The 72,089-nt window shown below is 40.5% G+C and overlaps 1 protein-coding gene across 4 annotated transcripts; it reads right to left on the minus strand.

Moving 5' to 3' along the window:
* Positions 1-6,812: 6,812 nt before the first annotated feature.
* Positions 6,813-56,919, minus strand: LOC126185124 (biogenesis of lysosome-related organelles complex 1 subunit 3). 4 transcript variants are annotated; one of them, XM_049927945.1, is made up of 5 exons: positions 56,680-56,914; positions 56,511-56,607; positions 41,424-41,558; positions 9,751-10,012; positions 6,813-7,075 (listed from the first exon to the last, which is right to left on the minus strand). In XM_049927945.1, exons 1-4 carry the CDS (start codon positions 56,752-56,754, stop codon positions 9,768-9,770), a joined length of 552 nt encoding a protein of 183 aa, XP_049783902.1. In that variant the 5' UTR covers positions 56,755-56,914; the 3' UTR covers positions 6,813-7,075; positions 9,751-9,767. The 4 variants fall into 4 exon arrangements, with proteins under 4 accessions (XP_049783902.1, XP_049783901.1, XP_049783903.1 ...); XM_049927944.1 differs by lacking the exon at positions 6,813-7,075 and adding an exon at positions 9,080-9,405 and having other exon boundaries at positions 56,680-56,913; XM_049927946.1 differs by lacking the exon at positions 6,813-7,075 and having other exon boundaries at positions 9,080-10,012; positions 56,511-56,589; positions 56,680-56,919.
* Between the last annotated feature and the right edge of the window lie 15,170 nt (positions 56,920-72,089).

Here is a 72,089-nt window from a genome sequence, read left to right on the forward strand (position 1 = left end):
TAATATTTACTGGAGGGGATGTAAATGAAAAATACCTGTTAGCTTGAAAGAAATCTGCTAAAGAGTGTCTAAAAAAATGTATGCTAAATACCATTAAAACAAGCAAAAGTTCTTATTTGATGCACTGGAATATAAATGGCTCAAGTTCTAAATCTTCCAGCAGCCTAAGCTACAAACTCAACGAGTTACAAATTCTTCTCTCAGAATGTAAAAACATAACAATTATTTGTTTAAATGAACACTGTCTTAGCTCTAACACAATAAATATTTTATATAAAATTGAAAACTCTAATGTTGCAACCAGCTATTGCAGGGAGAAAAAATCTCATGGAGGTTGCTGCATACTCTTGGACTCTTCTATAAGCTATGAAGTGAAAACAGATTTTAATTCTTTAAATAATAATAATAATAATAATAATAATAATAATAATAATAATATCGTGTGACGAGGGCCTCCCGACGGGTAGACCGCTCGCCTGGTGCAAGTCTTTCGATTTGACGCCACTTCGGCGACTTGCACGTCTATGGGGATGAAATGATGATGATTAGGACAACACAACACCCAGTCTGAATGAAGAAAATCTCCGACCCAGCCAGGAATCAAACCTGGGCCGTTAGGATTGACAGTCTGTCGGAAATTCCAGTGCTTTGTAGATAAACTAAAGAAAGAAAAGAAGAAAAAAGTTGTAATAGCAGGAGATTTTAATAAACACTGCAAATGACAAAGAATCAACAACATTTATTGATTCAATTAAAAAGCCTGGGTTTAAACTAAATTTTTCGGAGTTCACCAGAGAAAGTATTCACTCAGCAACATACATCGACAACACTGTAACAAATTACTACTTTGATAATGTAGATAAATTCTGTCTAGACTTAGAACTTTCTGATCACTCAGCCTTATTTGTCTCACTGCCAAAATATGATAAACATAATATAAGAAAAACATATCAAAAGAAGTTTCAGTAAAACAAATATTGAAATATTCTATGAGAAACTAATCCACCTAAAGGCAGCATGTCACACCAGGGGCACATGTCCATCTTCATCTTCACAAAGGACATGGTCAGTAATACAGGTGTGTCCAGTGGAGAGAGACTGAAGAAACTGTGGTGGAGCTCACAGGCACTTAGCACCTTCTAGCAAGCTACTTGCTTACCTCCTGTACTAGCTGACAGATTCATCAAACTGCTGTGGTACTAACTTGGTTTCTGTACACTCCTGAGATTCTTTGTAATTATGCTAGTGAAAAACTCTCGTTATGAACTCATTCTAAGTGAGAAGTGAACTGCTTAACCTACAATTATACTGCTGATCAAAGGACTGTACTTCTGTGTTTTTGTACAGTTCACTGCTTCAATAAAGCGTGGCCTTGTGCCAACAAATGAATCAGGGCATAAAGCATTATTATTCATGTCCATTACACAGTATTTCAAAATTCATAAACTTTCATCCAACAGCACAAAATGGGAATATATTTCAAAATGATGTCAAGTAAGATGAGACTGATACACGACTCGAAAGTGCTCTGAAACATTGCAGAAGTAAAAAAGGAGATGAAGGAAGATACAGAACTCTTAAGTGCCATAAGAACCTGTCTTATAGAATTGATAACTGCTCAACACGACATGAAAAATGAAAATGAGAAGGTTAGAAGAAGACAAACAGATGACATAAGGAAAGGGCTTCTCTACAGGACAATTGACGACATCCATTCCTCCGTGCACTAACAGGAGACAGGCAATGCTTATCAATGGAACAAATAGTGACACCCTGATACACAGAAACAAACTAGCGACAGCTGGCATCAACGTACATCTCCTGCTTATGTGGCTGAGCCAATGCAGGCAATGCCCATACAATACAAAACCACAATCGTTGAAAAAGATGGCATAAGAGACATAAAAAGGGTTATGCTATTTATAAAGGATTTTATATCAAATAAGTTAAATGTAATAATAGAGGAGAAAGTAAAAGTGTAAACCAAAATATGGTGGCAACACATTTAACAACTCAAAATGAAAACAACGAGACACACAACAAAAACAACGAGGACAATCATCACTGAACAACGGAGAGTACGTCAGCAAACAACAGCACAAACAGACAAAGTAGCAAAAGAAATACCGATCGAGTAAAATCTATTATTGAGACCAGAGCAGATGAAAACGATCTTGAATCTGCAGAAAGAAGGGACTGTATCTAGGCAGCCTAAAGAGGAACACCACTTCAGAAAAGGTTAGAAGCTACCTACAGAGAAAAGGAATTGAAGATGATATAAAATGTGAAGAACCACACATGCAAGCAGTCAAAAGGGCATTCAAAATGGGGTTTCCATTCAGATTTCTCAAGGATATAGAACAATTAGAATCTTGGCCACAAGGAGTAAGAATAAGGGGATTTCATTTTCTGACAACACACAACAGTGAAGGAGCAGAACTACAATACACGCACAAATATTCTCTCACGAAACATCAAAAGGTTAAAAAAAGTGATGTTATTCATACCGACAGAGTCACTAGCAAACTGTGACATCATCATCCTCACAAAAACTTTTTACCAGAAGATTGCACTATAAAAGGATACTACGGACTTCACTTTTTTGCACCCCAAATCACAGGCAGACCAGCAGAAGCAGTCTCCCACTTCCTCAAACCGTGCCTAGAATCAATAAATGAAGCAATACGAGATGAAAACACTATTATTGTTAAAATACATCATGTTGCACTAATAGGCATATATCACAACCACAGATGATGGTAGAAGATGAAATTTTAAGAGTAACAAATGTATTAACACAAAGATTGACCAAAGAATAGTCTTTGCAGGCGATCTCAACCCAAGAACAGACCAACCAAACACTAAAACAGTTACGATCTCGAAAACGCTACGAGGAGGAAGACAAAGCCTCGTCAACAAACTTGACCCCAAAACCTAAATAGCACAACATAGAAGAGGTGGTTAGACGACGAGCAGAATACATTCAAAGAGACCCCATTTGCACTGCTCAAAAAAATCAATACCACCAGCAATAAAAGGAATTTCAATGGACACATGGGAAAACTATTCTAAAGTCATCCTAAACCTCCAACACAAGGAAGCAGCCTATGAATACAGTACAACAGAAACAACAGAAAGTCAAACCCCTATAACAAGACAAGAAATACACCAAGTGAAAAAGAAAAAAGCCTTCAGGACCAGTGTGTGTGTGTGTGTGTGTGTGTGTGTGTAATCCTATCACATGACGGAAGACTACTGGTCAGAACTATTCAACAACTGCATGAGCACAGAAAAAAAAAAAACACCACAACAATGGAGAACATCAACAATCCAAATTCTTTTCAAAGGTAAAGGAGAAACCTGCAACCCAGACTCTTACAGTGGCACAGGCCTCGAAAACACATTTTACAAAATTTTCATTGAAATATTAATCAGCAGGTTTACTGCTGAAGTAGATGCCCAAATGCCACAAAACCATTTTGGTTTCAGAAAGAAAGGATGCAGTCTACATGCAGTGAACTGCTTAAAAGAACAAGGGCAAGACTCACTAAGGTACTCGAGGAAAAAATATTTTTTAGTCTTTATGGACTATAGCCAAAGCCTTTGACAGTTAACAGAGAAAGACTTATCTGAAAACTAAGCCTGTTAACTGGTGACACAAACCAAATAACAAAAGTACTTCCAGACATCCTAATATACAACCGCATCCAAATGTCTGACGATATCACCCTACTCAAGAATCTAGCACAAACACATTGATCAGTCTGACACTGTTCAACATCAGGGCAGCAGACATCATGAAGATTATCACAGACAGCCCAGCAACACTCACTTTCTGTGGATAACACGGTAATAGGTTCAGAAAATGATGAAGAGCCACAAAAGGCGCTAAACGGACCCACATCTGTGGGAAATGACCTACGAATAAACTACACCAAACGCAAACAGATGATTTTTCAGAATAGGTAGTAAACTCGTACCAAAAGACATGCTGGCCCTTCAAAACAAAACAGAGTCACTCTGCAAACAACACTGACATCATTCAACATCCATGTGAAAGAAAGAGCCACAGCAGCAATAAAAGCAATTTACAACATCCAACTGCCTCAAAAACTCTCAATAAAAATGGAAATGAAACTTTAAAATGGCCAAAGCAACTTACAGGATCCACATAATCCTTGACAAACTAAAAGTCAGTGACATAGTAATACTAAAGAAAGTCAAAGCCTACTATATGAAATTAATTGTGACAATCAGGAAGACAGCAACTTCAAGACTTGTTTACATCTTAATGAAAGAAGACATCAGAATGCAGATGCTGCTCCTCACCATCAAGGACTATGAAAGCCCACACCAAATACTCATATAAAAACACAACTCTTTATGGAACAACATCTATTCAATCGACACCATAATGACAACAGTGGAAACGATAAGCAACTCGTGGATTCCATCACAAGTTCTGCCACAACAAGAGACTCCACCAGCCAAACGAAGCATGTGTGAACTGTGCAATGAACACTGTGAAAGATATCGTGCAAAAAAACTACAGAAAAACAACAATGCCAATAATAAAACTAGGGCTAAATGTAATGTAACTCAGCTTTGTATTTGCACACTGAACACATTTTCATTAATAAAAATTTCAAAATTTTATCTGGAGTAACTGTCACATTGTGAACTTAACTTTAATGAAAACTCTGGTCAACTGGTACTACTATTTTTTTTTTTTTACACACACAGAAGAGTATCAACGATATTTTCTTTAAGGAAAATAAATATCATACCTACTCTTTCATTACAACACTGTTCTAAATTCCTTTTGTGACAACTGCACTAAAAGACTGTTCAAAAATCAAAATTCAGAAGCACCTGTGGATTTCTGCGTTCACTTTCATGCCTGAATATTTTGAGGAAAAGGTGAAACACTACATTAGAGATTAGATGGAGGAGCAACGAAACACAGCCACTGAATTTCTAACTGTACTTTGAACAAGAAATAAAATTAGTTCTTGTGAAAGCCATGTTTGTTAAAGAATGTGCCAGTAATTTCATTACTATGATCACTTTTAGAGTGTTCAAAATATGTTACTTTGAACTAACTATATTTCAAGCTAGAATCTCTTTAAGATGACTTCACTACTGTGGGAAAGTACGTTTTGCTGACTAAACAAGCAAAATAAATGAAAAAAAAATACAAATACTTCAGGCAAAGATCAAAGAAATAATCCAAGTAAGTTTTTAACAACCCTAGGTTCCTGATTCAATCACAAGACAATAAGCATGGACTATCATCGATACTATGGTAAAGTGTCTGGTATACACCAGGAATGGCAGGTATCAACAGCCTCAATATCTTGTAGGGATTCAAATTTCTTCACAATTTAGTGGAAAAACAAACTTCTACGACACCAGGAAATGTTGACACTGTAAAATATTTACACGCAACAAAACTATAATGTGACAATTCACAATTGTGGCAATCAAGCTGATTTCGTTTTTGTATTCAAATGTAGACAGTAAAGACAGTAACCAGCTATTTTTTCCACTATAGTGGATTGTTGATAGGTGGGCAATTACGACCACATTCTCATTCGCACAATTGTTCAGTAGTGTTCAGCTGAGAAACTATTTGCCTCTAATTGTTATTTTTCTTTAATTATTTAGGTTTGTCAAGTTAGACAAATATCATGTGTGCAGTGTCTAGTAAATACAATGTAAATAATATAGCCGTTTTTCATGTCAATCTCAAACTAAAAAGAAAACAATCCTTTCTTGTCCATACTTGTTCCTTGCTTGAATATTTTATGCTGTTTGTACAGAATATTCCAGTCCTGCATTCACGTTATCTTTCAACTAATGCACATCAGTTTACATTTTTTCCTCTTGCAACCCATTCATGAAGTCCTGCTATAGTGGCACAAATTGGCTGAAAATCTACACATTTTATTTTATAAAAGTAATAGCTCACCATTCAAAGTAGTGTGTTTCAACGAGGTTGCCAACATCACTGAAGGTGTGTTTATTGTGAAGTTTCACAGACCTTTCCTGTGGTTCAAGAGATTTAATGTTTTTCACTTTACAGATACCTGTATTTGCCCCACTGCCATTGTTTAGCATTTTCAACCTACAATTTCTGTTTCATTAGATAAAGTAATTGCTTGTAAGTTTACAATACTGCTTCTGCTGTAGTATGCCTACTAGATGAATTGTCAACTTTATATTACTGTTTATGAAATTGTCTCTTTATTCTCCTTGTCTCTAGTATGTGGCAGAGTATTTCTATGAATTTACGTGTCCAGCACATATGTCACTAGCAATTTTTTATGGCTCACGAGCAATGGCCACTAAATTTTAAAACAGAGCTAAAATGTTAGATTTGTTTATATGGTTTTGCAATACAACTGTTGTTAATTTCATGTTTTTATTCTACCTCCTAATTCTCATCATAATAACAATTCATTGTATCCAAATCTTACAAAGCAAAACGTGAACAGCCAAGATTAACCTCCTAAAGTAACTATTACTGACACAAAACTTTACCTCCATTTTTCTAGGTAATTTTATGCTTTTTTTGAAAATATATTGCTTTGGCAATTCATTCCTGTTTTTATCTTTAAACTCTAAGGAGATACTGTAGGTGGAAGTGGATGAAAGGTATCATCCCGAGGTAACTCGGGCTCGTCAAAAATCTCTGCAAATAATTGTTACTACACATTTATTAGAAACATGAAAATTTTTGATTTTAATATACAGATAGATGGTAGATAAGATATACATATGACAACCACACTCTAGAATGGTATCAGAAATTGTTTTGTGTACAGTACATTCTGAAGCATGGTGTCACACACAAGAGGACCTGGCACTGAGGGCAGTAGTCTCTTGCTTCTCTCCAGATGCACCTCCTACACGTATCCTGCTTCTTGGAGCAAACTCTTACCTTGCTTCCTGGGTACTGGATACAATGCCATTCTCTGATTAGCTTGAGCCACTCCTCCCATTGTGTCGCTGTAGTCAAGCACAAGCTTTGGCTTCATTATTTCCTTTTAACTCTTCTCAGTCTCCACCATACCTGTAATGTGGATAGTTGAAAGAAGAACCACATCTTTCTTGTTCTCCTGTTTCAATGCTAGAACTTTTCCTTGCCTTTCAGCTGCAGTTCCCCCCTTTTGTAATTTTTTATTTCAGACAGATCGTGGCATCTCTTTTTGGGTCATTTTTACTGTTCTATGACTATCAGTGGATTTAAAAATTAGGAAATTCACTAACTGTGGGGATGTGTAAAAGTTATCTGTCATCAGACAGTAGCCTTGCTTTAGGAGTGATTTTGAAAGTGACAAAACAACTTGTGATGACACAGGAAAATTAGTGAAGTCTGCATCCAGCTCTGTCCCTCTTCCTGTGTAAGTAATCAGGACCACACATATCCACTAGCTGATTCACAGAGCATGTACTGTACCCAACCCAGTTCACCCTTGTACAAAAGCAAATTTTCAGCCACCCTAATTTCAGGAATATATGAAGTTCTCAATTTATTTTCAAGGTGCTGGTAAACTAACCAAATTTTGTTCAGCTTAGGGTTTGGACAATTTGAGGCATTATACACTTTTTTATCACGAAAATGAAGATACTTTTTGATTCGGCAAAACCTCTTTCAAGACATTGTGTCATTGAAAAATGGAATTGATATGCTTGCCCACTGCAACCAGTACATCTGCAATTCAGGGTTCTGAACAACACTTTGTAAAAGGGTCAGAGCAAGGAAAATTGAAAGTTCTTCACATGATGGTAGTAAAACATTGGAGCTGCTGGTTGAAACACATTGGCTGATATATTTAACTGTTTCCACCTGTATCATTTTCATCAAATCCCTATAAAATAAGTGTTCAAATATTTCAATTTTGTCATCGGAAAAGGAATCGTACCGCGAGGATTTTCAGCAAACAGAAATCTTGTAGAGCACAATCAGTATTTGTATCAACAACATGCCACACTCTCACCTGAGACCAATCTATATCTGTGTGTTCCTCATGTTCTTCCTCACTTGATTAAAGTTCAAATTCTGAAACAAGAATGTCTTCCTATTGCTCTTCCTCATTGGAACAATCTCTATTCATTTTAGAAGACTGCAGGCAGATGTAACACTGCAAAAACTGCTCCAAAATACTACAAAACAACATGGTAATGTTTCAACAACTTCATGAGGAAGAAGAAAAAAAAGAGTGAAACTATGAAAAAATGCTAACTAGTGACAGCGAAAGGAACTACAAAAGTTACAATCTGGATGCTGGTGCAGAGACATGCAAAATTTGAACGCCCGAGTTCTCAGGATTATATTACTCAGCAAAACAGTTTAACCTTAGTCATCACAGGATAATCAGTTAGGAGGTATTTAAACTATTATTCATAGTCTGCTTGATACTTTCCACTTCCTCCATCTGCTTATCCCACGGCTCACTTTAAAATTTAGGTAACATCATTATAACGTATAACAAATTTGACTGCAGAGAAGCAAGCACCTCTCACTTGCTCTGCTATTAGCTCTCTACTGATAATATTTTTAACTGTCACATACCATCCACTTGTAATTTCCCCTTATGTGTACCTTTCAGAAATATTTCTCCTTTAGCAATATGATACCTAATGTACATACTGTCCCCACTCTTGATAATGTACACATTTTGAATACAAGCAGTCTTCTTTGTAATAATGTGTTAAATGATATACATGCCTTTCCTGTATGTGTCTATGGAAATATGGGTCTTTCTGAGAAAGCCATTGAATAATTTCAATGAAGACTAAATTGTTTCATTTTTCATAAAGCACAGTTCCCACCTTTATTTTTATATCCCTCTGCAGAATAAAAGTACTCTTAATTTCTTGCCATTGCATTTAAGAACATCCACTGTATTTTGTTAAGAGATGGTTAAAAGGTACATGGTCCCCAAATTGTGGAAGTGATTATCCAATATCTGTAAATTCATTTCTCTATTTACGAGGGTTGAATAAAAAGTAATGCCTCCACCTTTGTTAATTGGGTTTGGATGGGAATATTTTAATAAATCAAATGCAGAAATAATCCTTAGAATGTGATCTTTAATTACCAATATTCACTTTTCTACATAATCACCTTCAATTGTCCTTAGGTGGCTGAATGGATTTGTTCCACATCACATAACAAATTTGATGGTGGGTACCATATACTAAGTAAACTTTTAGAATTAGAATCTTTTAGGCCCAAAGAAGAACAGTACTAAGTCCAACTCTTTTCAGCAGTCTAGTCCAGACGAGAAAATTGTCATCACCTTCATCATGTCAAGATATTAGCTCCCACCAAAAAGAAATCACATTTGCGTCACACCGGATACTAGGATCTTCAATTGGCAATGCATAACCCAACACCTGTTTTAGGAAAACTCTTGGTAAACCGTAAGTGCAAAATATGTATTATGATTACAGAGTCAGTGTTTTACATATCTGTTAGATCTTTGCAACAGTGAAACCATGTTTATTAATTACAACACATAAGTGCTATTTCATAAGAACACAAAGAAAAATATAGCTTTATCAAGCAGCCGACATGCACTTGTTAGTTAATACAGCTTATTCTTCTAAAATTAATTTTAACCCCCCCCCCTCCCCCACACACACACACAGACACACACACACACACACACACACACACACACACACACACACAGACAGACAGACAGAGAGAGAGAGAGAGAGAGAGAGAGTTTTTCACACCTGTTATTTCATCATAGTTATTCCTGTTCACACTGCTGCACGTAAATTTGAGGTATAAAGGCAGAAGTGCTTACTGCTGCTATTTTAGTATGCAGCTGAGTGAGATGTGACTGTAATATGTGAAGAGATGTAGCTGCTTCTTGAAGTTGTACCTGCGATCTGAGAAGTTGTTGGTTTGTCAAGTTCAGATCTCTGCCAGCACTTGTGAGAGTGCTGTATGCAAACTCTGATATATTCTTATAGAGTGAAATGTTACGTTCACCTGAAACAGTAAATTTTCAAGCATTGTGCTGTAAATTTTATTACACTCAATTCTACAAAATTAATTTTTTTTTACTATCAGTCAATACTTGTCCTTTCAGAATTTATCTTTCTGTAATTATATTATCACTGGCTGCATTTCCTTTAACCCAACATCAAATTTCAACTGAAATATTCTACATTTACAAAATTGTTTTTTGTAACAACTAATATTGTCCACAACCTCGTGAGCCTACAGCCACAGTTATAAAATTTATCAATATAACAATGCAATGACTAACATGAAATTATAGAATATTTTCCCTAAATGCCATTTCACATCTGAACAGAGTTTCTTTATGAATGCAGATGGTACGATTTAAATGATGTTACATGAACAACAGCCTAACAGATAATAATGACAAGGGTAACTAAATACACAGTATGGTACTTGGAAGCTGCTCACAATTCACACACAATTTTAAAAATGTTGAAGGATAACCAATATATTTTAAGAGATAAAAACTGTTGTCCATGGGTGAAGCATTTCACAATTAAGAGTTTCCATCTAGACATTTTAAAATACAGAACAAAGATAAAAAAATAAATAAAAATAAGAAACCAGGTCGAGTTCAGACGACATTTTACTTTTTTCATAGTATGTTGATAGGCAAGGCCTACATTTGCGACTTGACATCTTTACGGGCAGCACTAAAGTGTTGCACAGAAAACACTAAATGGCATGATTCTGTTGCAAAGTGAGCCAATTGAAGCATGTGGGTCTCTTCAGATATTGGGAGAGCTAAGGCTGCGGCGATGCATTTGGTATCTCTCACGCCATGAAAAGTATTCCAGCAACTGATAGTAGATACAATGAAATCTACATTGTCATACATATTGACACCATGTTACACTTGGACAAGCTCTTCAGTATGGTAGACAACTCCAGCTGTTGAGCTTTTTTACTTAAAAGTGCACCTAACAACCGCAAATAGGAACTCAATAAAATGAAAGTATCTCCATTATATCAAAACCAGATCAGTGATGTTACTTTTTCTACTCACATTAGACAACAGGACAGGAAATTCAGGAAAAATAGTCTGCTTGTAAACTGAAAAGCGAGCAGCAATCACGGTAGGGGGAAGTTACCTTTCCTATAAGAATCCTGCTGCTGCCGCCGTACAGGATCACTTAAGAACCAACTTATGTAGATGTTGTCCATGTGTGTTTCTTGCATTAGTATTATTAGTAACTCTTGTCTGTATTCCATGTACTGTTAGCGCACTTTGTAGAAAATAACTCACCGGACACGTATGTGCACTATGTTACCAGTGATTCGTAAGGGGCACGCCAGAAGGCTTTGTGAAACACCTGGTAGTTGCTTCTTGTGGTTTAGTGGGATAGATATGAATGGGGAGTCACCTGCTCACTGTTTTGTTTGCAGGCCTATCCAGGATGGAACAGCACGAAAACAACCTGGCAACCTTCACTCACATTTCTACCCTCCACTCTGTTGCAACCCCAGAACACAATTTATCTCTTAATTTTGTCCTACTGCACTTAGATGTGGCACACACTGAATATTTGTTTTTAACCTATTTTATTTAAAAATAAACATTAATTTTATACCATCAATAATAGTTTTAATAGTCTGTTTTTTGCATCCCCTGTAATGCAGGAACAGGATTTTTAGTATGTTTTTCGTGGCACTCCCTCCTACCACTGCAAAATAAAAAATTTAAAAAAACTGTAGTTATATGAATTTTTTCTGCTAATTTCCCTCATTGACTGGACTATGTTACCTACTCTGTTTATAATTATTTCAAATATAACAATGCAATCACAAATCAAATGCACTTATATTGCATATTGCAGACTGTCTAGTAATGATCATTGGATACAGATGTGGCTCTCTGCAGTCCGTATATAAATTCCAGGATGTTCCCACCAACATTTACAAAAGCTGGCATTAACTTTGGATATTTATTTACATTTTTCTACCTTAAGTCCTCAAGTGAATGCCTTTTGCAAATGCCTCAGTAGTCATTAGACATGGTGAGAGCAGAATGAGGCGCTCTGCGGAACTCATGGTCTATAAACGTGGTCAGGTGATCGAGTGTCAGTTGTGTCATAAGTCTGTATGCGAGAGTTCCACACACCTAAACATCCCTATGTCCACTCTTTCCGATGTGATAGTGAAGTGGAAACATGAAGGGACACGTACAGCTCAAAAGCGTACAGGCCGACCTCCTCTGAAGACTAACAGAAACGGCCGACAGTTGAAGAGGGTCGTATTGTGTAATAGGCAGACATCTACCCACACCCTCACACAGGAATTCCAAACTGCATCAGGATCCACTCCAAGTACTATGAAAGTTAGGCGGGAGATGAGAAAGCTTGGATTTCATGGTCGAGTGGCTGCTCATAAGCCACACATCATGCCGGTAAATGCCAAACAACGCCTCACTTAGTGTAAGGAGCGTAAACATTGGACGATTAAATATTGGAAAAACCATGTGTGGAGTGATGAATCACAGTACACAACGTGGTGATCCGATGGCAGGGTGTGGGTATGGCGAATGCCCAGTGAACGTTATCTGCCAGCGTGTGTAGTGCCAACAGTAAAATTTGGAGGTGGTGGTGCTATGGTGTGGTCGTGTTTTTCAGGGAGGGGGCTTGCATCTCTTGTTGTTTTGCATGACACTATCACAGCAAAGGCCTACACTAATGTTTTAAGCACTTCTTGTTTCCCACTGTCGAATAGCAATTCAGGGATGGCGACTGGATCTTTCAACACAATCGAGCACCTGTTCATAATGCAAGGCCTGTGGTGGAGTGGTTACACGACACTAACATCCCTGTAATGGACTGGCCTGCACAGAGTCCTGACCTGAATCCTATAGAACACCCTCGGGATGCTTTGGAATGCCGACTTCATGCCAGGTCTCACCGACTGACATCGATACCTCTCCACAGTGCATCACTCCATGGAGAATGGGCTGCCATTCCCCAAGAAACCTTCCAGCACCTGACTGAATATATGCCTGCAAGAGCGGAAGCTGTAATCAAGGTTAAGGGTGGACCAACACCATATTGAAGTCCAGCATTACCGATGGAGGGTGCAGCAAACTTTTAAGTCATTTTCAGCTAGGTGTCTGGATACTTTTGATCAAATAGCGTACAAAACAGTTCACACGTAATGCTCCATTCTCAGTCACAATGGAAGCAATATCATAGTATTTCAGAACTGCCACTTAAAATTCTTTGAGTAAATATAAACAACGTCCTACCACAATTTTTTTATGTTTCTGTTGAAATCATTTCCCTTACACGTTCTGTGTGTTCCGATAGCCAAATCGATAGCCAATTTGATAACCAAATCAAACCACTGATTTACAAGTTTCAAGATATTATTTTAGTTCTTTGTGGAACACAATCATATACTGTCCTTGGGTTCTTATCATGTGCAGCATTGCATAAATTTCCTCCAACTTGTTGACCCACAAAAATTAAATACAAACAGGAAGAAAGAACATTTTTTGAAGTAATTCTGCTTATGTCACAAATAAAGGACAAATGAAAACAAGACAGACTATACAATCAACACGTGGCTGACATCGGTAACTGAGGTAGCTGCATGTACGGAAGTACCCTCTACTGGGACTCGGGAAGGAACAGTGCGAACATTCACTGCTGTGCCACTTGTCTGTTAGGCACGCTCAACATGAGGTGGAAGTGTCGTGTGTGCATCCTACTTAAGTATGGAGGCCAGGCCGGAAAGAGGAGCAGCAATGTGTAGTACCGTTTCTGACTCCGAAAGGAGTGTCAGGAACTGAAATTCGTGCCCAAATGTCTGCTGTGTATGACAAACACAGTATGACACATGCACACGTGTTTGCAGGGAATAAATAATTTCGAGAAGGTTGGGTGTTGTTTAAAGATACCAGACAACCAGGACACGCTCATTGTGTCATTACCCCTTCTGTCACTGTTATAGTTGATGCTGCCATCAGTAATGACTGACAGAGGACAGTGGAAGACATTCAGTTCATTTTGGGCATCAGTCACAGTACTGTTCATGTCATCATGACAGTGTGTCTCAAGTTTCCAAAAATCTGTGCATAGTGCGTTCCCCTCATCCTCGTGGAGCATAATTTGAACAAAATGTCGACACCACTGGAGCACCTGGAACACTATCATGATGAAGAGTATTATTTCCTGTCCTGTATAGTCACAGGAGATTAAACACTGTCATCATTTTGAGCTACAGAGCAAGCGTCAGAGCCAAAAGTGAAAGTACAAGATTCGGCTCCACTGAAAAATCCAAAGCCACGCACGCCAGCTCCGCGAAAGTCACAATGACCTTTTTCTTTGACTGCAGAGGCCCACTGCTCATTGACTTTCTGGAACACAGTGTCACAATTAACCCTCTGACAGTGGACAATTTTTAACTTTTCCATACTAAATAATAGGGCATTTTTATTCTATCAGCAGAATAGTTGCAAGGACAAAATTAGAGAAATGTAACAAGAAAACCAAAAACTTATTTTAGAGCTAACTTTTATTCGACACTTAAAGAAAATAATGCGAGAAATGTGATATCTCACTGAACATTATAAAAGCAGAAGAAACACACATAAATTTTCTGAGTGTTGTATATCTCAAAGCAAGGTTCCATACATAAGCCTAGGAATAGGGTTATGAAACTGCTAGCATGAGAAGATACATGTATGCGAGAGAGAGTGGAAAACATAAAATGTGACTTCCATAATTTCAAGTGGAGAAAATAGTGTCCTCTGATGTTCCAGAGCAATAGGAAAGGATTTAATGGCAAAATCGCACCCAACAATGTCAAAAGCAACAGAAAATTACTAACAGTGAAAAATTGTACAACTTCTGATATACAAGCAGAACAGAAATTAAGTCCAACATGATAATCACAGGCCCCGCAAAATTAATGGTAAAAAGCTAAAAGCAATTGTCCATGTTGCCTGCAACTGGAGTGTTAACATACAGTGGTATGTGGGTGCTTTGCAGAAACTGAAGCACGCCCCCTAGTCCAAATGCCCAAGAATGTTTATGGATGGCATCATTTGTCGCACAATAATGCCTACCCCAATGCTGCCTAGGTTGTTTCGACTATGGTGCAGAAGCTTCACTGGAAAACCCTCCATACAATCCAAATCTCTTCCCATGCAGTGTCCGTATTTTTCAAGCCCTCAAGAAAGACATTTGTGGCTGCTAATTTACTTCAAATGAATAGATACCTGTCCGGGTACAACCACAGTTCTGGAGGGAACTGCAAACAGTTATGGTGATTACTTTTGAAATACTACACAGTTTACTTACTTTTTTCTATCTGTCTTATTTTCATTTGACTGGTCCTTATATAAGGTCTTACTGCCCTTTTCTTCAACAGCAATATTCTTTTGAAGTATATGTCCAAAAGTAAATAAAATGGATTGTGAGTTGGTAATCTGTGGTGACTTCAATATTGATTCCCTCACAAATAGTGAAAATAGGTAGACCACTTTGAACCTTGCAACATCCTATAATTTAAAGGCTGAAGTAAAATCTGCTACCCGAGCAACAGAAACTTGCCAAACGGCTCTAGATCAGTTTCTAGTCAAGAAGAGTTTACACAATGCCTCACTAAAAATTTTCAATGCAGGTTTTAGTGACCGTCTTGCTCAAATATTAAGCATAAAAGTACAAGGCAATATTATTAACAACATGTCTTTCAAAACCATATGTAGAAGTTATAATCAGGATAGTGTAAACTACTTCAACAACTTGTTACAGACAGCAAAATGGTCAGAACTGTACAAAATGAATCATATAAATGAAAAATTGAACGCTTTCATTGATACATTAGCCCGTTTCTTTGAAATTGCATTCCCACTGAAAACATTAACCATACGGGGCAACTCTAGAACAAACAGCTGGATCACAAGGGGAATAAGGGTTTCAAACCAGAAGAAAAAACTACTTCATGAAATATGTAACTCAAAACATACCTCACCTGTAGTATGCACATACTATAAAAAATACTCCAAAATATTAAGAAAAATAATAAAAGCAGCAAAAATAATGCATAATGATGAATTCACTTATAATTCAGCTAATAAACCAAAGGCTATGTTGGGTGTTACAAAAAAAAGAATCTGGAGAATACAAACAATTTTGCAAAAATATAACACTATCACATAAAAATAAAAAAAAGTAGCAAACCCCTTAGAAGTAGCCAACACATGTAACAACTTTTTCACCGATGTTGCTGATAATATGTTACAATCAAACTTTAAGAGCACCCAGGAAAATGAATATAAAATAAGTGCATGTAGAGGATCAATGTATGTCAATTCTGTTTCAGAAGATGCAGTAGCTACAGCAATAAAAGGACTAAAAAATTCCAAGTCTACAGGCAGTGACAGTATACCTGCAACAATATTAAAGAAGAGCGCATCAAACCTAATTGAAATACTCGCACACTTATGTGAATGCTCACTTCAGGAAGGCACTTTCCCCAATGTATTGAAAACATCAAAGTTATTCCTGTATATAAAAAAGGTGATAGAGACAATGTAAATAACTACAGACCCATCACAATTTCCTCCTGCATCTCTAAAATACTAGAAAAAGTTATGTATAACAATCTAATGAAATTTATAAATAAAAACAGCATCCTATGTAATGAACAACATGGATTCAGAAATAAGACGTCAACAACAACTGCTATTTACGAGTGCATCAATTCCATCCTCAACCATGGACAAAAAGCAAGAATTAATAGTAGTATTTGTTTACTTGTCAAAAGCTGTTGACACAGTGGATCATAAAATTCTGCTATCAATGCTTGAAATATATGGTATTCGAGGTCTGTCCAACAAATGGATCAGTTTCTTCCTGACTAATCTAAAGCAGACAGTGTGCATCAAATCACACAAATATTTAACTAAAAACTGTATCTGAACACTTATCCGACTACAATTAAATGTGGTGTACCCCAAGGATCAGTAATGGGACCCCTTTTGTACATAAATGATCTAAACTTAAATGTTGATGCACAAAAAACAATCATATTTGCAGATGACACCATGATTCTGCTAAAAGGAAGACAACAAAGATCAGTTACAGCAGACAGTAAATGTGGCCACGAAACAACTTCGCAGCTGGGCACAGAGTAATCAACTAGTAATAAATTGTAAAAAAAACCATTGCACTAAAATTCTACAATGTTCCTAACAAGTCTCTAATGATGACAAACCAGTTGGTAACAATATTGAAACAAAATTCTTAGGACTTTGGCTGCAGAGCAAGGTCAGATGGACTAAGCATACGGAATATCTCAATGCAGAACTGAGCAAAACATGTTACCTTCTTTGCTCATTAAAATCATGCTGTAGCGAGGAAACAGTAATGAATGCATATCATGCCTACTTTCATTCTCATCTTAGATATGGGGTCACCTTCTGGCGAAACTCTAAAACAGCTAATAGCACTTTTAAACTACAAAAAAGGGTCATTAGAATCTAGTTTGGGTGCAAGCCTAAAGACTCTTGTAAACCTCTGTTTAAGAAATCTGGTATTCCTCCATTACCATGTTTATACATTATGGAAACCCTTTTGTTCTGTAAATTAAATGTACTAAGTAAGAACTGCAGACTGCAAAAAAACTGTGATACACATGATGACTTTACCAAACAAAACAGAAACTTACATATAACTCAAATCAGCACAGCTCTGTGCCAAAAAGGTACGTTTCACATGGGAGTTAAGCTTTATAACAAACTTCCTGAAAACATAAAAGCTATTACAGAGGTCAATATCTTTGGAGCATCTCTAAAGTCATATTTACAGCATCACTACTTTTACTCCATTGAAGAATATTTAAACTTACAAAGTGTGTTATATAAAAACTTATGTATAAAGTGTATTATTGTAACCTTAAATACATATGCCTAGAAATGACTTTCAGTTGTATATTTATAACTTGACTTGTCCAATGTCTTATGCATAAGCTGCTTTGTAGACAACAGGACCAATAATATATAATGTATGCCTATGGACATGTTTTGATAGCTCACTAAAGAGATGTAAGACAACTAATTTTTCCACAAACAAAATTAATATGGTTTATCCACTGAACATTTTCATCCACACAATGCCAAGAAATTAAAATGTACCAATTTTGGTTGCTAATGTAGTACAAGCATAACTAACAATAGTGTTTTTTTTTTGTTATGGTTTTAGGGCGCAAAACTGCTATGGTCATCACCGCTCGGTCTGTGACTAAGGAAAAGGTAAAAAAAAATGAAACTGGAAACCAGCAGCAATGGGAGCGAAACTCAAAAAATTGGGGAACTAAAAACAGAAGGAAAGCTAAAAAAAAAAAAACACTATAGAAGGGGGGTTGTTTGTCCCCCAAAAAGAGCTTCAAATGACTGACGTCATCTCACTGGCACTAATAAACTCGAGAACGCGGTCGGCTGAGCGTGCGTCATCTGCTAAAATGGAAGATATATCAGGCGACAGCTGTAAACGGGCACGTAACAGAGTAAACTAGGGGCACTCAAGTAAAAGGTGTCTCACCATCCACAGCTGAGAGCAGTGGGGACAGAGTGGGTGAGGATCGCCACTTAAAAGATGTCGATGGCTAAAAAGACAGTGCCCTATCTGGAGTCTTGTTAAAATTACCTCCTCCCGACGACGAGCTCGGGAGGAAGAGGTCCAAGCACAGGGAAGAGCTTTCAAGTCCCGCAATTTATTATTGGGAAGTGTCGACCAAGGTGCGTGCCATAAAAGAGCAACATGACGACATAAAAAACTCCGCCAATTGGCGAAGGGAATCATGCGAATAGCTGGCTGAAGAAGAGAGATTGCAGCCTTGGCCGCTATATCGGCCACCTCATTTCCACAGATACCAACATGTCCTGGAATCCAGAGAAACGCCACAGAGACATCCCCCAAGTGGAGCAAGTGGAGGCAGTCCTGAATCCGGTGGGCCAAAGGGTGGACAGGGTAGAGAGCTTGGAGACTGAGGGGAGAGCTGAGTGACTCTGAGCAGATAACATACTGTATCTGCTGATGGCGACGGATGTATTGGACAGCCTGGAGAACAGCGCAAAGCTCTGCAGTAAAAACCGAACACTGGTCGGGAAGCCGAAATCGATTGGGGGTGTCGCCAACAGTATAGGCACTCCCAACTGCAAACGATGTTTTTGAGCCATCAGTGTAAATAAATATGGCATCCTTCATTTGTGCGCATAGAGCAGCAAATGCCGGATGATAAACAAGAGAAGAGGTACCATCCTTGGGAAACTGACAAAGGTCACTGAGCAGGCAGGTCCGGGGCCGGAGCCAAGGCGGTGCTATACCCGAAGTTGTCAAGAAAGTTTTAGGAAAGTGGAAGGAAAGAGAACGGAGCAATTGACGGAAGCAGACTCCCGGTGGTAGCAGGGAGGAAGGGTGGCCTGCATACCCTAAATCCAAAGAGGTGTCGAAAAAAATGTCATGGGCTGGATTAGCAGGCATGGAAGACAGACGGCTAGCGTAACGACTCAGAAGGACAGCTCGCCGATTGGACAGCGGAGGTTCAGCAGTCTCAGCATAAAGGCTTTCCACAGGGCTGGTGTAAAAAGCTCCAGACACTAAATGTAATCCACGGTGGTGGACAGAGTCAAGACGCCGAAGAACAGACGGCCGAGCAGAGGAGTAAACTATGCTTCCATAGTCCAATTTCAAGCACACTAAGGCGCGATAGAGGCAGAGAAGGACCACTCGGTCTGCTCCCCAGGAGGTGCCATTCAGGACACGGAGGGTGCTGAGGGATCGCAGACAGCGAGCCGAAAGATAGGGAATGTGGGAGTACCAGCACAGTTTTCTGTCAAACATAAGACCCTAGAATTTAGCGACGTCCGCGAACGGAAGGTTGACAGGGCCTAGATGTAAGGAAGGCGGAAGAGACTCTGTACGACGCTAAAAATGAACACAAGCGGTCTTACTGGGAGAAAAGCTGAAGCCGGTTTCGATGCTCCAAGAGTGGGGGCGATCGAGACATCCTTGGAGACATCCTTGAAGACATCGTGCAAGAAGGCTGGTCCGTTGAGAGCTGTAGTAGATCGCAAAATCGTCCACAAACAGGGAGCCTGAGACATCAGGAAGGAGACAATCCATAATTGTATTGATGGCAATGGCAAACAGTACAACACTCAGCACGGAGTAGTGTTCACCCGCACTTTAAAAGTGCGCTCAGCCATAAATTCATGAAGAAAAAGGGGCAGCCGACCTCGAAAGCCCCAAGAGAACAGTGTGCAGAGGATGCCTGCCCTCCAACAAGTATCGTATGCTCTCTCCAGATCAAAAAATATTGCTACTGTTTGGTGTTTCCTAAGAAAATTGTTCATGATATAAGTGGAGAGAGCAATAAGATGGTCAACTGCAGAATGGTGCTTTCGGAAACCGCATTGGGCAGGTTTTAAAAGACTTGGGACTCCGGCCACCAGGCTAAATGGCAATTCACCATAGGCTCCCAAACCTTACATACACCACTCGTGAGAGAAATGGGGCGATAGCTAGAGGGGAGACGTTTGTCTTTTCCAGGTTTCGGAACAGGAACGACGATAGCTATCCGCCATCGTCTGGGAAAAGTACTGTCGGTCCAAATTCGATTATAAAGGTGAAGGAGGTAACACAGACTATTGTATGATAAATGCAGCAACATTTGGATGTGGATACCATCTGGTCCTGGGGCAGAAGAGCGAGAAGAAGAGAGTGCGTGTTGGAGTTCCCGCATGGGGAAAACAGTATTATAGCTTTCGCGATTTTGATAGGAGAAAGCAAGAGGTTGCACTTCCGCTGCACATTTCTTCGGGAGAAATGCTGGCGGGTAATTTGAAGAGCTTGAAATCTCAGCAAAGTGTTGACCCAATGAGTTAGAAATTGCAATGGGGTCCACTAATTTATCATGCGCGACAGTGAGCCCAGAGACCGGGGAGAAACTAGGTGCGCCAGATAACCGTCGAATCCGACTCCAAACTTCCAAGGAGGGAGTGAAGGTGTTAAATGAGCTAGTAAAGAATTTCCAGCTTTCCTTCTTGCTATCGCAGATGACGCGACGGCATCGCGCTCGGAAATGCTTATAGTGGAAACAATTGGCCAAAGTAGGATGGTGGTGGAAAACACGAAAAGCACATCACCGCTCACGTATTGCGTCTCGGCATGCCTCATTCCACCAAGGAACTGGGGGGCGCCAGGGCAAGTTGGACGTGCGAGGTATTGAACTTCTGTAATATGAGTGACCTCATCGTCGACGCTAGGAAAGTGACAGTCATTGAATGTCGCTAGAGACGAAAAGTGTGTCCAATCGGCTTGGGCAAACTTCCAGTGTCTCGGGCGCATATATGGCAGTTGTGGATGCAATCTAAGGACACATGGAAAGTGGTCACTGGAGTGTGTATCAGCAAGAGCGAACCATTCGAAGCACCGAGCTAGCTGAACAGTACCGACCACAAGGTCCAAATGAGAGAAATTTGTCGTGGAGGCAGACAAAAATGTAGGGTCCCCAGTGTTGAGACAAACAAGATCCGCTTGGTGGAAGACGTCTGTCAATCGGTCTCTCTTCTATGCTTTCTCTGCTGGCAAGTCTTTGTCCTTCCTTTGTCCTTACCTCTTCTCTTTACCCTTTTCTCTGCTGTGGCGTTTGAGACCTCTCTTCTTTTCTTTCCTTTCCTTTTCTTTGTTCCTCCCTTTCTCTTTTTTTCCTACCTGTGAGTGTCTGAAGGCCGACCCACGCATTCCCATGTGTAGCTGGTGACGGGGTAACGCGTAATTCCCCGCCCCGGGTAGACAAGTAGGACTAGAGGTGTACAAATTCCCCTTGCAGCCTGCTTACCCCTAGCTCCTCTGCAACCATTCATGCAAGTGAGCCTGCCGCGACGTAAACACAAGAGTGCGCGTGTACTAAGTCGTAGTGGGTAATGCAGCCGACACGGGCTCCCGCAAGCCCGGGCAACCTGGGTTCCCGCAAGCCCGGGCAACCTTCACGGGACCCGCTCAGCTTGCTGCGCCTGACAACAGGGTGCGCTGTCAAGCTACCGTGACTGGAGTAGCCAGCCCGCAGTTCATTTATCGCAACGGTGGAGGCAGCACATTGAATAGGTCGAAGTTCAGTGAGATTTAAAAAAAAATTGACAACTGGCGAATACATGCTGGTAACGAAACAGAGCACAAGTGCCGCATGGGAAACGTTTTCGTGTGTTTACGAGGCCGCTTCAAATAAATCGGTAGGTGTGTCTCAATGCAAACTATGTAAAAAGCTCTTAGGTACTTATTCGGCAACCTCGAGTATGTTACGACATGTGTGCAAATTTGACAAGCAGTTCCCTCACTCCGTAAATATCTTGAAAGAGGACAAAGATTTAGTGGCCGAAAAGTGCGTCGAAATGTGTGCTAAGGACCTGAGACCATTTAGCAGTATAGAAGGAGAAGGATTTCTTAATTTAGGGCAGACACTGATCGACATAGGTAAAAAATATGGCTCAGTTGACATTAAAAATGTTATGCCTTCCCGAGTGACAGTAGCTAGGAAAGTTCAAACCTTAGCTGATAAAGTGCGCAGCAAAATGCTCCCAGATATAGTGCATGCGATTCGTTCTGGTATATGTGCCAGTGCAATTGATCTATGGACAGACAATTACAAAGGGGTGCATTACATGTCCGTGACAATGCATTACATAAATTCAGACTGGCGTTTGAATAAATATGTACTGATGTGCTATGCGTTTCCTGACTGCCCAAAAACTGGCTCGAATATTCGAAACGAATTGGAAGATGGCTTAGAAACTATGGGTGTTTCTCGTGAAGACATTGCCAAAATTACGTTTGTCACAGACCAGGGCAGTAACATTGTCAAAGCTCTCGAAATATATCAGCGTCTTCCATGCATGGCTCATAGTATAAACACAGTCTTGAAACATGTTCTGAGCGAACAGTTTTTGAAAGAAAATGTTCCAAATATATTAGCCATTCTTAATACAGTGCGGGCTACGGTTTCGTACTTCAAGAGAAGAGGTCTCTGTGTGAGACTGAACTCATCTTTAAAGCAGTGGGTTTCAACTTGTTGGATAGTTATTTTGACATGCTTGTATCAGTCCATTCTCAGATTGATTCAGTGAAGGCTGTCTTACATAATGAAGGTGCCTCTGATAAGATGCTGGGTTATGACCACCATATAACTGGCTAGCTTATAGAATTTCTTAAGCTGTTTAAAGAAGACACAGTTGATCTAGAGGCTGATAAGGAGCCAACCCTACATTTAGTTCTACCGTGGTTTCATGCTTTAAAAGCTCACTGTACCGTACGGGATAACGATGAAGAGGTTTGTAATTTTATTCCATCTGAATATTGTAGAACCACTTGTGAAATATGTATGTTGAGAAAATGTATTTTCAGGTCATGAAACCTTCGAAACAAGCCGCCAGTGCCTTCCTAGAACAGAAAATGTGCGTTAGTATGTTGTATAAAATTGCAACGTTTATGGTGGCTAACTACCGCAGATTAAGAAAGTTAACCGAGGATGAAAAAATTGAAGTTTACCAAGCAGCACGACAGATGTGTGCTGAAGGTAAGCTCCTAAGATAATGCATATATTCTTCATCTACATGTACATGGTTACTCTGCAAGTCACACGCAAGTGCTTGGTTGAGGGTTCATCGAACCACTTTCGACTTATTTGTCTCCTGTTCTCGAATTTTGCGCGGGATAGAACACCTACATCTCTCCGTCTGAGCGCTGCTATTTTGTATTTTATTCTGATGATCATTTCTTCCAATGTACATGAGACTCAACAATATATATTCGAATTTGGAGGTGTAAGTTGGTGATCTAAATTTCATATATAGATTGCGCCACGTCAAAAAACGCCATTGTTATAATGATTCCCACCCCAACTCTTGTGTATTTTCCGCGACACTCTTTCCCCTGTTTCACGATAATACCAAACCAGCTGGCCTTCTTTAGACTCTTTCGACATCTTCCATCAATCGTATCAGAAAAGGCTCTCCAACTGCGTAGCAATGCTCCAAAAGAGTGTTTTGTCATTAAAACGCCTACAGCATTTTCTGTGTGTCCATTCCTGTTTAAGTAGGTCGTAATTGTAATCAGAGGTATTAAGTAGAATCTACAGCCTTTAGATTTTACTGGTTGATCTTGTAAACGAAGTTTAACGGACTTAGTTTAGTACACACACGGATAACCTCGCTCTTGTCATTATTTATTGCCAACTGCTAATTTTCACACCAAAAATATATACCTTATTTAAATCGTCCTGCAGTTAGTTTTGATCTTCTGGTGACTTTACTGGACGATAAATGATAGCATAATCTAAAAACTATTATAATTTCAACTATGTGTAGTACGATCTTCACATTATTCTGCAAATATTAATTGGAACCTGTACAGTTTCAGTACAAGTGCCCAATCACAGCACCCAAGAAACAAATCCAGGGCCGTACAAAATGACGAAATTTGAGGACTGGGCAGAAGAGCCTCCTCTCCTACATGATGAAGTCAGCAGATACTTGCAAGAACACTGTGTGAACGAGGGAGATATTCTACAGTGGTGGAAAAATAACTCCCAACGACTTCCTCGACTTACGTGTGTGGCAAGAAAAATATTAAATATACCAGCCACTAGTGCCTCTAGTGAGAGAATTTTTAGTTGCGCTGGAAACCTAATTAGCGAAAAACGATCACGTCTTAATGCAGACAGACTTAACGATCTCGTCATAATTAATTCAAACACTAATCAGCAGACACATTAAGAATACAGTAGAACATTAAACAGGAAATAATGAGTTTGAGCGCAAATTTACTATTTAAGAGTGCAGATTTCTTTCTTGTGCTTTCTGGGCGTCAATTTCTGAGATAGAAATTTTGTAATGCATACAGTTAATTTTTATTTTAGACTAAACTTTTTGATTTCAATCCTCCCAAGTGACATTTATTATTGTTTGTAAACCATTCTCTGTTACTTGTGTTTGCAAAAGTAGCCAAATATTTTTAGGAGTATCTGGTTTGGACTAAATAATACTTTCAGGGGAATTGAAGGAAAACTTGTAAATATTTTATATTGAAAAGTGTTCTGCAAAATAAAATATTCATTTGTGGATTAAGGCAATACACATTATGAGTTTAAATTACAATTTATTTTGTTGAGTTCCACACACATTGCAAAAAGTAATTTTATTCTTGTATTTATATATTAAGGGGAATCCCACATGCAGAGTCAAGATGCTGAAGACCTAGACACTACAAATGCTCCTAAAATGAAGAGCGTCTTTTTCCATGAATGTATTGTAGTAGGAATATAATGGAAACTCGGAGCCACTCTCCACAGCGTCTACATCTGCGTCATGAGGATTCAGACTCGTCGTTTAGGTCTGTGTTATGAGGGTCTACAGTCGTCGTTTAGGTTTGCATCATGCAAGTAAACACTCGTCGTCTTAGTCTGCATCATGATGGTCCGAAATATGGTCCGTCATGACGCAGACCTAGACTACAAGTGTGGACTCTCATGACGCAAACGTAGGCGCCGCGCAAAATGGCTCAGGGTCGCCATTGTATTCCCAGTACTATAGTTTTTAGACGAACTGGATACGAAACAAGTCCTTCGATTTTGTTAAAATGCATTTTGGCAATTTAGAATGATTTAGCCAACTTCGAATGAATTCACAGAACCAGTAAAATACATCCTGGAAAAGTAGTTAAATATTTCTATAATTGGTGTCATATTTGGCTGAAACATACTAAAGTTAAAGAATCTAGACTTCCAAAATCTTAATTTGGTTCTCATTGCAGTACAGTGGATAATAGAGGCGTAGATAATTTATTCTTCTGGGGAGGGGACCAATCTTCTTTTTGGGGGGTGGAGGTTCACTTCTTTAGTACAAATATCCAACCATTTCGGTGTTGAAAAGTGCAGCACAGACCGCATTGCTTTGCCTGGGCATTTATTTATTCCATACTCTCGTAGTCCATCTTCCCTCCCCTATTTTCTCTCTATCCATTTAGTCCTCTCCCACTATCTCTCTGATCACTTCCCCCCCACCCTCCCCATCCCTTGGCCGGCCGGAGTGGCCAGGCTGTTCTAGGCGCTGCAGTCTGGAACCGCGCGACCGCTACGGTCGCAGGATCGAATCCTGCCTAGGGCATGGATGTGTGTGATGTCCATAGGTTAATTAGGTTTAAGTAGTTCCAAGTTCTAGGGGACTGATGACCTCAGAAGTTAAGTCCCATATTGCTCAGGGCCATTTGAACCATTTTTGAACCCATCCCTTGGCCCATCTCCCCCCACCCTCTATCCTTCTCCTCGTCCTCTCTCTGTTGGATTCCGCCACCTCAGTTCATCTCCTCTTCACCTATCTATGAAAACTTATATGTATCTGTCAACTTTTGTGGTGATCAGTGAATCAGTGTCAAAGTTAATTGCTAGGTAGCATTTATTGTAATACTTTTTGATACGCAGCATTGATAGTTTTGTTTTCTGGTGCGTAAACAAATGATGTTGAAGGTGTCCCGACAGGGGAATATGCGACATACAAATGGCCATGTGAAAAACATGATTTTCAAGATTGATGCCACAAACGTACGAGGTGCATTCAAGTTATAAGGCCTCCGATTTTTTTTCTAATTAACTACTCACCCGAAATCGATGAAACTGGCGTTACTTCTCGACGTAATCGCCCTGCAGACGTACACATTTTTCACAACGCTGACGCCATGATTCCATGGCAGCGATGAAGGCTTCTTTAGGAGTCTGTTTTGACCACTGGAAAATCGCTGAGGCAATAGCAGCAGGGCTGGTGAATGTGCGGCCATGGAGAGTGTCTTTCATTGTTGGAAAAAGCCAAAAGTCACTAGGAGCCAGGTCAGGTGAGTAGGGAGCATGAGGAATCACTTCAAAGTTGTTATCACGAAGAAACTGTTGCATAACATTAGCTCGATGTGCAGGTGCGTTGTCTTGGTGAAACAGCACACGCGCAGCCCTTCCCGCACGTTTTTGTTGCAGTGCAGGAAGGAATTTGTTCTTCAAAACCTTTTCGTAGGATGCACCTGTTACCGTAGTGCCCTTTGGAACGCAATGGGAAAGGATTACGCCCTCGCTGTCCCAGAACATGGACACCATCATTTTTTCAGCACTGGCGGTTACCCGAAATTTTTTTGGTGGCGGTGAATTTGTGTGCTTCCATTGAGCTGACTGGCGCTTTGTTTCTGGATTGAAAAATGGCATCCATGTCTCATCCATTGTCACAACCAACGAAAAGAAAGTCCCATTCATGCTGTCGTTGCGCGTCAACATTGCTCGACAACATGCCACACGGGCAGCCATGTGGTCGTCCGTCAGCATTCGTGGCACCCACCTGGATGACACTTTTCGCATTTTCAGGTCGTCATGCAGGATTGTGTGCACAGAACCCACAGAAATGCCAACTATGGAGGCGATCTGTTCAACAGTCATTCGGCGATCCCCCAAAACAATTCCCTCTACTTTCTCGATCATGTCGTCAGACGGGCTTGTGCGAGCCCGAGGTTGTTTCGGTTTGTTGTCACACAATGTTCTGCCTTCATTAAACTGTCGCACCCACGAACGCACTTTCGACACATCCATAACTCCATCACCACATGTCTCGTTCAACTGTCGATGAATTTCAATTGGTTTCACACCACGCAAATTCAGAAAACGAATGATTGCACGCTGTTCAAGTAAGGAAAACGTTGCCTTTTAAGTATTTAAAACAGTTCTCATTCTCGCCGCTGGCGGTAAAATTCCATCTGCCGTACGGTGCTGCCATCTCTGGGACGTATTGACAATGATCGCGGCCTCATTTTAAAACAATGCGCATGTTTCTATCTCTTTCCAGTCCGGAGAAAAAAAATCGGAGGCCTTAGAACTTGAATGCACCTCGTATAACAACTGCCCTTGTGATTTATCTATCGACATGGCAAATGTAAGCTGCACTGGAAATTATAAACGTTTAAAGTCGAATGGCATGTCGGTCGGAATCTTAGTGATACTGGAATCAAACTGTCTTCACCTTTGTACTTTCCTTTTAAAATTGTGGCTTCGATTACGTTGTTCTTTAATTTCTTCCCCGCAAGCCGGGTGCCATTACAAAGATGTGGCTGGTTTACCTTTCGCAACATAATGATTGCCGATCCGACTTAATTACAGATTGGGAGGCGGTAATCCGGGGAAATCCAGCGAAATTAAAAATTCCGTAGGATAGTTGACTACATCATCTTGGTTAGTAACTGAATAAACCGACCTGTATGTCAGCAATTCACCAGGTGTCATATTTCTAATCTGAAAATTCATTTCGTTAACATCAAGGTTTTTTGCAGCCAATATAACACGTTCACTCAACCAAAAATGGTTTGAAACTGTTAAACGACATTTGTTGTGCGCGAATTGTCAAACACGATGACTGTGAATGTGTCAGACATCTCTCAAATTTCAAAAAGATCATAGATATTTCGTTAAAAAATTATATATATATATATATATATATATATATATATATATATATATATATATATATATATACACACACACACACATATACACATATTCATAGAGAGATATACACTCCTGGAAATGGAAAAAAGAACACATTGACACCGGTGTGTCAGACCCACCATACTTGCTCCGGACACTGCGAGAGGGCTGTACAAGCAATGATCACACGCACGGCACAGCGGACACACCAGGAACCGAGGTGTTGGCTGTCGAATGGCGCTAGCTGCGCAGCATTTTTGCACCGCAACTGCCAGTGTCAGCCAGTTTGCCGTGGCATACGGAGCTCCATCGCAGTCTTTAACACTGGTAGCATGCCGCGACAGCGTGGACGTGAACCGTATGTGCAGTTGACGGACTTTGAGCGAGGGCGTATAGTGGGCATGCGGGAGGCCGGGTGGACGTACCGCCGAATTGCTCAACACGTGGGGCGTGAGGTCTCCACAGTACATCGATGTTGTCGCCAGTGGTCGGCGGAAGGTGCACGTGCCCGTCGACCTGCGACCGGACCGCAGCGACGCACGGATGCATGCCAAGACCGTAGGATCCTACGCAGTGCCGTAGGGGACCGCACCGCCACTTCCCAGCAAATTAGGGACACTGTTGCTCCTGGGGTATCGGCGAGGACCATTCGCAACCGTCTCTATGAAGCTGGGCTACGGTCCCGCACACCGTTAGGCCGTCTTCCGCTCACGCTCCAACATCGTGCAGCCCGCCTCCAGTGGTGTCGCGACAGGCGTGAATGGAGGGACGAATGGAGACGTGTCGTCTTCAGCGATGAGAGTCGCTTCTGCCTTGGTGCCAATGATGGTCGTATGCGTGTTTGGCGCCGTGCAGGTGAGCGCCACAATCAAGACTGCATACGACCGAGGCACACAGGGCCAACACCCGGCATCATGGTGTGGGGAGCGATCTCCTACACTGGCCGTACACCACTGGTGATCGTCGAGGGGACACTGAATAGTGCACGGTACATCCAAACCGTCATCGAACCCATCGTTCTACCATTCCTAGACCGGCAAGGGAACTTGCTGTTCCAACAGGACAATGCACGTCCGCATGTATCCCGTGCCACCCAACGTGCTCTAGAAGGTGTAAGTCAACTACCCTGGCCAGCAAGAGCTCCGGATCTGTCCCCCATTGAGCATGTTTGGAACTGGATGAAGCGTCGTCTCACGCGGTCTGCACGTCCAGCACGAACGCTGATCCAACTGAGGCGCCAGGTGGAAATGGCATGGCAAGCCGTTCCACAGGACTACATCCAGCATCTCTACGATCGTCTCCATGGGAGAATAGCAGCCTGCATTGCTGCGAAAGGTGGATATACACTGTAGTAGTGCCGACATTGTGCATGCTCTGTTGCCTGTGTCTATGTGCCTGTGGTTCTGTCAGTGTGATCATGTGATGTATCTGACCCCAGGAATGTGTCAATAAAGTTTCCCCTTCCTGGGACAATGAATTCACGGTGTTCTTATTTCAATTTCCAGGAGTGTATATACATGCACATGGAAATATTCAAAAACCACCTCCGTGGAAACATCCATACATAGTGAACTTTCATGGTAACCCGCAAACGATGTCAAAATCTTTTGTGAGGTATTCTATTCAATGTACTGTCCGAAATATTATGTAGACAGTGATGTTCCTCTTGATGGTCAAGTGTGCAAAATTTCTTCATGATCGGAATAAAATTGTAGGTTAATGTAGAAGTGTGTAAGTAAAATACCCTCCGCCATGCACCATTCAGAATTTTAAGCAGACAGCGCCCTCCATCCTGCTTTGAATATCAAGTGTGCCAAATTTCATCAAGATCGGAATAAATACGTACAATTTGTCGAATTCCGTTATGTAAAGGAACCTCTGCCATGCACCATACGAAATTTTATGTAGACTGTCACCTTCCTCTTGGTTTCAAGGTATAGTGTGCAAAATTTCATCGAGATTGTATGCAATACAAACACACAGAGACAATGAAAACGCACTTTCAGTTTTTGTCAAATTTTCCAATCTTTCGGTCGATTTTCGAAAAATTTTATTTCATGAAAACCTTGTCCTGAGAATTACGAACAAAAAATTTAGCCGAATTGGTCCAGCCGTTTTCGAGTTTTACGCTTATCAACACATTTTGCAATTAATTTTTATTTATATAGATAATAAGCCCGAAATATAAGCGTAAAGGAAGAATATACAAATAAAACCCAATATTTTTTACCTGAAATTAATATATATATTGGGGTTTGTCTTTTGGTGCTCAGGTAAAATAAAAACTTTTAATTAACGTTCATAATACGACAATGACGCGCACAGACTAAACGGCTGCGTAGCGTGGCTCAGCAGTAATATGGGCAGGCAAGCAAGTTTCCCGCAGCCTGCCCGGGCTGGGTTCTGCTTGGCTTGGCTGGGAGTGAAGCAGCCTGCCCGTTCTGTTGACAACGCGCGGAGGCCTGCCCGCCTGGCCACCGGGCAAGCATGGGCGGGTTAAAAGCGGAACATGTACACCACTAAGTAGGACACGTATGTACCCCCTGGTAACGGCCAGGCCCAGGGAGGGGTGATTACCCAAGCTGATACCTTCCAAAAGTGCCGATTGGTCCCTCCGTCCGTTTCTCGGGAGGTGTGACCTGAGGTGTGAACAATCACCTAAGGTGGGAGTGCCCTCAGAGAGGGCCCCCACAAGGAAGAAGTGTGCCATCGGAGACGCCGATAATCACGGGGGATACTTCCACAATGGTTTCCTCATTATCTGTTGTGTCTGCTCCCAAGTGTAAGTTCAATGAGTCTCAGCCACGGACAGATTTCCATCGTTGCCACAGTTCCTCGTTGTTTTTCGGTCGGACGAAGCCCAAGACTTCTCCACAGTCAACCCTTTCATTATTCAGAAAGGTGTCAATGCAATTGCAGGTCCTGTTAAGTCTTGTTCCCATTTACGAAATGGCACCTTGTTAGAAACAGTCAGTGCCCTCCAGGCACAAAAAATGTTACGTGCTTCACTACTACACACCTTCCCTGTCCGGGTGGAAGCGGACCGCACTTTAAATTCATCACGTGGGGTCGTTTATACACGCTCCCTTGATGGATTGTCCGATGAGGAAATTCTAAACTACCTGTCTGACCAGGGCGTTAACGGCTGTTCATCGAATGATGACAAGAACATCGTTGACAAGAACATCGTTCCAACCTGTACTGTCTTCTTGACATTTGACAGAGTTCAACTTCTATCAAACATAAAAGCAGGCTATGAGATAATTTCCGTTCGCCCTTACATCCCAAACCCTATGCATTGCTATCGGTGTCAGCGGTTCAATCATACCGGCCAGTCCTGTTGCAATCCGGCCAAATGCATTACGTGTGGCAGGGATGCCCATGAGGGTGCTTGTCCACCTCCATCCCCTCGTTGCATCAACTGTATGGGTGACCATGCTGCTTCCTCTCGAGATTGCCCCATTTTTAAAGACGAACGGCTCATTCAGGAAATTAGAGTGAAGGAAAAGGTGTCAACCTTTGCTGCTCAAAAGTTATTCGCCAGTCGAAAGCCCACTGTGCCTCACACAGGTAAATACAGCACTGTCCTTGCCTCTCCTCAGCCAACAAAGGAGGCAGCCACGCAGACTTGTGATCTCACCTTTAGTGCCACGGTCGTCAGATCGATCAGCGCAAAGATCGCCCGTTCAACGTCCCCACTCTACCCTGCTCACTCTATGGCTCACCCTTCATCGGGTTTTTCTAAATCTTGAGCCCCAAAATCAGACAGCCAGAGTTCCAAAAAAGAGCCTACTCGATAAGATTTTTTACGTACCCCAACTTCACAACCATCGGTTCCTCCTTCATCTCAATGTCCAGTTTCCAAGGAGGCTAATAAGAAACCCAGTTCCTCTCCTCCTCCGCCACGGCGTGTCTCCTCTACAGCACCACCCGGTGGTAACCGCCCTTGGCCATCTTCTGTGTCGCCGAGGCGCACTGCTGGTGGCTGGTCAACCGGCCGATCGCTGGTGGCAGGAGCTGCTCCCAGACATCCTACGGATGAGGATCTTCTGCCTTCGTCTCAATGCCGTTCCATGCTGTCGCTCGCAAGGTCTGAGCAGTCGTTGAGTTGAGGGCAACCCTGGTCACATTCTTCCCTTTTCTGTCCACCCTATGTCCATTATCCATTGGAATATCTGTGGCATTCGAGCCGATCGGGATGAATTGTCGATCTTCTTACGATCCTACTCGCCGGTCATCTTCTGTCTTCAGGAAACAAAGCTGTGTCCCCACAATCGCTTTGTTTTCCCCCATTTTCAGTCAGTCCGATGGAGTCAGCACATGGAGGACTCATGATTTATCTCCATGATATTGTCCATTATTACCCAATCCCCTTAAACAGTTCCTTCCAAGCTGTCTCAGTCCGTCTTTCCCTTTCTGGATAAACCTTCTCTCTTTGCACTGTATACATTCCATCATCCACACCAATGGCAAGAGCTGATCTCCTTCATCTTTTTGGTCAGCTTCCGCCTCCCTGTTTGCTGATTGGGGACTTCAATGCCCACCACCCGCTTTGGGGATCTCCGCGTCCTGACCGACAACATTTGTTGCAACAATGAACATTAAATTACTGTAATTAACACTAAATTCTGTTACAGTTTGTAACAGTTACTCTGATTTCAGAGTTTACCACATTCATAAAATTATATTACTTTCATGTATCAAAGAGTTTCATGTAGCCTATATCATTAACATTTGCATCTACATTGGGTCAAATGTAAAAACCGACAATCTTCTTTCACTGTAAGTAAAGTAATTAAGCCCTCAGGCAATAATTCTCTCACTACTCTATATGAATATAATACGAGGGTTGGAACTTAAATAGTGGTAACTATTTATTCACAACCGATACAAAAGTTACATGTCCTTCAAAGTAGTCACCAGCATCGTTTAGAACCTGTTGCCAGTGATGTGGAAGGCGTAATATACCATTAGCAGAGTCTGTTCTGTTGATGGTGCGAATGGAGCGGACTACTGTCTGTCGAATCTCTGGAACAGTTCTGAAGCAAATGCCATGAAGTGGTTCCTCCATCTTCGGAATCAAATCAAAGTCATGAGGACTTAAGTGCGGGGAGTGTGGTGGGGAGTATGGTAGATGGTACAGTATTTCCCAGTCCCATCGACTGAACAGAGCAGCCACAGCTTGCACTGTATGCGCCCGCGAATTGTCGTGCAAAATGATGGGTGGGTTGTGCAGAAAGTGTTGCTGCTTCTTTTGCAAAGCTGGTCGCAAGTGATGCTCCAAAAACACACAGTAATACTGTGCATTAACAGTCTGTCATGGAGGAACGTAATGCGTTAGGATAACACTATCACAGTTGTACACGAGAATCACCATAACTTCCACCATTCTGGGGCTCTGATGCACTTTTGACTTTCGCGGCAACCCATAATGACACCATTTGTTGGATTGGCATTTCAGTTTTGGCTCGTACGATGTGGCCCATATCTCATCCAGTGTTACGATACGGCGTAAGAAAGCCTCTCCTTAGTGATCATAGTGCTCCAAGTTCTTCCGAGCAGCGTTTCAACGCATCCAATTCCGCATTTCTGTTAAGTCATGCAGAACCCATAGTCATGCAATTTTTCACATGTCCAGGTGTTCCTTCAGGATGCAAATCACAGTCATATGCGTTAATCTAGTTTTGTGGACAAGCTCACGAATCGTATGGCATCTATCACTGTTCACTATGCGGCAACAGCATGCACTACTACTTCAGAGACGATAGGACGACCGGCCCAATGCATGTCTGCCACAGTTTGCTGACCTCCATTGAAGGCTTTTACCCAACATGCCACTGTTCTGTACGGCAATGCCGATTCCCGGCATGCCTCTTTAAGACCTAGATGACATTGTGGTGCTGTACAACCTCTGGCACATTCAATCTTGATCCAACTCCGTTGTTCCTGTTACGAAAACATAGTGACACCATTACGTCATACCGCTTGATCACAAGTGACTGTTTCCCTCGATTGTGCGCATGCCGGTGACGTGGAATGGGCGAGTCCATTTGCTCGGAGGTAAGGTAGGTATGTCAGCAATGTGTGCTATCAGCGACAATAGCAGATGCTATTGCATAGTGTCTCCACAGCAGTGTTGCCACTATTTCAGTTCCAACCAATGTATATGGACAAGGATATGAAGAAAGTCAGTCATGTCTCTTCCTAAGGAATCATCCTGGCATTTCCCGTGAGCAACATAAGGGAACTGCAGAAAAAACTATGCTGGCTTTATGGGGACTTGAAGCACCATTACTCTGAAATGGGAGTCCAGTGTATTAAGGACTGTAATCTTATTTGGTAAAAACAAAATGGAGTATGAAAATTAATAATAAAAAAAAGAAATTATCACTAATAGTCTCAATCCTCAAATGAACTGTTAATACCCAAGTGAAATTTTAATCAAGCTTTACTGTTTGGTGACAAGTCCATAAGGTCTGGTAAAAGAAATCTTAAGAATAATTCTCAAAACAACAACAGTCATCTCAGACAACAATGGAATGATTCTGGATTAACCCCCTGTGACTTTTGTGAAAGTTTCAGTTTTGACTAATCTGATGTAAGAAGAATGTCGTGCAATGTTTCAAAAAGTGCTTAGAAATGTTGATGTATGGAAAAGTACACAATAATTTGTATAATTTGATTCTGATTTTAATAATTCTTCAAAATCGACTGCTTGTTTAAATAAGTTTACATGGGCTATATGCTGCTGACAATATATACCAACAACATGTCGATGACATGAATTGCAGTCACATGTACAACAACATTACTGGCCTTGCCACTACTGTCCAGAATTACATATATCTCATAGAAGCACTTTGAAAATTGCCAAAACCCATGCAAATATGAAAGTGTGTGTATCAATTACAATCTTATTGCTGATAGCCCAATGGTTTTTTTGCTATGACGATTTGTACCTGTTGCACTGCAAGTAATAGCTGAGCTCTGAACTTGCCCTTTGGAGAGATGCTACAGCTATAGTTTTATAGCTACCTTTTGGAAACTTAATACAGCGTATCTCCATTCCACCTAAATCTAAACATCCTAGCTTTAATAATGTGAAAGTTTCATCCTAGCTTTATCTAATCACTTACTTAATGTATTTTGCTTCCATACTCTTACGACACAAAAACAGAAAATCATGAATTTCAACCAAAATATTACTTTGAGAGATCCAGCATGCTGTTTCCAATAAATTACAATGAAAAAGGAATCCAAATATAAATTTTGAAGTTTCTAGTTCCATCCTGTTGCGCCGATGATTTTTATGTAAAATGTCCAAATTTCAAAAACTGTTAAAGTTACTAAACTGAAACTTATCACATTATTATTTTAGCATCACTCCTGACATGCTATTAACTTTTCAGATCATTTACTTTACTTTTAAGATATTGCACAACATTTGTGATGGCATAGCTAGTTACCATGGACTAGGTTGGCACACAATGGAAAGCATATGAATTCTATATGGCGTGAGTAGGCTGCTTCCCTACAAACTGTACATTTGATAGCAAATCATGTGATATAAAATAATCAATTATCCTTACATACACAGCCTTTTCAATAACTTTAGCAAACACTGATGGCATAGAAATAGGTCTAAAATTATCTACATTATCCCTCTCTCCCTTTTTATAAAGCAGCTTTACTACTGACTAATTGTTCAGGAAACTGACCATTCCTAAAGGAAAAATTATGAATATGGCTAAATACAAGGCTAACATGTGCAGCACAGTACTTTAATATTCTGCTAGGCACTCCATCATATCCAGGAGTGTCCTTACTCTCCAGTGATTTAATTATTGACTCAATCTCTCCCTTGTCTGATTCACAGAGGAGTATTTCAGACACCAATCTTGGGAAAGGCATTTACCAAGAGAATTATACAAGTCCCTGTAGAAACTAAATTTTTATTTAATTCGCCAGCAATTCTCAGAAAATGATTGTTAAATACTGTACATACATCTGATTTAATAGTAACAGAACTATTTTTACTATGAACTGACTTTAGATCATCGACCTTGTGCTGCTGACCATAAACTTTCTTCACAACTGACCATATGGTTTTAATTTTATCCTGTGATTTAGCTATTCTATTTGCACACCACATACTCTTTGCCTTCGTAATAATATTTTTAAGCACCTCACAGTACTGTTTGTAATGGGCTACTGTAGCTTGATTGTGACTACTTCTAACATTTTGATATAATTCCCACTTTGTTCTGCATGATATCCTTATCCCACCAGTAGGCCGCCCGGGCTGCCTTTTACTGCTAGTACCCTGTTTAGAACGTTCTAATGGAAAATGACTCTCTAAGAGCATGAGGAATGTTGTGTTAAGAAAAGCATTATATTTATCATATATGTTATTGGCACTATAAACATCCTGGCACTCTTGTTGTTTGACAAGGTTTAAAAAACTCTCTATTGCTGTTGGATAAACTTTCCTATGTATTTTGTAATTATATTTGACATTTGTTCGAGGACAGAAGCCTTTTCGTATTAAAATTTGCGCATCATGGTCTGAAAAGCCATTCACCCTTTTACTAACAGAATGCCCATCTAGTAATGGAGAATGAATAAAAATATTGTCTATGGCTGTGCTACTGTTCCCCTGCACCCTAGTTGGGGGAAAAAAAAAAAGAAAACAATCTGCATCATATAATATGAATTTAGGAGATCTACCAACATCCTCTTTTCTTCCACCATCATATACAAAATTTATATTGAAGTCACCACATATAACTAATTTCTGGTACTTCCTATAAAGTGAATCAAGAAACCTCTCTAGCTTGAGCAGAAATGCTCTGAAGTCAGAGTTAGGGGACCTATAAACAACAACAATTAGAAGTTTAGTTTCACAAAATTCAACTGCACCTGCACATCATCCAGATATCTGTTCAGTGCAGTGCCATTATATGTCTATGGGCTCAAACGGAATACTGTGTTTTTTTGTTGGTTTTTTTTCTTAGAAAAACAGCCAGCTTATCTGTATTCTGGTAAAGGAAGCCCCTGAATTGTCAAATTATTCAGTGGTGCTCCAATATACCTATAATTTCAGAGTCAACACTTGTAAGCAGTTCGCTAACTTTATCTCTAATATCTCTTATATTTTGATGAATTATGCCAATTCCTTCTCTACTTGGAAACACGACGTCCTTTGAAGGTTAGCCCTTAGCTAGTGGGACTTCCTTTAAGCAACTACCTGTTGACTTCAATCTAAAAAAGGTACAGCTCTGAACACCAACTACTACATGAATTTTTCCATGAGTGACCCCACCACCACTATCACCTACAAGCTTTGCCAGCCTCCCCTTCTGATACCTACTGAGGTGCAGGCCGTGCCTAGTGAAACCCGATCTACTGATAGACTCAACTGGCACCAACTGCCAATAACAATGCATGTCTCGAGCTGCTACCAAACCCAGAATATTTAGCATGTATTTTTAAACTGCTATCGAGATGACAGCTACGGCAAAAGTTAAGCAGGTGCCTTTCCAAAAGAACGTGAATATTGCTGTGAAACAGAAAATGTGTGAAAACTAAGGATGAAACTAGCAAACTGAATGGATGCACAAGAAGTTTAAGGTTTATAAATGGTACATTAAAAATAGGTATTAGCAGATTACAGCATGAAAAAAGTAAACTGAACATGCTAAAATTTGTGTATGATAGCGAGACACTTATAGAAAAGTGGACATCACCGATTGTGGAAATCCAGTATGCAGTTCTCATGAACGATGTGAAAAGGAAAAGGACAATCTGACCAAGGTAGAAGACAATATACTGACACACATAAATAAGAAATTAAGCACGAATGGAAAAATGCAAATTTGCTGACCCAAAGTTATGTTTAAGTGTTTATTGAAACAAATCAAACAATCTTTGCCAGAAGATTATGGGTACGAAACTCACTGAAACGTTGCGACAAGACGACACCACAACTCGGCTGATAACCTGAGAAGAATTCATCAGTGGAATACGCTGAGAAAGACTGCAATCGCATAAATCAAAATGACTTAAAAACTGTGAACTCCAATAATAGCAAACTGTTTATGCTTTCAGACAGTAATGATCATGGACTTGCAAATAAACTAAAAGAAAAAACTAATAAATGTTTGTGTGGTACAAGAAAGCTGGGGGAACCAGACAGTGGCATCAAAAAGATGATGCATCTGCAGAGGTAAAAATACCTACCATGACCTTGAGACACAGTCATGTATTTATACAGAAAGACAAAGAGCTAATAATCAGTTTGCTAAAATCTGCACGCATTTTAAAAATTTGAAATGCTGCTGTGAGTAATACAGGATGCAATATTCCACACCCAACACAGACTACACCTGAACAGCTTGGGAGAAGAATATTTGGATTACATAAAAACCAGGGGAGGTGGAACCCCCCCCCCCCCCCCCCCCCACACACACACACATACTAATGTAACTCCAAAACTAAAATGATAACTGCAACACAATCACCAGACACAACAGGAACAACAAAAATACCTCAAAAAGAAATAGAAGTGAGAACCACCATCAGTGTCAGCAAAAAAGGCAAGGAGTCAACTGAAACAACAATGGATAGTGATATGAATGACAAGACAATTATAGCTCCTCATCATTCAAACGATTTTTTAGTTGAAGACAAGAAAAATAAAACTACTTCAAGGTAAGCAGTGCTCCGTATAAAGGAAGGTATTACCTATGAAGTTAGAAGTGACATTAGTTCATTAAGTGAGGAAAAGACATGTAGAGATATCAACTATAGAGATAAGCAACACCTGTGTTTCGAAGATTAACTATACTATTTATTTATAATTCTCTTGCAGATGAAAGATTAGAGGGTGGTTTGATTAGTCCAGTAAAAAAGAACAAAACTTCTTTTTTCATAAACAACTCACATTATTGCTTAACAGTCTCCTTTGATGGTTACACACATTTGCACAAGTGACCCTTCAGCTTTTGCATCCAATTGGAAAAATACTTTCTGTCAAACTCTGCAAAATACTCTTTATATATACTAAAATGGTATCTGTTCTTTCGGACATGTCCGAAAGAACAGATACCATCTTAATATATACATAGTTAAGGCTCACCGGCCACTTGACCATCTTCTTCTTCTGTGCAAATGCACAAACAGTGCCCGAACTCTTACGGGAATCGGCAACGTGCCGCGAGTAATGAGTATAATGGGCGGGGGCACTACGAACGTAGTGCGGGACAATACGTTGAGAATGTGGGTTTCGCAGGAGGCGTGCCAGAGATAAATCCCTGCAGTCGCATTATCCTGTGTGTCCTCGGTGGCTCAGATAGATAGTGTGTCTGCCCTGTAAGCAAGAGATCCCGGGTTCGAGTCCCAGTCGGGGCACACATTTTCATCTGTCCCCGTTGTATGTCAATGCCTGTAAGCAGCTAAAATACTCTTTGACTGCAACTCACTTCCTCATTCAATGAAAAATCAACCAATGGAAAATCCAGGATGAAGTGTAACAATATTATGAGAATGAAAGTTGCTACTCACCATACAGCGGAGATGCTGAGTCACAAAAAGACTGTCACGAATAAAGCTTTTGGCCATAAAGGCCTTCGTCACCCGCCCGGTTAGGCGTGCCGTCTACCGCACTGCTTTCTGGGCAGGAAGGTGTGCCAGGCCCTGGCATGAATCTGCCCGGCGGATTAGTGTTGAGGTCCAGTGTGCCGGCCAGTCTGTGGATGGTTTTTAAGGTGGTTTTCCATCTGCCTCGGCGAATGTGGGCTGGTTCCCCTTATTCCGCCTCAGTTACACTATGTCGGCGATTGCTGCGCAAACACTTTCTCCACATACACCGTAATTACTCTAACCCGCAAACATTGGGGTTACACTCGTCTGGTGTGAGACATTCCCAGGGGGGCGTCCACTGTGGGCCGAACTGCACAATAACCTTAGGTTTGGTGTGGGGCGGCGGTAGAGTGAGTGGACTGCTGTGGCCTGTTGTGGGGTTGTGAACCACTGAGGGCTACGGCAGGGACGAAGCCTCTCTGTCTTTTCTAGGCTCGCAGTTCAATACGGTAATACAAGGCCTTCATTAACAATAGATGACACACGTGCACGTGCACACGCACACACGCACGCACACACACACACACACACACACACACACACACACAGCAGTCTCAGGCAACTGAATCCCCACTTAATGGCCGAAAGCTTTATTTGTGACAGCCTTTTTGGGGTGCCTATCTGCAACTCAGCATCTCCACTATATGGTGAGTAGCAACTTTCCTTTTCATAATCTCATTACATTCAAAGAAAACTGCTTCCCTGCATTCCAAAGATTCTAGTAAGGGAACACGAAGTAGTCAGTTGAGTTTAAATCTGGTGAATAGGGTGGATGAGGAACCAATGCAAAACCCAACTTATGCACTTATGCCATTATCGTCACTGATGTGTGTGATGATGCATTATCTTGGTGACAGATCACTTTTTCATGCCAACCTCAGTCTTTTTCCGGCCAACACTAGTTACAGATAATACAGCATAATAGCGTCTGGTTATGTTTCTGCCGTTTTACTAATAATCTACGAGGATTATTCCCACGGAATCCATCCTGGATTTTCCACTGTTTGTACTTTGAATAACAAGTTTATAATGACAATATTCCCCTCAATGTAAATGTGTGTCAAGATAGGTTCAATGAATTCACTCCTTTACACAAAGCAGACTTACCAAAGCAACACAAAAGCAATAATTTTACACACACACACACACACACACACACACACACACACACACACACACACACACACTTATGTGCATAGTATTACTTCATGCATTATTTATTCTATGATAAACTCACGCAATTTTTTATGCAGCAATGAGCTGTATTTGCTTTCCGATTTCTTTCCCTTATAGCCTTTTTTCACATTTGTTGTCAGCGAAGTTTCTGAAGAAACACTTGCAGCACTACTGATGCTGCTCACACTACCAGGTTCTGAAATATGAGAAATGTACACTAGTGTTGAGACTTTTTTTTAACACAATGTACTAAAAATAACGGGGGGGGGGGGGGGGGGGGGGGGGTTGAGAGAGAGAGAGAGAGAGAGAGAGAGAGAGAGAGAGAGAGAGAGAGAGAGATGGTAAGGGCACGGGCAGTGGGAATAGGTTCAAGTATAGGAAAGACTAGTGCCAGTTGCTGAATGTTGTTAAGAATTAAAGATATAAATGTCATCTACCTCTATTTCTAAAAACATTTGTTCTCTGCAATAACTTAACTAAAAGTATTCTCTGCATAGCTTGCAGGGAATTTAAGGAAACAGAATTTTGCAAGTTCAGTCTGTTCCACAAGCTAAATGACGAATGCCTACACAATTTCACTGTGTTAACAACTGAATAATTTTGTACGCAAATTTTAAAATAAGTAAAAAACTGGAACAAAATAAATTCTCCTTCCTAATCTCACAAGTGTGGGCAATAATACACATACAGTTATTGAGTAACTTAGATTTATCAACAAAATGACAGGAGCAACACTGATTCATATGCCAAGAAACCAGAAATAGATACGATCCAAATAAGTGTACAAAGTAGTAGTTTATTCCAACTTTTTTAATTCACTGAAGGCAGTTTCTTGGATTAATTAGGAATGAGCAAATTATTTTCAGATTATTAAATAGTCACTCAACAAGTGATTAGATAAACAGTGTGGGAGGCAGACAAGTGAGAATAGTCTGATACTGTCCAACATTAAATGAGAGCTTACCAGCCTGAACTCAAGGTGGTGCTGCTATCAATATGACATGTGTAAGTACAAATATCTTTTACATCCATAATATCACAACAAAAATTAAAACAGACACTTTAAATTTCTATTTATCTGTTTTGTTAAGCGGAGCACTCAAAAGGCTTGCTCTGCATATTCTGTGGGTTATGTATACTCCAAAAACATTGATTACTTGAAACTTTGAAGTATCCTCCCTCCCCAACTACAAGTACAGGTAAATTAAAAACGAGATATAAATACCTGAAAATCATGACTTTTAGCTAGAAGGCTGTAAAAATAGCAGATATACCTCTGAGAAGAACTGGAACAAAACCTTTAATTTACACACTCAACAATATTCCACCAGAACACACTAAATTGAGGATGGCAAGAAATCATTGCTATTATTCACGAGAGGAAGAATCAGGCAAGGATTGGGAAATGTCCTCCAAAGCTCGTACCTCGTATATGCTCAGTGTAATTTTGAAAGCTTTCTCAATAAAAGCTAGGTAAGACAGGTTCAGCTGCCCACTGCAATGCCAAGTTATCAATGGTATGCGGTAAACAATTTATGAAATTCATTACTAATAATATGAGTAACCAACAGCACATACACAGCTTTGGGAAGGTTCTCTATCACAAATTCAGCATTACTAAAGACGACATTACATATAACTGAATGCAATGTAGAGTGCATAAATGAGACAAATTCTCTAAATGACTTGATTGTATTAACAGTCACAAGTGAATTTTCTATGCATCAATTAAAATAATTCTGGTGTGCATTTCTGAGATTCCCATGTTGGGAGAATTGCTGTCATCCGCTCAAGTCTTCCTCAGACTCATGCTCACTGTATTGGCTTTTCAGCTGGGGAATTTGTAGGCATGGCACGCAAAGTGACCAGGCCAACAGTTTTACTGCTTTGTACTTAACAGGGTTGTCAACTGTAAGATACTGATTGGCAACAAATGATTCCAGGATATAGCTGATGGTAAACAAATGGTTTCCATAATAAGCAAAATGCACAAGAACACAGGCGGCTGCTGCTGCTGCTTCTCCCTTAAGCACCGCACCTTCATGACTACCTCCACTGTAAAGCAACTTCCTACTCCACTTATCAGTGCTGCATTTTATCAAGTGTAAGATCAGTAATATGTATGCCAAATTTGCCGATAACTCAACACCTATCTAAGTTTGGGGGAAGACCACTGAGTGACCACTGATCACTGGGATCAGGGCCGGATCTAGGGAGTGGGGAGGGGGAATGGGGCACTTGCCCCAGGCAGCAAGTTTTAGGAACAGTTTCATTTTTTGGTTAAGTATAAAATATTTGTTTCTGCTAAATTTTAATAAAAATAATTATTACAGAACTAAAAAAAAGTGCAATCAAAAAGTAATACCAGTCCATAACACAGAAGTTTCTCCAAGTTGACATGGAAATGGCCTCAGACATGACACAGTGCTGCTTATTTCCTGCCATCACATGACATTCCATTGTTTACTAATTGCGACTGGTGTTTTGTTGATCTCCATTGTTTTGACAATTTTTATGTATTTAAATTTGTTTAATAACTTCCATAATCACAGATACTTGAAAACGAAGTAGTGGAGTTACGTGTAGAAAAGATGGAAGAAAGTAAGTGAGGCATTTTCCCAAACACGACAATTGGATTCACCTTTCACTAAGTCCACTGCCAGTAATGAAAACCAGCTATCATGTAAGATTATATTCCATAATCACAGCTCGTAATGGATACCGCAAAGCTGACAACTAGTATCGAACACTCCTCTTGACCCGACCACTGTAGTATAAATACCAACTCAAACTTGTACAGACTTTGTAACAGATGTTTTGTCACCAGTAAAAGCCTCTGCTATCCATGCAGCACTTTTACTACTTTCCTGTGCAATGACTTTAATCTTTTAAGATTTCTGTGCTTAATCCTTTCAAGACATTATCTCACCTGGAGGAAAGGAAGGAAGGAAGGAAGGAAGGAAGGAAGGAATGAATGAATGAATGAATGAACAACCCACAAGCACGAGAGACGCCGATCATAATATCTTTCTTGATAGCCAAACTCTTGAGACATTCTAACCACCTCAAGAGATGTGAGTATTAGAAATGTTTCATTTCCAAAGTACAGCACACTGACTGTTTAAAATGATACAGGGTTATTACAAATGATTGAAGCGATTTCACAGCTCTACAATAACTTTATTATTTGAGATATTTTCACAATGCTTTGCACACACATACAAAAACTCAAAAAGTTTTTTTAGGCATTCACAAATGTTCGATATGTGCCCCTTTAGTGATTCAGCAGACATCAAGCTGATAATCAAGTTCCTCCCACACTCGGCGCAGCATGTCCCCATCAATGAGTTCGAAAGCATCGTTGATGTGAGCTCACAGTTCTGGCACGTTTCTTGATAGAGGAGGTTTAAACACTGAATCTTTCACATAACCCCACAGAAAGAAATCGCATGGGGTTAAGTCGGGAAGCATGGAGGCCATGACATGAATTGCTGATCATGACCTCCACCACGACCGATTCATCGGTTTTCCAATCTCCTGTTTAAGAAATGCCGAACATCATGATGGAAGTGCGGTGGAGCACCATCCTGTTGAAAGATGAAGTCGGCGCTGTCCGTCTCCAGTTCTGGCATGAGCCAATTTTCCGCAGGCTACGTGTTAAACTTGCCCGCACGCGTTCAACCGTTTCTTCGCTCACTGCAGGCCGACCCGTTGATTTCCCCTTACAGAGGCATCCAGAAGCTTTAAACTGTGCATACCACCGCCGAATGGAGTTAGCAGTTGGTGGATCTTTGTTGAACTTCGTCCTGAAGTGTCGTTGCACTGTTATGACTGACTGATGTGAGTGCATTTCAAGCACGACATACGCTTTCTCGGCTCCTGTCGCCATTTTGTCTCACTGTGCTCTCGAGCGCTCTGACAGCAGAAACCTGAAGTGCGGCTTCAGCCGAACAAAACTTCATGAGTTTTTCTACGTATCTGTAGTGTGTCGTGACCATATGTCAATGAATGGAGCTACAGTGAATTTATGAAATCGCTTCAATCATTTGTAATAGCCCTGTATTTTCTATTCGTGTGCTGTGACATTCAAAACATTATCTTCGACTCTACATTTACACTGAGTAGCAGGCTTTGTGACTCAGTCTATTACTTTATTGTGCAAGAAGTCAAACCATCTTATCATTCCCATTTTACTCTGCAACCATGGAATAACTTGTGTATCTTCTTGACAGTCATGGTGCATGACATAAAACTGCCTTGCAATAATACAATGAAGCTCCAATGAAACTGGTATAGGCATGCGTATTCAAATACAGAGATATTTCAACTGGCAGAATATGGTACTGCAATCAGCAGAGCCTATATAAGACTACAAGTCTCTGGCACAGTTGTTAGATTGGATACTGCTGCTACAATGGCAGGTTATCAAGATTTAAGTGACTCAGAACATGGTGTTATAGCCGGCGCACGAGCAATGGGACACAGCATCTCCAAGATAGCGATGAAGAGGGGATTTTCCTGTACAACCATTTCATGAGCATACCACGAATATGCGAATGCAGTCTTTCTCGGCATATTCCACTGATAAATTCTTCTCGGGTCATCACTTCTGGCGAAGTGTCAGAAGATGATGGGTACAAAACTCATTGAAACGTTGCGACAAGACAACGCCACCACTTGGCTGATAACCCGAGAAGAATTCATCATACCATGAATATCAGGAATCCGGTAAAACATCATACCTCCAACATCATCAGAAGAAGATTGTGCAAGAATAGAACCAACAACGAATGAAGAAAATCATTCAACATGACGGAAGTGCAACTCTACCACAAATTGCTGTAGATTTCAATACTGTGCCATCAAAAAGCGCCAGTGTGCAAACCATCATCGGTATGGGCTTTTGGAGCTGAAGGCCCACTCACGTACCCTTGATGAGTCGTTTCAAATTGTACTGAGCAGATGGACATGCAAATGTATGGAAACAACCTCGTGAATCCAAGGACCCTGCATGTCAGCAGAGGACAGTTCAAGTTGGTGGAGGCTCTGTAATGGTGTCGGGTGTATGCAGTTGGAGTGATATGGGACTCCTGATACATCTAGATATCACTATGACAGGTGACATCCTGTTTTTATCACCTGCATCCATTCATGTTCATTTTGCATTCCGACAGACTTGGGCAAATCCTGTAGGATAATGCAACACCCCACACATCTAGAATTGCAACAGAGTGGCTCCAGGAACATTCTTCCGAGTTGAAACACTTCCGCTGGCCACCAAACCCCCCCCCACACACAAACAATACTGAGCATATCTGGGATGCCTTGCAACGTGCTGTTCAGACGAGATCTCCACCCCTTCGTTCTCTTACAGATTTATGGACAGCCCTGCAGGATTCATGGTGTCAGTTCCCTCCAACACTACTTCAGACATTAGTCGAGTCCATGCCACATCATTTTGCGGCACTTCTGCACGCTCGCTGGGGCCCTACACGATATTAGGCAGGTGCAGCAGTTTCTTTGGCTCTTCAGTGTATTCAAGAAGATACCAAATGAGATTAAATACTATCAGAATCATGAGCAGGCTAAAAATTCATGTAACACTTCTGACGACAAAGAGTGGAAAACATAAGGAAAAAATGGTTCAGAACAGTCAAAAATAAGCAAGTACAAGTAACAAATATTGATACCTTTTTTTGGGGAGTGAAACAGTGCAATGTTCATGCTTATTGAAGTCAAAGAACGTGATCTCAAAAAATTTCAGCATTGGCTTGAGGATTCCCTACTGGAAAATTTTATGTTATCAATGATACATTATAACAGTCAACAGTTTGCAACAAAAGTTTCTCTAGGAAACATGACATTAGTGACTGGCTAAAATGGAAGAATATTTGGATTCTAGACAACATGGGTAAATTGGTGGGATTTGTGAATATGGAAATTGAGTTCTACGGCTGCCACTACATCTACATCTATACTCTGCAAACCACTGAAGTGCATGGCAGAGGGTATGTCACATTGTACCATTTATTATGGTTTCTTCCTGTTCCATTCAGTATGGAGTGCAGGAAGAATGTTTGATTGAATGCCTTTGTGGATGCTGTAATTATTCTAGTCTCGTCCTCACGATCCCTATATGAGTGATATGTAGGAGATTGTGGTATATTCCTGAGTCATCATTTCAAGCTGGTTCTTGAAACTTCATTAGCAGACCTTTCTTAGGATAGTTTACGTCTCTCTTCAAGTCAGGCAGTTCAGTTTCTTCAGCATCTCTGTGACACTATCCTTGGGTCAAATGAACCTCTGACCATTCTTGCTGCCCTACTCTGTATAGGTTCATGATGATTGGTTTGTGGGGCACTCAACTGCGCGGTTATCAGCGCCCGTACAAATTCCCAACCTTTGCTCAGTCCAATCTTGCCACTTTCATGAATGATAATGAAATTATGAGGACAACACAAACACCAAATCATCTCGAGGCAAGTGAAAATCCCTGACCCCGCCAGAAATCGAACCCAGGACCCCGTGCTCGGGAAGCGAGAATGCGACTGCGATACCACGAGCTACAGACAGGCATAGGTTCAATATTCTCTGTTGGTCCTATTTGGTATGGGTCCCACAAATCTTCAGCAATATTCCAGATTGAGTCACGAGTGATTTTTAATCAATTTTCTTTGTAGACAGTGTGTACTTCTACCAATAAGCACAAGTGTACCATCTGCTTTACCCACGACTGAGTCTATGTGATCATTCCATATAATACCCCTACAAAGTGTTACACCCAGGTATTTACATGAATTGGTCAATTCCAACAGTGAGTCACAGATATTAAAGCCATAATACATTAGATTTTTTTTTGTGAAGTGCACAGTTTTATATTTCTGGATATTTCAATGATTTGCCAATCTTCACACCACTTTGACATCTTATCAAGATCTGACTGAATATTTATGTAGCTTGTTTCAGACAGTAATTTGTTGTAGATAACTGTATCATACACAAAAAGTCTGAGGTTACTATTAATATTGTCTGCAAGATCATTAATATACAACATGAACAGTAACAGTTACAACACACTTCCTAAGCACACACTCAAAGTAACTTCTACTGACTCCCCATCCAGGATAACATACTGCAGGCTTCCTACCAATAAGTCCTCAATCCAGTCACAAATATAACTTGACACCCCATTTAGCATTGGAGGGCAGCATGAAGGGTAAAAATCAGAGGGAGACCAAGAGATGAATACACTAAGCAGATTGAGAAGGATGTAGGCTGCAGTAATACTGGGAGATGAAGAAGCTTGCAGAGGATAGAGTAGCATGGAGAGCTGCATCAAACCAGTCTCAGGACTGAAGACAACAACAACAAAAACAACAACAACAACAACAACAACAACAACAAAAACAACAACAACAACAACAACCACCCCCCCCATATGAAAAAACTTTTGACAATACGCATAAGTGTGGCACTGAGTGAAATGCTTTAGCAAAATCAAGAAATACTGCAATCACCTGACTGCCTTGATTCAAACCTTTCAATATGTTATGCGAGAAAAATATGAGCCGAGTTTCAAATGATTGATGTTTTCAGAATTCACACTGGTCGGCATGGAGGTCATTCTGTTCAAGATACCTCATTATGTTTCAACTCTGAGTATGTTGTAAGGCTCTACAACAAATTGTTGTCAAGGACATTGCTTGGTAGTTTTGTATATCAGTTCTACCTTTCTTGTAGAACTGTGCTTTCTTTCAAGAACTGGGCATGGTTTTTTGTTTACGGAATGTATGACAGATTACAGTTAGCCCCTCTTCCAAGTCAGCCACAAATTCAGTACAGAACCTGAAGGGATTCCATTGGACCTTGAGGCTTTGTTCAACTTTAACAGTTTCAGCTGTTTTGAACACCACTGACTAACACTATTTTCACTTATCTTTGTAGTGGTATGAGGCTTAAATTGGGACAATTTTCCCAGGTTTTCCCTTGTGAAGGAACATTTGAAAACAAAGTTGGGCGTTTCAGCTTTTGCTCTGCTACCCTTAGTTCCAGTTCCTGTCTCATTCACTATGGACTGGACACTAAACCTGGTGCCACTAACAGCCTTTAAATATTACCAGGATTTCTTTGGCTGTTGTGAAAGATCATTTGACAATATTCTGCTACAGTAGTCACTGAAGGCTTCAAGCATTGCTCTCTTGAGAGCGAAACTAGTTTCATTACCATCTCTCATGTATTGTCCTACACCTATTATGCAGTAGTTTTTATTTCTTTAGATTTGTTTACAGTGACTGTATACCATGGAGGCTCGACTGGGTACATATCTACCCAATGTACAGTAAATCATTCTTTTAAACTTGAGCCATAGTTCCTCTACATGCTCTTGCCCTGTACTGAAAGTCTGACATCCCTCACTGTAGCCACAACCGCATCATGGTCACTATTACCAGGTTTGATGCAGACGTCCTCAAAGAGCTCAGGACTATTTGTCGCCATTAGATCCAAAGTATTTCCATCATGAGTGGGTTCCGAACTATCTGTTCTAGGTAGCTCTTAGAGAAGCATTTAGTAATGTTTCACAGGATGTCTTATCACACCCACATCAACAGTGAAAGTGTTTCTTGAACTGGTGATGCAACAGCAGCAGTAGTACTGAACTGTGGCACTTTAACAGAGATATTGGGCACATCATATCGCAGATGAAAAAAAAATTCATATATATAGAGGCATTATATAAGAAGAGGTCTAGTTTGGGAAGGCTAGGACATGTAATTGGACATGACTTTATAGTAGGAACCATTCTGGATATTGCATTCAGTAATTTACATAGAACATGGAAAATCTGGATCAGGATGACTCAGTGTAGATTAGAGCCCCCATACTTGTTACCAACAGCACAGTCTTATTCAGTTCATTCGTATTGTAAGGAGGGGAGGATGTTTTGTACTATACCAGGAAGCAGCGAAAGTGGCAACTGACGGAATAGGTCAGATCCTCCCATCCCTCATTTTCCCTCCACTTTTAAGTGCCAATGAGATGCTTTTGGCCCAGTTTGGCTTGGTCCATTAGTAAGCTCTCACTGCTGCCACAGTGACATTTCCACCACAGGTGCTGAACAGGTAGCATGTTAAGAAGCAACAGCTAATAAATGAATACCTATCGTCAACACAGTTTATGTGACAATGCTGCACTTCATTTATGCTTCTGCTGGTATGGCTTTACAAATTTGTTGCTACCCACTATCCAGCATTTACTCGTGTGTGCTGCATGGAAGTGTGTGTCTGCAAAGAGATCAGTGATTTTCATCAGATAGTACCACTATTTTTGTTTGAGAGATACAATAACAGTTTCAAGACACACACAGCCAAATAAAGAGTGATGTACACAAGGTATGCAAATTTCTTCTTACCTTAAATACAATGCCAGCAGAAACAAAATCTTACTGGCACCACAGGCTGCAACAACAAGGACATGTGGTGTTTCACTATGAACTTTGTGAAGTACAGGTAATGGAAACCTGTGGTGAAGAAATGAAGTTTCAATCTTCATGATAAGATAAGTGGAAGAACAACTCACCAATCTGCAAGACTTTGCGAAAGCTGTCTTTTATATTCGAATTTTGTGACTGTGGAGAGTATCCTACAATCCAAAAGGAAGCATGTTTTACACAACAAGATTGCTTTCACAAGGGGCTTCCATTTGAGTGGAAGAATTCCAGCTTCAATGCTTTAGAAGTCATATGTGAGAAAATGGAATTTGCACAAGCGCATTTCACAGATGTTTAAAGGAAGGCGGGAAGATTAATGTTATAGTACTGTCAATTATTCCACTACAGATGGAACACAACACTGTAGTGGCTACTTGGAGATTAGACTTCTCTGAAATGACATTCGAATGTTATCACAATGGCAAGAAGATAAACAACAAACACCAATGGCGGAAGATTACAAGAAAAGAATTACTTTTACAGCTAGACCTAAGAATAAGATTTCACACATGGTTCTAAAACTACATAATCCATCCTCCTGTCACACCTAATAAAGCACACAAACAAACAATATGGAACTGGAAATAATGCACTACTTTCAACATTATGGTCTACAGAGTAGGAACGCAATTTGGCAATAAACTGAGTACGTAGTAAATGACAAAGTAGCTGTACACAGAAAAAGCATGAAGAAAAAAATTGTAAAAAGTGACTTAAGAATCGAAGAAATGTTAAGATAAGTTCTTGGCACAATGTAGAGTTTTTAAAGCTGGCAGTGATCACAGCAAGGTTTTCTTTCTTCTTTACTTAGGTATTTTGTAATATGTAATACTCTAAGTAATATTGTTCACATTATTTTTGTAAACCTTTTTTATTCTTGGTAGTTTTATTTGCTCTAAAAAATCCATCACTCCTGACATTTTCTTCCTGTTATCTATATCTATACTTATTTTTGGTACCTGATTCAACCAACTATGATTTTTCATGGCTTTCCCTAACCGCTGAAGCAAAGGCAGGTGATTTCTTTGAAGAGACTATTTCCACAGACAAGTAAGTTTTTCTTTCAAAAATATACAGATGTGAATGAGTAATTTTTACCCACTCACTTTTACACACAACAAATTCTTCTACAAACTAGCAGGAGTTGTCATGAAGAAACTTTTTTAGTTTGTTGACTAAATTTACTTTGCTGTCTGTCAAACATTTTGTGTTCTAAACCACTTTATGTGCTAAAGACAACCTTAATGTGAAGTGATGAATGTCAGTTTTCCTTCTGGTATGGTAATTATGTACATCATTGTTCTTGTGAACTGTAGAGGGTTATTTACAAACAACTTCATGAAGGAATAGCTGTACTGCGAAAAGTAGTCAGAATGACCAACTCCTGAAGCAAATGTCTACAAGATGAACGTGGGTTAGCACTATATATTATTTCTATAGCACATTTTTGAGCAACAAAGACGTTTGTTCTTAAAGGTGAGTTATCCCAGAACATTATTCCCTATGACATTAATGAATCAAAATATGTGAAATACGCCAACTTACTGATTTCTCTCCCCCCAAGGTTTGCGATGATTCTAAGTCCAAATGTGGTTGAACTACGTTGTTTTAGGAGTTCCAAAATATGTTCTTTTCCCAGTTTAATTTCTCACCATTTTGGAAACAGGATTACAGAAGTGTCCGATTCCACCTACCTGCTTTCATCCATGACGCCATTAACATGGCGGAAATGGCTATTCTTAGAGTCTCCAATATAGCGCCTATGATGTCCCTACATACACACATCAATGAACACAAAAATATGTATAAATAAGACAATAACAGGTCCCTTCTTAAATACAATCAAATTAATGGGACAACTACGTGAAATGGGGGGTTTTAGGGTGGGGATAAGCAAAATATAACAGTAAAAAAATACACCATATCCCAAAACGAAAAACGAGGGAAAAAGAAATTACAAAATCTGCAGGAATCAGACACTTCCCTTGATCTACATACGTCAACCACAGCTGACTATAGCAAAACACCAACACCTACAGCAAAAACTATGAAAATTGGAATCAGACATTTCCCTTGGCTTATATAGGTCAACCATAACTATTGATACCAAAAGCCAACACCTCCAACTACAAAACCCAAAACCACAACACCTCAAAAATTCTAAAGTCAAACATACCCATGTAAGTTAAAACACATTCAATACAAAATAAATGCACAAAACATTACAACTTGACAAAAATAAACCCAAAAATCTCTCTCTCTCTCTCTCTCTCTCTCTCTCTCTCTCTCTCACACACACACACACACACACACACACACACACACACACACTCTCTGCAGTCTCAGGCAACTGAAACCCCACTTAATGGCCGAAAGCTTTTAATGAGAGTGAGAGTGAGAGTGAGAGTGAGAGAGAGAGAGAGAGAGAGAGAGGCGCCCACTGACACATGCACCAGACACAATGGGACTCGGGGTCAATCCCATGTTCTCATGACAAATAGTACCCTTCACAATCTCACATCCGCCCCCATCTCCGATCGCAACATAGCCCTGTTATATTTCATCGTCATATCCATATCTAACAACAGAAGCCACACAATAAATTAAATGTCTTACTGCACCACAAACAGCAGTTTTACCGCACCACAAACAGCAAACTAATAACATGTAATGAAAATGCCAAACACAAAAAAAAAAATTAATTGATAACCACTGAAAAAATTCCAAACCTTATGTCCTGAACTACAAACACTGCCAACAACTTCACACATCCAACAACAAGGTTCAAATGAACCCAATACAACACATTACATTCAGCACACACACACACACACACACACACACACACACACACACACACACACACACACACACACACACACCACCAGAGGACAGCATCGAACACAAGACGACATCTACAAAAACAACCAACTCGATGAAATTTTAAACATTTTTTATTGGCTGACATCCAGCAACAATGTGTTAACTTACTTACTGGATGTATGAATAGCCACCTCAGTTATATAAAATTATTGTCAATTTCATCACGATTTCGACAGCACTAAGCCGGTCTTCATCAAAATAAATATTATATAGGGTTACATGTAATCACACCATGGGTGAAAAACATCTGAGCAAAAATGCTCTTGTCAAACAGAAATTGTCACAATAAAAAAAATTAAACTGTAAAAATGTAACATGCTTGTCAACTGAAATAAAATGTTCCAACAAAATACAATGGCAGCCGCGAGGTCGCTTAGGGCCAAGAACTGCATCAAACCTCTGCTACCGAGACACTCGACTAACTCTTCCATAATGACGTCACATACCACAACACCCTTACTTCCTGGGTCAAAGCAGACGGGTGGAATCTGAAGCTTGCATTGACCCATGGAAACTTAAGAGCTTCCCCACCCCGTTTATTAATTCCTCACCACGTGTTACACTGATCATATGAGTAGTACCCCTAATACACGGAACTGAATATGTCGTGTCTTCGCAATGATATTTTTAAGAATGTTGCTTACCATTTCTTTTGTTTCTGTATGTATGTTTGGATCCATTACTAAACTAGAGTCATCTGCAAAAAGAACAGAGTCTGCTTGTGTGTTAGACAGAAGACTGTTTACATATGAAGGGCTTATTTCAATAGTGGTACAAGTCCATTTTTGTTCATTCTGAGATACAAAGTCCTAAAGTTAAATGAGTGCTGAAAAATCTGTGCTCATTTAACTTTAGAACCTGTATCTCAAAATGAACAAAAATTGACTTGTACCACTATTGAAATAAGCCTTCCATATATAAGGAACAATGGTGAACCTACTGTGGAACCCCATACATGATTTCTCCCCATAGAAATATCAAAGGAGTATGTTGGGTGAATAGAACTTTCTACAGTCTTTTGGAGGTATATGACATCACCCATTTGTTGACTATAACATCAGTCCAACAAAACTTCAATTTATCTAGGAGATTACTGTGATTCATACAGTCAAACACCTTAGATAGGTTGCAGAAAATACCAAGCGGGACTATTTTATTATGTAATTTGCTTAAAACTGTGAGTGAACATGTAAATGGCATTCTCAGTAGGGAAACTCTTCTGAAACACAAACTGATGTGCTGAGGATATTATTGTTGCTAAGATGAGATACTAGTCTAGAACACATGACCACCTCTAAGATTTGGAAAGTTATCTAGCAGTGAAACAAGTTTGTAGTTAATATACCATCACCTTTCTTAAAGTGTAATTAAGCAATGTCATATTTCAGTCTGGCAAAATGCCTTGAGTTAGTGATGCACAACATATCCCAGATAAGACTATGTTTATTACATGGGAAAAACTTTTTAGTACTCTACTCGAAAAACCATCAAAACCAGATGAGAGTTTATTTTCAAGAGAATGTATAGTGTTCTTAATTTCAGAAGGAGAAGTTAGTGATACATTCATAAGACAGTTTTGTGAGTCACTTTTCCCATGTACTGCTCTGATTTTTCCATTTAATTATTTTCACTTGTGCTTTCTACTATATTTAAGAAAACATTATTAAATCTATTCGCTGACAGCCCTGCCATTCAGTTCAATGGTGACGTTACCCTGTGTGGGGGTTCCATATATTATACATAACCTTATGCCTGTTTTTGGAATAACTGATTATTGATTTATGTGCATGTTTTTTGTTGTTTTTCCAAAAATCTTTCTTAGTAATTCTAAATACTTTTAGTAGTGTGCAACTACTGCAGGATCTCTTAACTGTTCTTGCCAACACATTCATCCCCCTTTTCCTTTCACCTAATACTTAAATCCCTCTAGTAAGCCTTTTTTTTAACATGACTGTTTAATGCCCTTTCTGGTTAGCTTTTGAAGAAAGCTATTTTCAAATGATAATATGAATTTAACATTGAATAAATTTTATGTTAACATTTGGTTCAATATTTATTTCATCACCATGTATCTCTTTTCAGCTATTCTTGAACACATCTGGCCTGGAGTCAATTATTCTGACACCCACTGATGAGTGTCTATATTGTAAGGCATTATGTTATTTATCCTCAAAGAATTTTGATATGGAATTATAGTCGTTTTCCATACAAAAACAGTAGCCAGACGACTATAACACTTGTGATATTATTTTGCACTTTAAATAATTTCCTTGCTCAAACTAAACAATGTTAGAAAATTATGTGAATGTACACCAGCCTTTCCACTTATAAAATGGGTACATGCTCTTCAGTACACAAAGCACATAACATGAATTGGGGCTTGTGTACTACTAAATTAACACATAGGGAAGCCCAATTTTCTTTTATCTCCCTATGTAGTTTTAAGTAGTGTAGAATAGAAAGTAACTACGTTTAACACAAGTGGTAGGCATTATTTCTGTGCAAAAACACTTGCCATTGAAATTTGTTCTCTATTACTTAAATTGTTCATTATAAAAACAAATTTATTTAGAAAATAATTTTACCACATTTTTTCAGTATTTATTAATGGACTACTGATACACTACATCTATTCCAGTCGTAAATATTACACAGAAATACAAATGCCGACGACAAAATTTACAAAAGACACAAGACGCAATACATGCATTGTATTGAAAGTACTGCACATTAAACGAGCTGCATAACATCGCGAATGAGTTTACCAAAAAATGTTACCCTCGCGTTCCTCGTCCGACTCGGGCGCTTCTCCTGCGACTATTATGCCTTGCAAGTTGCTAGCACTCGAAGTTCCAGTCTGTTGGAATGGAGCATCCTGAAAAACAATGTATCTACAACAGTTGCAATACATTTACCACATACAAACAATTCACGAACATAGCACTACCGAAACAGCGAATTCCTCGCCACCACTGTCAGATTCCGGAGCTTCACCGGACACAATGTATGGCTTTTTCTCCATACTCCATCAACTTGCAACGCACTTGTACAGTTGTATTTACTACGGGTGGCAAAAAATAACGTAGCTGATACAAATAACCGGTTACTGAGAAATAACGGTTACTGTGATATCCACTCATCTGATGCTGGCAGTTACTTCAATAACTGCCAACAGTGCCTCGCGTCATCTGTTGACCGAATATCGTACTACGCTTTCGCGTCAACTCATCGGAGATCTGGCGACGGAGGGACCATTTGGAAGGCGTTCTATATGTCATGAGAATAACTGAGGCGCCATCTGTTGATACTATTTCGTGCGCCTTCGTTACTTTTAGCACAAACTATTAAATAAAGTTATTATCAGAGCGGTTGCTGATAGGAACTGCAGTACAGACATTAATTAACAAGTACGGTCGTTCCCTTCAGACACCGCCTTATATGTCCATTTAGCTTGGACGGGTAGTTACCATAAGGAATTCGAGCGACTGTGGAAATATCTATCAGAGATCGGTATTTTCCTCCGGTAGTTATCGTTATTAGCTCATAGTTCTCGTTTTCTTGCAGTTATCGGGCTACCACTACAGGTAATCTGGAAGTGGGTAACGGAGTAACTCTGTGTTCATGAATCGCTGATGTCTCCAGAGAGTATAGTTACTGGAGAGAACAAATGTTTTCGTACTGCTTCGGAAATGCCCCTGGCCATCGCGAACGACAAATAACATGTCAGAAAGTATAACATAAAACATTTGAATACAATCATTATTATCCTCATCATTTGTCAGGAGATTGTCAAAATATGTGAATATATAACGGTAACTGCTAATATTTACAGAATTGATACACTGTCAGAATAAAACACAGTTATGCACTTTTAATAAATTTATCATACACAGAATACCTGATATTGACAGTTGTGATCAAGTGCTGTCAAAACTGAAATATAGCATAATTTTTACTTAAGCTGGTTTAACAGTCTCTATTAAGATATTCATCTACAGAGTAGGAGGACGGGTCAATGGAAGCGTCCGATTCCACCCGTCTGCTTTGACGTAAAGGTGTTGTGGTGCACGGTGTTTATGAGTTGGTTGTCTTTGTGTGTGTGTGTGTGTGTGTGTGTGTGTGTGTGTGTGTGTGTGTGTGTGTTTGAGCCTTGGTGTTGGATGTGTGAAGTCGTTGGCAGCAGTGATTGTAATTCCAAACATAAGATTTGGAAGTTTTTTCAGTGAATTATCAAGTTTTTTTGTTTATGTGTTTGGCGTTTTCCTTCGGTGTTATTGGTTTGTTATTTTTAGTGTGGTAGGATGTTGAATGTGTGTGTGTGTGGGGGGGGGGGGATGGGGGAGATGGGTGGGTTGGGCTGGCCGATCTAGTTTAGTTTGCAGCGCCAGAATTTGCTAGTGGTAAATACCTTTTTTTTTTTCTAGTTGTCATGTTTTGTGTATTTATGGAGTATTGAATGTGTTTTAATTTATGTAGGGATGTTTGATTTGTGGATTTTTGAGGTTGTGGTTTTGGTTTTATTTTTCGCAGTTGTAGGTGTTGGTTTTTTGGCATCAATGGTTGTGGTGGACCTATATAGGTCATCAGAAATGACCGATTACTATTTTCGTAGTTGTAGGTGTTGGTGTTTTGGTATCGTCATCTGTGGTTGACCTATATAGGTCAAGGGAAATGTCCGATTCCAATTTTCATAATTTCAGTTGTAGGTATTGGTGTTTTGGTAACGTCACTTATGGCTGTTCAAGGGAAGTGTCTGATTCGCTCTGGGTTTGTTGATGTAATTTTTTTTGGGATCGTGGTGTGTTTTTTTACTATTATATTTAGCTTGTCCTCACCCTGAAACCCCCAACTTCTCGCAGTTGTCCCGTTAGTTTGATTGTATTTTTGGAGGGAGATGTTATTGTCTTATTTATATGTATCTTCGTGTTTGCTGCTGTGTGTATGTAGTGACGTCATAGACACACTTAAAATAGCCATTTCCCCCATATTGAGGACGTCATGGGTCCAAGCAGACGGGTGGAATCGGATACTTCTGTATCAAAAAGTCTTTCAAACACTCTGTAAACCGTGCTTTATCTGAAACTAAGTTTTTAATGGTTGCTGGCTTGCTGGCAGTTTATTGAAAATGTGTGTTCCTGAATATTGGACCCCTTTTTGAACCAAGGTAAGTGATTTTAGGTCTTTATGTAGATTGCTGTTCCTATTTCTAGTATTGATGTTGTGTATTGAGCTATTGGTTGGAAATACTTGCAACAAATTTCAGTAAGGAATAAATATACTAGGAAGCAGTGGTTAGAATACCAAGTTCCTCGAACAGGTTCCTACATGATGTTCTTGAATTTATACCACAAACGATTTTTATTACACACTTTTACATGCTACAAACTTTTGCTCCGTTTGATGAGTTACCCCAGAATATGATCCCTTATGAAACAAAGAATGAAAGTATGCAAGCTTTTTTATATTTATGTCTCCTACATCTGACATCATTCTCACTGCAAATACAGACTTGTTTAGGCGCTTCATCAATTCTGTGGCATGCCCTTCCCAACTGATTTTAGTATCGAGTTGTAGTCCCAGAAATTAACACTGTCAACCTTTTCGATCTGCATGTCTTCATATGTTATACACATGCTGTAGCTGGAGAAATCGAGCAGTTTTCCAAGGCTCACATAAAACTTGGATTAGCATACTCACACTTTCGCCAATAGGCCTATCTTATACAGGACAGGAGTAAACGAATCTGTCATATTACGTATATTTTTTGTTTATTACAAGGCTGTACACTTATTCTATTAAGTGAGCAGCACAAAAAATTAAGCTTCGTATTTAACCTACAGTATTCAGTTTACATACTACTTCGTACTTAAAAACTCACGTTGTTAACATTTTACTTATCAGTGCTGTAGCGAAGTTCCGCGTACTTTCTGTTGCAGCTGCGAGGATAACATTTCTAATAGCGACCGATAACCTACACACATATAATATGAAACATTAATATCGTTCTAACATCAACTGAAATGTACCCGGAGTTAATATGCTAAGGTTATGACACGATTCATACGACATTCGTACCATTTCGCATTACTCACAGTTATACTTATAACTAAACTGATGTATTCCAACTACATCGTTATTTAACTGTAACCCCGTCGGAGTATTCGGTATCGGTAGTGAAAAATAACTTGACACTTTTTGATAACCGTTAAAAATAACGATTATCGAAGAATAACTGGAACCGTGATAACGGTTACTCCAGAATAACCGTTTGGCCCACCACTAGTACTACGTACTGATCACAGAACACCAATATAGGTACTGTACTGAACTACTGATATTCCAACACTCATCAGATGACGACTGGGAATCAGTGGCAAAGTGGCCAACGCTTATCGATAAAATTACCCATCCAGGACCTTCAAATTGCCCGATTTTACATCAAAATACCCTCCGTTTCAAAATAGTTGCAGAAGTACTTACATGCAAGAAAAATGACCATAAATTACATGGAAAATTAACAGTTAAACAGACTGATGACCTGAGAAGTTAAGTCCCATAGTGCTCAGAGCCATTTTGAACAATTAAACATTTTACTTACCTAATCCGAGTTTTCTGGCGTTGAAGGATGCCATACACTGCTTCTCATCATTTCTCTCTCTTATTCGAAAGACACTTATCCTCCTTCCCCGTCCCATAGTGCTCAGAGCCATTTGAACCTCCTTCCCCTTCTAACCACTCTCTTGCAGCCATAAATGCTACTATTGTTTCAGTTTTCAGTCTTTCCCTACGAACCGTTTTGATGGGTACTAAACACTCTTTCCATTGAGTCCACTGGAAAAGGGGAGAAGGAAGAGTAGTTTTTGTAAATTTTGAAAATTTGGGGTTTTGGCTCACAATTTCATATCAAAAACTTGCTTTCTATGTACAGTGGTAGGTCTAATATTGTCGCAGAAGAAGGTGAATAGCACAGTAAACCGTGGTATAGTGGTTATGATACTAGACTGTTGCATGGAAGGCTGTGATTTCAAAACTCACCTGAACCGTAAAGTTTTAATTTCTATATTCGGTTCGAGTACATTCTACAAGTATCCACAAATGTCAAGCATCATTGTACTGGAATGTTACGTAACTGTACATAATACCAGATGTGTTCTAGCCACAGGCAGTTTGCTCCGTGCTCTTTTATGTGCCAGTGCTGAATAAACCTTCGTTAAGTGAAGTTAGTGTTCGTCATTCATCTAATTACATCCTCTTCTACGTGACATTATTCTGGCGGATGCGCCGGGTATTGGAACTTGTGACAGTGCACATAATCGACGACACAGTGGCTCCCATCAGGCCACGACAGAGCCGCCGTTTACGTGGCGAGAAACCCGAGTTCGAGCCATATTCAACAGACCGCAATCTACCGGAGACAGAAGAAGAAGAGGAGGACGTTAAGATGACAGCAACTGCATGCCACCACATGAGACATCCTTCTGGGTTCTCTGGTGACGATGGCCAAGATCCAAACAAGTGGCTAAAGGTGTATGAACATATAGCCAAATTTAGCAAATGGGAAGATTGGTTGGTTGGTTGGTTGGTTCGGGGAAGGAGACCAGACAGCGAGGTCATCGGTCTCATCGGATTAGGGAAGGACGGGGAAGGAAGTCGGCCGTGCCCTTTGAAAGGAACCATCCCGGCATTTGCCTGGAGCGATTTTAGGAAAATCACGGAAAACCTAAATCAGGATGGCCGGACGCGGGATTGAACCGTCGTCCTCCCGAATGCGAGTCCAGTGTCTAACCACTGCGCCACCTCGCTCGGTCAAATGGGAAGACACTGTGTGTTTAGCTAACGTATTTTTCTACTTGGCGGGCACTGACAAATAATGGTATGAGAACAACGAGGAGAAGTTCACAAGTTGGGAAGTATTCCAGGCGGAACTGCGCAAGTATTTCGGCGACACACAACGACAGAAGTGCAAAGCTGAAGATAAGTTAAAGTGCAGGGCACAGCGTCCAGGAGAAACTACATCATCCTACATTCAAGACGTCTTGGAGCTGTGTAAAGTAGCGGATCCTAGAATGAAGGAGGAAGATAAGGTTGCACATCTCATGAAGGGTGTTGCTGAGGACATGTATCAAGCCCTACTCCTGAAGAAGGTTTCAACAGCAGACGACTTCATAAAATGGTGCCAGTACAACGAGACAATGCATCAAAAAAGAATTACACGCAAGAAGTTTGAACGGCTTCCAAACGTCGTATCGATGTCTGTGATGGAGGAAGGACCTGATTTCACAAGTGTTCTTCATCACATAATGAGGGAGGAAGTTCAGAAGGCACTCGGATTGCACGGCGAACAAAAAACCGAGACGCTTCAAGAGGTCATAAGGAAGGAAGTGGAACAGACATTGAACCCAATCTCTCGTCCTTCATTTCCCTTTAAGACAGTGAAAAAGTCGAGACCCAGTCGTAGTTACGTTCCTGCAATGCTGCATGAGGAACCTGTTTGGGCACCAAGGAAAACTGACGCCTGGAGGACCCAGGATAACCAACCAGTTTGTTTCCACTGCGGACGACGGGGACATGTGGTGTGCTATTGTCGTGAAAGGCGGTGGATATTTGATGACACCTGCGCCAGAAGACAGCAGACCGATCCAAGCTGACACAAACTCCAGGACGACGAAGATGAACAAGAAGATGTGGGTGCAGGACGACGTAGGTCATCATCGCCGCAAGCTAGTCACTGGAGAGGACGCTCCGCAACACGCCGATCGAGGTCTCCATCACTGTTTAGAAGCTCCAGCCAATCACCTAGCCACCGCAACCTCGAAAACTAAAGGGTGCGACCTTCCTCGGAGGTGAGGCCGCCGAAGAGAAAAAGCCTCACCATCGATCACTACAAAAATGATGGGAAACTACTTCGATATACTCATGGATGGCCGACCAGCCCAAGCTCTTGTGGACTCTAGAGCATCATATTCAGTCATTCATTCATGTAGTATCGCCAGTTGCAGAAAACCGTATTCACTGACAACAAAACATCTCCGCTGAAGGTGGCTAATGGGAAATGTGTAAAACTTACAGGAAGATGTGTCATTTGTGTGGGTATAAGTGGCCATACACAGCTCTTAGAATTCATCGTCTTACAAGAGTGTAGTCATGACGTCATTCTTGGATGCGACTTTTTTAAAGCGCCTCAGGCAATTATAGATTGTGATCGTTCGAAGATTATGCTAGACAAAATGAGATACTGTGAAGATGCGCATCCGAGTGTGTGGAGACTGTGTGTGCTGGATGAAGTGATCATTCCTGGAGTCAGCGCGAGAAAGGTAACTGTCATGTGTCATGCCATGCATCAACGAATGGATCTTGAAAGGATTCGGTGAATTGTGGATATTTAACTGTCGCCAAGAACCGCAGATCCTTCCAAGACGCATGTGCGTAGCAAACGCTGTGCCATTAATTGCCTAACAGCTAAGTGTCATAGAAACCTCCCATGCCGAGTCTGTGGGCGAAATTGGCGCAATCACTATGAGACAAGATCTTCTAGCTCGACTATCACCAGATCTCACTAAGGAACAACAGAAGAAACTATTTGCCATTCTTCAAGAGTTCTCTGAGTGCTTCAATCCACAAGTGAAGAGCAAATTAGGCAAATCGATGGTGAAGCACCGGATTAGCACTGGAGATCATCAGGCAATAAGCCAGACAGCATACCGTGTATCAGCAACGGAACGTAGGATAATTCGTGATGAGGTAGAGAAAATGATGAAGAATGACATCATCCAACTTTCGCAGAGCCCATGGTCGTCACCAGTGGTTCTCGTCAGGAAGAAGGGTGGCAGTTGGCACTTTTGTGTTGATTGCAGGAAGTTTAATAAATTAACTAAAAAGGACGTTTACCCTCTTCCACGAATTGACAATACACTAGATTGTCTGGGCTAAGTTTTTCTAAACAGTTGACATGTACTCGGAATACTGGCAAATCGAAGTAGATGAGGCTGATCGTGAGAAAACTGCATTCATCACCCCTGAGGGCCTGTATGAGTTTAAGGTAATATCGTTTGGTTTGTGTAATGCACCAGCCACTTGTGAACGGATGATGGATAATCTTCTACGTCACCTGAAGTGGAGGATGTGTCTTTGTTATTTATATGACATTATAGTGTTCTCAGAGACACTTGATGAACACATAGAAAGACTGAGGGCCTTTCTTAAGTGTCTCCAAAAAGGCGAACTGAAACTTAATCCAAGAAAGTGATTCTTTGGAGCAAAAAAAAAAAAAAATCAAAATACTTGGACACATTGTGTCAAACGAAGGTGTGCGGCCAGACCCAGAAAAAGTGAGATCTATAACGGAATTTCCTATTCCTAAGAGTATTAGAGATGTGAGAAGCTTCCTCGGATTATGTTCTTATTACCGTCGTTTTATCAAAGGCTTTTTTTACCAAAGCCAGGCCACTCCAAGAGATATTAAACGCTGATGCTAAATTTATCTGGGGTGGTGCTCAACAAGATTTTTTCGATGTGCTGCGAAAAGCTCTTGCGACTGACCCTGTACTTGCTCTGTATCATGAGAGAGCACTTGCAGAACTGCACACAGATGCCAGTGGGTATGGGATCGGTGCTGTTCTAGTCCAAATTTCGGATGGAAAAGAGAAGGTTATAGCCTATGCTTCCAGGACACTTACAAAAGCCGAGAGAAACTACTCAGCTACAGAAAGAGAATGTCTTGATGTCATCTGGGCCATGTGCAAATTTCGATAGTATCTCTATGGAAGGCCATTCACAGTTGTTACAGACCATCATTGACTTTGTTGGTTGACAGGTCTTAAGGATCCAACAGGATGACTCGCCAGGTGGGCACTACGTCTTCAAGAGTATGACGTTACCATAGTGTAAAAAAGTGGAATAAAACACCAAGATGCCAACTGTCTTTTAAGATGTGCAAGACCATCAAGATTTTGATGAAGATAGTGACTGTCTCACTGCACTCCAGGATCTCTCTGCTGAGCGGAAGAAGGACACCAAGATATCTCAAATTATGCTTGCCTTAAATCGATCAGAGGATGTGAAAGGACAATTTAAGATAGTTAATGGATTACTTTGCAGGAAAGAGGTGGCTACCAGTGATTCCATACTCATGCGCTTAGATGTTCTATAGAAATTCCATGACACACCTTGAAATGTTCCCTCAATCACTTCAGTTTAACACTACGTGCAACGGATTTATTTGTGGGACCTTTGAATAAATGCCCTAACTTGAAAGCTATGTCAATTCTGCTTAGCCCAATGATTGATATTCACACATACAGTATAATCATTAAATAAAATTTCTTTTTTCAACAGATAATAAAATAAAATAAGGAAAGGTTTGTCTACTCTTATAGAAAGCATCTTCCGACTTAAGTTTGAATTTTATACAACAAATGGTTTATTCATTAAACATTTATTCATTAAACATTTCAGATGATTATAAGAACAAAGAAATTCACTTTTTTCAACAAATCTTAACGCATCTGATCTTTACACAGCATGAAATTTGCATCAGATTCCACAATGTAAATTAAACGCATCTGACTTTCTTATTAACAACGTAAAATTTCATGCATCTGACTGTGTATTTAAATTTATCGTTAGCGCATCTGACTTTTTTACTAAAATTATGGTCTCCTACACAATGGTATCTCTTATTAACACAAATGCCCACTTTTGGATCGGAAGAAAAGGATATTCCACAGCTGTATCCATTAATCGACATGGACACACAATTACTGCACCAACATATGCACAGAAGAAATGTAAGGCTCAAACCGTTAGCAGTTCCGATATTCAGCATTCAGTAACTATCTCTACCCAAAATTATCCCACCGAAAACCAGAATTATCACATATAAATTCCGCACCTACTTGATCATTCACTTTAATAGCCACTATTGTACTGCTACCTACTCCCAACATAACTTGACCCGTTGAAATATAAAAAGCCTTCCAAAATTACACATACAAAATACACACACTCAAGTTGAACTACTTACTTTGTTGCATCCAAAGTTCATGGCTACGTTATCAGTTTACTAATCTCTTTCCCCACTTTGCAATATTAATTATTCAGAAAGTTTCCCCACGTGACTCTACATTCCAATAAACATGAATAAGCAAGCATTATCTTCACTTGGTTTGCTAAAATTCGACACACGTTTTCACACGAGATACCACGTGTCCTTAACGAAGCGTCCACGTTACTAAATCTTTCAAGATTGCAGATATGTAATAAAATTGCAAAATTCTAACAGTACTTAATTCCACACGCATATTTCACGTAATAGCACACTTCCTACTTACATGCTATAGGTCCCTAGCACTCATGCCTCCACTAGTTACAAGATTCTAGATGAGCATTGCGTGGTGAGTGTCACGTGTGAAACTAAGTAAATTGTCACACGCACTTAAATATTTCATTTTTTCTAATGAACTTGCTTGCTCAACAAATTAAGATTAAATAATTCACCCCGAAATTGTTATAAAACCCCAAAAATTGCGAATTGCTGAAACAAAGCAAAGCAACATTTCTACATCACCTACGATTGCATATTACCTACCTAAATAAATTTCGTTCCCCCAAAATATTAATATTACTTTACGGCTAGCTGCAAAAAGAGGGTTGTTCACCTAATGTGAAACCATTCATCATAAATATAGCACATTGCCCACTCTCAAATCGAGCATCGCTCGCCCCATCTCAGAAAAGCGTCCACTCTCGTCCAAGTCTTCAGCATCAGTTCCCGACTCAGACCCACGCTACTGTTCTGCTCGCCTGACCACTCATGGTGGAGGCGGCTTCCACTCAATCATCAGCTCAGAATTTCCTCGGTTTAAATTTGCCAGTCAAACCTCCCTCCTACACAATGGGAAAGATCCCGCTCTTTGCCTCCCAAAGACTGAAACGTAAGTTTTGTAGACTATCCAACCTTCCTACACCTCGCTACAGCCAAAGTCTGAAGTTTCAGAGCTTTCATAATCGCTGCCAATTGACTAGTTGTTCCCTATCGTACACCCACAATCGCTAAATGTCGTTCGATCCTTATTCTCTCCCCAAACATTCTTCCTGCAATTATTTTCATACATTCATTTCTTTCTTCCTCCTGCTGTGGACTCAATAGGATAAGGAAATATAGAAAACAGTGGGCATTCTTAACTTTTTTAATCAATAAAAACAGTTCAATTCCTCACGTCATTCTTTTATAACTTGGTGTTGGTTTGCAGACACCGACAGTAAATCTGTGCAAAGTAAATCAAATGATATTATTACGATGAAAAATGATATTATTACGTTCAAACTCGTGTTCTCAGAAGAACACAATTGCATTAAATATTGTTACATTATTAGAAACATAAGTGAGACTTGCCATTGCTGAAGACAACGGCCACCTCTCAACCTGAGAACGGACATTTAGGATTTATTAAGACCTACGATAGAATCGGCAAGAGATTTTCCTGGCCAAGTTGATTTTAAGAGTGTCCGTCACTATGTGTCGCACTGTCGAGAGTGCCAGAGGAGAAAGGCAGTTCCTCAGAAACCACTTGGCCGACTCATACCAATTCCACCAGCCGAATCGCCTTTCCAGCGTGTTGGGATTGACCTCCTCGGACGATTTCCAACGTCTGATAGTGGCAATAGATGGATTATTGTTTGCACTGATTATCTGACACGCTATTCCATTACAAAAGCCGTGAAAATAGCCGAAGCATTCGAGGTAGCCAAATTCATCGTGGAAGACATTTTATTAAAACACGGTGCCCCAAGGTTGTTAATTACGAATTGAGGGAAAGGTTTTCAATCGAATCTTGTGACAGAGATAAACCATCAGTGCAACATTACTCATCACATGACGACTGCCTACCATCCACAAACTAACGGGCTTACTGAACGCCTTAATACGACCTTGGCCGACATGCTATCAATGTTCGTCAGTGTTGAGCAGTGCAACTGGGATGACGTGCTGCTACCTTTCGTGACGTTTACCTACAACACCACCAAACAAGACACCACAGGATTTACGCTATTTTTCCTGGTGCATGGGAGTGAGGCGACTACGACGATGGACAATGTGTTTCTGTTACATCCTGATGACGTGAGCGACGACTACATCGGCCAGAGGTCCTATTCTGTATCGTTAATACCGATCGGTGTAGTAGGTTTGTCTCGGCAGTGACGTCATTTTCGGTTCTGTATTGAAATATCCTATTCAGTAAGCTTCTGAGACTTGTTACCGAACGGTCCTGCCACCGATTTTACGACAGTTGTACCGAGAGGTTTTGGATTTCGGTCTGGCCCTGTCGATCAGTGAGTTGTGGTTTATGTACACCCATAATTCGTTATTTTAAACATATTTGGCGGTTTTAGCTTTGGATTTAGTGATTGTGTTACTAAAGAATCACCAGAGGACCCATCCGGTTGGAAAGAGAGTTCATAATTGACTATTTTTCCTTTGTTAGAAATATGGTTAGGTTAGGTTGTTACTGTGAATGATTACATAAAAAAATACGTTTTCGGTCAATATTCTCTCAAAATACGTGTTATTTTTATGCAAAGAAGAGTTTAAAAATCATTAAATATCAAGACATTGGCTCTGCTAACGTATATTACATGAGCGTGAAATGACGTTACTAGTGCCTTTGTGTACTTTTTTCCCACAAATGGGTTAGTTTGTAATTTTCGAAACGTGTTTACAACTTTCAAGTAACAATGGAAAGCAATTATGTGAAGCCTGATATTGGAAACCTTCCAAACTATCACGCATTTATGACTTACGCAGCACCGTTTGACAACGAAGTCAGCCTACGTTCCAGCTGGTATGGTAACTCAGCGTGTTCGGTCAGGGGGTTCGCTGCTCTCTGTAATAAAAAAAAAACTGAGTTAATGGATCAACGACGAACGGAAACGGGTGTCTTGTGACGTCCGCCCCGAGCTGATACAACGAACGAAAACGAACAAAAAAAAAAAGTGCTTAGCGCCCAGGATTGCGATACGAAAGGACACGGGTTCTCGCATGGGTGAAGGCAAAAAAATTTTTTTCCTCTTCATATATCCAACACATTCTGAGACATTGTTATTCGTGTAAGTTAAGATTTTTCTGCAATATTCGTTAATACTTACATGTAAGAGCGCGCTTCCTCAGTATTGATTTCGTGATTTCTGTGTGTTTAAAATACGAAATATTGTTGGAGATGAAATTGCTCTTAGTGAAACAAACGACAGTAACCTTTATATTTTTTCTTGTCAGAAATAATGCACAATTTTTTCCGAATGTGTAGCGATTTCCGAGTATGCGGTTAGACAGGAATCTAAGAGCACAACTTAAATTACTGGGAATGTAACTAGCAGCAGTCATCTACATAATCTTGCTTGTCACAAGTATTTATCTGCGATCGAATCCTCAACCACAGTAGACAAAGATGAAAGATCTCTGCCGTAATGTTTTCATTCATGAGATGCATGTTATAAACTTCGACGAACTGCAGGAGCTCTCGAAAATGCGTTTTTCTTTTCAATATTCATACTGAATAACGCAGGGATTCTCATTCGAGTACTAGACCGTTCGGTGGTGTTGAGTACCGAAACGATCGGCACAATGGCGGAAAGATACAGAATAGGCACCCAGGTGTTAACCATAGCTGAGGAAGCTCGGCAGTTAGATCGACTCCACACGCTGCAGGCTCAAGAAAACGATTGCCGAAGGTATGCCGCAAGCCACCGCCCTGTTGTCTGCCAGCCTAGTGACCTCCTATGGATCTTCATTCTGTTGACGTATCATATAAGGAAGTGGTCTACTTAATCATCTGGATCTCTAGGAGCGAGTTATAACCACATTCTGTTTATCTTCTTATTCTTTGAAACTCTCTGAATCAATTTTTCGGGTGTTTTTATAGATGTATTAGTACAATGTGGTACTACACACTATTCCTAACTCATTTTCCGAAACGTAAAATCCAAAACACGATGTCAGTGTGAATGAGAATAAGACCTCATAATGCGGCATTTACGACAATCTGCAGAATACAGTCAAATACGCTATCGTTATTATGCATGCATGGAAACATGCGGTCAGAGAAAAAATTTTATGCATTTCAGTCGAGAATCATGGAAATAGATATACTGCGCCTAATACTGTTAAGGAGGAGGCAAGGGCGATGAAGGCGGCACGTCAGCTCGATGGAATGCGGCGTCATGCATTATGGCAACATAAACGCAATTTTCGGTACTTGGCAGAAAAGCGCGCCTGTGTCGTCTGCTAGCCGCTTTGTGTTGGTGGCGCTGTGCGCGCTGCACTGCGAATGCGCGGATCTGCGGCCACTTGCTTTTGATTGGCTTGCGTGACACGAACCGACAACAGCGCTTCGGTTCTCTAGACCTGAACGGTATCGCTACCGAAATGCATACTGAATAACGCAGGGATTCTCATTCGAGTACTAGACCGTTCGGTGGTGTTGAGTACCGAAACGATAGGCACAATGGCGGAAAGATACAGAATAGACACCCAGGTGTTAACCATAGCTGAGGAAGCTCAGCAGTTAGATCGACTCCACACGCTGCAGGCTCAAGAAAACGATTGCCGAAGGTATGCCGCGAGCCACCGCCCTGTTGTCTGCCAGCCTAGTGACCTCCTATGGATCTTCATTCCTGTTTGGAAGGTTGGTCTCTCTGAGGCTTCTCAGAGAGAAGCACTACTTTGGACCTTATAAGATTGTAAAACAGTTGTCTGATGTTACTTATGAAGTTGATGATTTCAACATCGAAACAAGACGATGAAAGATCAGAGATACGGTTCACATCCTTCAAATGAAGCCCTATAAGGATCCTGCAACCCAGGGTAAATTCGAAGTTCCAGCGACAGGCAACAAGCGGAAACGTGACGAAGAGCGTAGCAGCAAAGGATTTTCTAAGATCACCACCAGGGCGAACATCAGTCATTGTGAGTCGGAGTATGCAGGACCGACGATTCTTTTGCGTACTAGGAGAACGTAACACCGAGACGCTGCTCTCTTACGGAGGGAGCAATGTCACTGAAGAAACTGACTAGCATAGTCACTGTGGTGGAATAGAAAAGCAACTGGAATCACTCAACAGAGGAAAGTCCACTGGACCTGACGGGATACCAATTCGATTCTACACAGAGTACGCGAAAGAACTTGCCCCCCTTCTAACAACCGTGTACCGCAAGTCTCTAGAGGAACGGAAGGTTCCAAATGATTGGAAAAGAGCACAGGTAGTCCCAGTCTTCAAGAAGGGTCGTCGAACAGATGCGCAAAACTATAGACCCATATCTCTGACGTCGATCTGTTGTAGAATTTTAGAACATGTTTTTTGCTCGAGTATCATGTCGTTTTTGGAAACCCAGAATCTACTATGTAGGAATCAACATGGATTCCGGAAACAGCGATCGTGTGAGACCCAACTCGCTTTATTTGTTCATGAGACCCAGAAAATATTAGATACAGGCTCCCAGGTAGATGCTATTTTTCTTGACTTCCGGAAGGCGTTCGATACAGTTCCGCACTGTCGCCTGATAAACAAAGTAAGAGCCTACGGAATATCAGACCAGCTGTGTGGCTGGATTGAAGAGTTTCTAGCAACACAGCATGTTGTTCTCAATGGAGAGACGTCTACAGACGTTAAAGTAACCTCTGGCGTGCCACAGGGGAGTGTAATGGGACCATTACTTTTCACAATATATATAAATGACCTAGTAGATAGTGTCGGAAGTTCCATGCGGCTTTTCGCGGATGATGCTGTAGTATACAGAGAAGTTGCAGCATTAGAAAATTGTAGCGAAATGCAGGAAGATCTGCAGCGGATAGGCACTTGGTGCAGGGAGTGGCAACTGACCCTTAACATAGACAAATGTAATGTATTGCGAATACATAGAAAGAAGGATCCTTTATTGTATGATTATATGATAGCGGAACAAACACTGGTGGCAGTTACTTCTGTAAAATATCTGGGAGTATGCGTGCGGAACGATTTGAAGTGGAATGATCATATAAAATTAATTGTTGGTAAGGCGGGTACCAGGTTGAGATTCATTGGGAGAGTCCTTAGAAAATGTAGTCCATCAACAAAGGAGGTGGCTTACAAAACACTCGTTCGACCTATACTTGAGTATTGCTAATCAGTGTGGGATCCATACCAGATCGGGTTGACGGAGGAGATAGAGAAGATCCAAAGAAGAGCGGCGCGTTTCGTCACAGGGTTATTTGGTAACAGTGATAGCGTTACGGAGATGTTTAACAAACTCAAGTGGAGACTCTGCAAGAGAGGCGCTCTGCATCGCGGTGTAGCTTGCTCGCCAGGTTTCGAGAGGGTGCGTTT

This window comes from Schistocerca cancellata, chromosome 4 (genome assembly GCF_023864275.1).
Source record: "Schistocerca cancellata isolate TAMUIC-IGC-003103 chromosome 4, iqSchCanc2.1, whole genome shotgun sequence".
Taxonomy (NCBI): Eukaryota; Metazoa; Arthropoda; class Insecta; order Orthoptera; family Acrididae; genus Schistocerca; species Schistocerca cancellata.

Excerpts from the sequence above, each read along its gene's own strand:
- LOC126185124 (XM_049927945.1), bottom strand. The coding sequence starts at position 56,754 with ATGGAGAAAAAGCCATACATTGTGTCCGGTGAAGCTCCGGAATCTGAC. Across the intron at positions 56,608-56,679 it reads GCGAGGAATTCGCTGTTTCG|GATGCTCCATTCCAACAGAC; the intron begins GTAGTGCTATGT and ends ATTGTTTTTCAG. Across the intron at positions 41,559-56,510 it reads GTCGGACGAGGAACGCGAGG|AACCTGGTAGTGTGAGCAGC; the intron begins GTAACATTTTTT and ends CTCATATTTCAG.